The sequence below is a fragment of the Pyrus communis genome, chromosome 9, assembly GCF_963583255.1.
Source record: "Pyrus communis chromosome 9, drPyrComm1.1, whole genome shotgun sequence".
Lineage (NCBI taxonomy): Eukaryota > Viridiplantae > Streptophyta > Magnoliopsida > Rosales > Rosaceae > Pyrus > Pyrus communis.
Window position 1 is genome coordinate 13,423,891 of NC_084811.1, and position 72,089 is coordinate 13,495,979.

Consider the following 72,089-nt stretch of genomic DNA (forward strand, 5'->3'; position numbering starts at 1 on the left):
GTAATTTTTTAAGAACAAAATTTTTTGAATTGAAATCTCATTTTATTCTTTTGTTCAATACTCTCATATTGATCTCAATGTTGTAGTTATTTTTAGTGGTAGTCTTACGAAATATTAGACTCACAACTAAATATATTAATTATTAAAGACAAAAATTTTAACTAATCGTATTATAATGTGGTCTATTTATTAGAACAAATTGAGCATGAAAGCGCGAATTCAAGGGTTTTGTCAAATATCACAAATCGTGATGACCAAACTTCTACTAGAATGCGTACTCATATGGGACAGTTGGCACATTCAAATAGTTCACAAATATCTTATGGGATGCTCTCAATTCCTCCCCCCAATGGTGAGCTTAGTATATAATTCTATCTTTATATACATATATGATTAGTTACAAAGAAAATTCTTATACTGAGTGTTGGATATTCATGTAAAAATATCAGAAGAAGAACATGCAAATAGAACAAATTGTCATGTGCGCCAAACCAGAGGAAGAAGAAACCACAATTGTGCTAGAAATTATAATGAGAATCGGGGTATCCTAGGCTGCCAATTATCTGCTCCAACCACATGTCCGTACTGCTATGTACGATTGTTTGCTCGAGAAACTTTGAATATGTGTTGCTTGAAAGGAAGAATTGCTTTACCCCCAATACAGTCCCCACCAAAAATGGTTGCTCTTTTCTCTAACCAAACAAATGAAGGTAGACACTTCAGGCAAAATATTTGAGCTTACAATCATGCATTTGCATTCACTTCAATGGGAGTACATGTGGATGAAAGAATTAATATTGGTGGTCGTGGGATTTACACATTTCGTGCTCAAGGTGCATTATATCATAAGATTGGTGGGCTTTTACCAAATGAAGGGGACAGACCGCGATTTTTACAAGCTTATATATATGACACTGAGCATGAAGTTGAAAACCGAATGTGTGAAAGTGAAGTTTTAGATAGATGTGTGGTTGAAAAGATACAACTTATGTTGAACAACCATAATCCTTTTGTTCATACATTGCGAAGCCTCGGACAACGCCAAGATTTGCCGAATTGCAAGTTAATCCTAAAAGAACAACCAATAGATCGACGTCAGTATACTCTACCATTAGCATCACAAGTTGCGGCAATTATAATTGATGGAGATAATGCCACAATTGCAAATGGATGGGATATCGTGGTGGAGACAATTAGTGGAAGACTTTCTCACGTTCGAGACTATGTTGGATTTTATGATCCCTTACAATATCCACTATTGCTGCCTTACGGTACATATGGATGGGATGTTAACAGTCGTGATGATGGTGGAAGAGCAATAACATGTTGCGACTATTATGCTTATATGTTACAGGTTTGTACTAATAACATAATTTATTTCCCGGTATATATAGATGAATGATGATTCCTATATTAAAAGCAATATATGAAATTGCTTTTGCAAATACGCCATAATGGATCATCACTTTTGCTTCGAGGTGGACGTCTCTTGCAACAATATGCTGTAGATAACTACATTAAAATTGAATCACAAAAACTTAGATGGTTGCGTTCTAATCAAGCCACAGTTAGAGAGGATCTCTACAAAGGACTTGAAGACTCTCTAAATGCAGGTCAACACAATGCAGGTATATATATCGTTTCAGTCATCGTTATTTAGAAATATAACTTTGTTTAAACTGTGTACAATATATATAGCTAATTGAAAATAAAAAATTATTAGGTAGCATCGGGCGTAGAATTATTTTACCATCATCATTTGTTGGAAGCCCACGTGACATGTACCAACGATATCAAGACGCAATGACTTTGGTTCAAAGATTCGGAAAGCCAGATCTTTTTATTACCATGACATGTAACCCAAGTTGGGAAGAAATCAAAAACGAATTACTCGCTGGACAAACTCCATAAGATCGCCCTGACTTACTCACTAGAGTATTTCGTGCAAAACTTGAGCAACTGAAAGAAAACATCATTGAAAATGGGGTATTGGGCAGTGTTGTTGCTTACGCATACATTATTAAGTTTCAGAAACGTCGTCTTCCACATGTGCATATGGTGGTGGTGTTAGATGAAAATCATAAGATCAATAACCTAGATAAGTATGACCGAATTGTTAAAGCTGAAATACCAAATGAAGATGTAGAGCCTCAACTTTATAATATGGTGTTAAAGCATATGATTCATGGCCCGTGTGGGATTCATAATCCTCAATCTCCATGTATGAAAAATGGGAGTTGTAAGAGAAAGTTTCCCAAACCATTTGCACCAGTCACCGTTCAAGGGAATGATTCGTATCCAATTTATCAAAGGCGAGGAAATCGATTGCCCGTCTCACTTAATCGACAAGGAAACATAATGGTTGATAATAGTTGGGTCATTCCATATAATCCATGGTTGCTGTTAAGGTATGATTGTCACATCAATGTTGAAATTTGTGCAAGCATAAAAAGTGTCAAGTACTTATATAAGTATGTTTACAAAGGCCCAGACAGAGTGACAGTTGAAGTGCAATCAGACCCTCAATACGATGAAATAAAACAGTTTCAGGATGCACGATGGGTTTGCGCACCAGAGGCATTATGGAAGATATTCAAGTTCATTATTAATCGAATTTACCCATCTATTGAGCGAATGCAAATACATTTTCCTAATATGCACCAAGTTCAGTTTCGTGCTAATGAGAGCATAACAAATATTCTACATGATGAGAATACAAGAAAGACAATGTTGACTGAATTTTTTACACTTAATCATGTGGATGCAGAAGCGCGACATTATATATACATGGAGATACCATCACATTACATATGGATTCAAGCTCAAAGAAAGTGGTCTAAAAGAATGAATCGTAACAAGGTTATTGGGTGAATATATGCAGTTTCACCTGCTGAAGGCGAAAAATTTTACCTTTGGATTCTTCTTAATCATGTTAGAGGACCAACATCCTTCACAAACTTGAGAACAGTTAATGGGGTTTTGCATCCAACATTTAAGCAAGCAGCAGAACAACGAGGTTTGTTAGAAAGAGATGAGAGTATTCGACAATGTTTGTTAGAGGCCTCCACAATTCAGATGCCGTCGGCTTTAAGAAGATTGTTCGTCACCATATTGGTATATTGTGCACCAATTGGTGTTCGAGAGTTATGGGATGAGTTTTATCCATTCATGATAGAAGATTATGTTTCCATGACTAACATAACTCCCACACTTGCTACCAACATACTTTTGCGTGAGTTGAACATACTTTTGGTTCAATTTAATAAGAGTATAAACGAGTTTGATTTGCCCCAAATGACAAGAGGAAATGAATCAAGTTCAAGAATGACATGATGTATTGAAGATGAAATATCCATACGTATTCCACAACAAGATCTTGATGCAATTGAACGCTTAAATGATGACCAAAAAAATGCGTTTAACATAATAATGGGTGTAGTTCAACAATCGGATAATGCAACTTTTTTTGTGGATGGTCCCGGTGGAACTGGAAAAACTTACTTATATCGCGCATTGTTAGCAAGCTTGAGAAGGTTGGGGCACATAGTATTAGCAACAGCATCATCTGGAATAGCAGCTACAATATTGCTTGGTGGCAGGACAGCACATTCTAAATTCAAGATACCACTTAGTCTTGATGCATCATCAATGTGTTCGATCGGTAAACAATCTGATTTAGCAAAGCTAATACAAAAGGCAAAGACAATTATCTGGGATGAAGCAACAATGACGCATCCTCATGCATTTAAAGCACTCGATCGAATGTTCAGAGACTTAACAGATATTGACTTGCCATTTGGGGGAGATTTTTGACAAGTTCTTCCTGTTATCCAAAAAGAAACCAAGTCCGAACTAATCCAAGCAAGTGTTGTTAAGGCATCATTTTGGTCACAAGTAAAGATTTTAAAACTCAAACAAAACATGAGATCCATAAATGATTGTGAATTTTCAAAATTTTTACTTCGTGTTGGTGATGGGAATGAAGATGTTATTATGGATGATATGGTAAAACTACCTGAATGCATGGTAATACCATGGGAAAGTGAGCATTCCATTAATCAATTAATTGCCAAAATCTTCCCTGACTTAGAGGATCATATAAATGATGCAACCTACATGGTGGAAAGGGCAGTGGTAACTCCTACAAATGAAGACGTTGATATGTTGAATGAAAAGATAATCAATATGTTTCCGTGTTTAGAAGAGACAATGTATTCATTTGATTCAGTTGAGGATGACGCAAGGAATTTGTATCACCCAGAGTTCTTGAATTCAATCTCACTTGGTGGTTTGCCTCCGCACAAGTTAACTCTGAAAAGAGGTGCTCCAATTATGCTTTTAAGGAATATTGATCCGAAATTGGGATTGTGTAATGGTACAAGATTATTGTGTCGTGGTTCTTACCAAAATCTTATTGATGCTGAAATTCTAACCGGACAATTTGCCGGATCCAGAGTTTGCTTACCAAGAATCCCTCTCAAAAGTACTGATACTGCGGGGCTTCCATTTGAACTTACAAGAAAGAAGTTTCAAGTGAAACTAAGTTTCTCTATCACTATAAACAAATCTCAAGGTCAGACAATACCACATGTAGGCGTTTACCTTCCAGATCATGTCTTCATCCATGGACAATTATATGTGGCTTTATCGAGGGGGGTCTCAAAGTCAACCACAACCGTGTTAGTAAAAAGTGGCTCCATAGTAGGCCAACAAGGTGTATTTACACGGAATGTAGTATACAAAGAAGTCTTGCTTCATTCCAGCTAATTATGGTGATTCCTAATAAGTAACAGCTTTATTAATGATAACCTTTCAGTATGCATTTCTCACTTATCAATTAACTCTCTTTATTTGATTTTTAATTTTCTCACTATCGTTTATAGATTGGCAATGAAAATTTGAAGCATCAATCATGAACAAATGGGTGGAAATTGTAGCATTGATGTCAATATGTAAACTTTCTTTTCAAAAGAAACAGTGACATATAGACTCTATGAGTATTGTGAATAATGTACATATTGTTATGTAGGATTTATATTTTGACATTTAAATTGTTTTGTATTTTGCTACGAGTACTTACTGTTGTCATCTACTTTTTTTATTTTATTTACATATACTTGCTATTGTTCATGGGCTTTAGGTAGGAACTTGCATCTAAAATCGTATGTTGTTTGATAAGTGCATGAATAACATTTAAATCATTACTTTACACAAAGTAAAAACGAAAACATGACAAATTTTTAGGACGTGCATGATAAAAAATAAAAATAAAAAGTTCATCTTTGCACAATACATTTAAAGTATATCTTGACAATTACAATGGGAAAAACTAACACAATACACCTTTAGGGGCGCGTAGCGCCAGTGATGCAAAAATGCCTCTCGCACGCACGTTAGTGCATGCGGAGAGGCTAGTTAGATTATAAAATGTGGCGTTTCTAGTAGTGGTTTTTTGTTTTCAATTTAAATTTATTTGCAAAATCGTGCACAAGTTTATCTAAATATATATCAGGGTTTTTTTAAGGGAACTTTAACGAAAAACTTCCGGTCCTGTTCACTTTAACGAAAAACCACATTTTTACACTAAAAAGTCAATCCTGATATTATTCACTTTACCCTTTATTTTGTCTTTATCGTTAAAACTCAAAGTTTTCAAGCTTCTTTCTTTAGTTTTCCTTTTTTTTTTTTTTTTTTTAATCTATTGATAATTTTTTTCATGTGTTAGTAATAAAGTGTTGTTATTTTTTTTTCATAGAATAAAATTTTTTCATTGACATTCCAAAAAATATCATCCTACACTTTTTTGTATAATTTTTCCCTTGTGATTTTATATATTTGGAATGAACCGCAACCTTTAATGAAAGCTCAAAAAAAAAAAAAAAAACAAACAAACAAATAGTAGTTGAATTACTATATGTGGCTTTTGGTAGTAGCAATTTTCGTTTTCATTTATTGCTTACGTATTAAAATTAGAGATTTTAAATATGAAAATTCATTCAAGAAGTTTCTAATGTGCAGTGCCTTGTATATCGGTTAGTTAAGAGTGTTTGATAGGAGCATATTCATGCGACTTAAATGGCTTGTTCTCGTGCATTTACGTTATGTTTCTCTCGTTATTTTAGTCCTTTATGCTTCTTTTGTGTGTTTTCAGGTTCTAAGGGCCTAGGGAGCAAGAAAGTGCATTTTGAGGCCATTTGGAGCATTTTTGGGCATGGATTGGATAGCTTATCCATGGAGCCAAGAGGATGGACGAATTTGAAGGCCTTGTATGCACTTGAAGACACAAAACAATGGCTCTAGCCCAATCAAACACATTATGCCATACAAACCAACCTATTTTAGGCCCATTCTATGTACTTAAACCCTAGCCCTTTAAACTAATTCATTTATCACTTATCAAACCATTCACTTATCACTCACCACATATCATTCACTTATCACTTAACATATCATTCATTTATTTCACTTCCATACTTCTCTTAATTCCACATGCATTCTCACACATGCACATCATTCACTCACATTTCCACCATTCATTCTTTATTCCTTTCCAAACATCTCACATGCATTTCCACCTTCCTACTTCATCATTTCACCACATTCTCCCTCTTTAACTCACATGCATTCATCATAATTCACAACACAAAACAACTTCATTGCCATGGGTTCCCATTTCCTTTCCAAACATCTCACATGCATTTGTTCATTATTTCCTAACCCTACATGCATTATTTATTGCATCTTCACATGCATTCACACACACTTTACACATTCAAACCGTGAGCTCCCATTCCTATATGCCATTTTCAGATTTCCACCCACTAACCTAGTCATCAACACATGCACTTCCACCTTTCATCCACAATGATTCATGATTCATTCACTTTGCATCCTTTAAATCACATACTTTTCCATCATTAATTAGCCACTTGCATCTTAAACAAACAACCATATGTTCCCTCCACTACTCCTATAAATACCCTTGCATTCATTCATTCAATTCATATCTCATATTTCCATTCACAACACTTCACACAACACAAATACACATCCATTGCCGCAATTCCCCTTCCATTTTCTGTGCAGTTTTTCTCCTTCATTGCAGCCACTATCCAACCACTTCCCATCCCTCCAAAACACTTCACATAATCCCCAAAGCTCACCTTAGACCTTGTGCTACAACAACGAGGAAGAAAAGAGTGCTTAAACGTTCATACAATTCAAGTTTGAGTTGTTGGAATGTTTAGGTGTTTCTTTGATTTCAAAGTTTAAATTTAATTCTCTTTGTTTTGTACGTATGAGAAGGGAAGAGAAGAGTGCCTAAACGTTCATACAATTCACGTTTGAGTTGTTGGAATGTTTAGGTGTTTCTTTAATTTCAAAGTTATGAGGAACTAAACCCCCTTTAGCTAGGGGGTGATTCGAAACTATGTTTATATTTGCAATTTGAATTGATTACGTTTGGTTGGAATTTCATAAGTTGTGGATTCAATTCGTTTAACTGTTTGATTGATAACTTATTTATGTATGTTCATTGAGATTGCAAGCTTAATTTTCATGCATAAATATGACGCTAGAATATAAGTGAATTTCACCTAATCGCTATGAACTTATATTCACAAGTAGTGGAGGTTGCTTATAAACAATCGCGTTAAATGAATTCTTGGCATAAGTTTCATGCGTATTCCATAGTAACGAATGCCTCGTCGATGTTTATGATTTCCGTTGAACTTAATGATCTTTGTTGAATGTCTCTATCATGCGTATTCCATAGTTAGGGACTTTGATTAAGAATAATTTGGTTGTAATGCGTATTCCATTCAATCCAACGAATTTAGGGAAATCTGAAAGTTAATCTAAGTGGATCTAATTAACTTGGAGCATTGAGTTTCACAACTTATCGAAAGACCAACTGAGAATCAATTTTGTTTTGCAAGTGTAACATGTGTGGAGAAGAACCCCTTGGCTATTCCATCATCCATATTTTTATCACATTCATATTTACATTTTGCCTTTAATTATATTCTGTCCATTTAATTTAATATCGTCCAACCACAATTTCCCCCCCCCCTATTTTGTTAAGTCTTAATCATTCGTATTTGTTTTATTTTTGTATCTTTAAGCTTTTGGAGTCATAAACACTTGCAAATTCGTCTAAATCAAGTTCTAGCTTCTATTTGAGTCAATTTGATTGTTTTAGACAATTTGAGTTTTTCAAAGCCATTCTGAGTCCTAGTAGTCTTGTTAAGAGTATTTTAATTTAGTTTTTATGTTTTTAAGTCAATTTAGAAGGTTTTAGCAAGCCCTCCTAATCCCCGGTCTAGAACGATCCCTCACTTATCCATTCTACTACAATTGTCAAACGAGGGTTTAATTTGAGTGTCAAGTAAATCTCGCATCAAATTTTGGCGCCGTTGCCGGGGATTAGCAACTTTGCTAATCCTTTGTCTTTATTTTTATATTTTGTTTTTCGTGCATTCTTATTTCAAATTCTTAGTTTGTTTGTTTCCTTGTTTTTTTTTTAGGTACTGTGTATGACTCGTAGCTCTCGGCCTATTATAGAGAACATCTCCGACTTTGACGGTGATTTTGAACGCACTTTGAGGAGAACGAGGAGTCAACAAGAGCCACCACAACCTCCACCACAACCTGGGCTTGAAGAAGACGAAGTAGGTGTAGAAGAAAAGCCCACGGATCAGATTTTTGAAGAAGAACAAGCCATGGCAGCAGATAATAGAACCATCAAGGAGCTTTCGGCCTCGGGTTTGGATAATGCATTGCCTCTTTGTATCCAATACCCCACGGCTGCAGAGGGGAAGACTGAGGAATTTGAACTCAAATCCAGTTTGTTACACCATATTCCGAAGTTCCATGGCTTGTCTATGGAAGACCCCAACAAACACTTGAAGGAGTTCGAGGTGGTTTGTTCGAGCATGACCCCCGTCAATGTGGATGGGAGTATATTGAAGATGAAGGCCTTTCCATTTTCACTTATGGACAAGGCCAAAGATTGGCTCTACGAACTAGCCCCGGGAACTGTGACTTCGTGGGAGAGTATGAAGCGTGCTTTCTTGGAGAAATTCTTCCCTACTTCGAGAGTGATTCTCCTACGGAAGAAAATTAGTGGTATTCAACAGAATCATGGCGAGACATTCCCGGCTTATTATGAGCGCTTCAAGGGCCTTGTAGCTTCATGTCCTCAACATCAAATGAAGGAGGAACTTCTCCTTCAATATTTCTATGAGGGCCTCCTTCCTATCGAACGTCAAATGCTTGATGCATCAGCGGGAGGAGCATTGGTGGACAAAACACCAAGGGATGCCAAGATTCTCATAGCCAACCGAGCGCTCAACGCTCAACAATATGAAGGAGTGGGTCAAAGGGAAGCCCCACGACAACAAAGTGTAAATGAGGTGAGTGCTATTTCTGAAATTCAATCACAACTTGCTAATCTTACTTCTCTTGTTGCTCAGGTTGTGATTGGTCCAAAAGCACAAGAACACCAAGTTTGTGGCGTGTGCTCAATTCAAGGGCATCCATCCGACAAGTGCCCTCAACTAATCGAGAATGGTGGGTGGGAATCTGCCAATGCAATTGGTTTCCAAGGACAAAATCAAAACAACCCATACTCGAACACTTACAATGCCGGATGGAGGGACCATCCAAACTTCAAATGGAGGGAGCCACAACAAGCTGCCCAACAAGGAGGATTTAGGCCAAACCCCCCTGGTTTTTATTCCAAGCCATATGCACCCCAACAACCCCAACAACCCCAACAACCTTCGACATCATCTCATTCAGGTACGTCCTTGGAAAGTGATCAAGCTATGCAATTACTAACCTCTATTTCGCAGGGGTTGCAAAATCAAAACAACCGGATAGCAAATAACGAGAAGGAAATGACGGATATGAAGAAACAAATAGGGCAGATTTCTGAGTTCCTTGGACAGATTAGAGAGCAAGGAAAGCTTCCTAGCTCAACCACAGTCAATCCAAAGGGAGGATTCGAATCCGCCAAGGCCATCACCCTAAGGGGTGGAAAAGAAGTTGGGACCGAGCCAAACAATCCCAAATCTGCCCAGAAAGTAGATGAAGAGACGACACAACCTGAGGCAGATCACCCTAACTCGGCCAAATCAGGTAATTTAAGTTCAAATTCATGTACTTCACGTCCTAATCTGCCCAATGTACCTTTTCCTCGCAGGTTCATGCAAGAAAAAAAGGAAGAAAGCGAGAAGGACATTCTTGAAACGTTCCGGAAAGTGCAAGTGAACATACCGCTTCTCGATGCAATCAAACAGGTTCCAAAGTATGCTAAATTCCTCAAGGACCTATGCAATACAAAGAGAAGAAGGGCAAACAAAGAGGTAGTGAAGGTAAGCGAGAATGTGTCCGCTGTTTTGCAACGTAAACTGCCTACCAAGTGCAAAGACCCCGGTAGTTTCACGATTCCTTGTGTAATTGGACATAATCGTTTTGAACATGCCATGCTTGATTTAGGTGCATCCATAAATGTCATGCCTTATTCTATTTATGCATCTATGAATTTGGGTGAATTAAAACAAGATGGTGTAATTATACAATTGGCTGATCGTTCTAACGCGTATCCAAAAGGAGTTTTGGAGGATGTGCTTGTGCAGGTGAACCATTTAATTTTTCCGGCTGATTTCTACGTCCTAGACATGGAGGATTCAGCCCATTCTACATCTTTGCCGATTCTCCTTGGTAGGCCATTCATGAAGACGGCCCGAACGAAGATTGATGTATACAAAGGCACCTTGACAATGGAATTCGATGGGGAAGTGATTGATTTTAATATTTCTGAAACTATGAGATATCCCGTTGATGACCATTCTTGTTTTTCCATTGATGTTATCGATTCTTTGGCGCAGGTATACCTTGAAGAATTGAACGAGGACGCCCTGGAAACAACCATCACTAAGGCCATAGAGCGCAAAAATGAAGGATTTGGGCCAATGCAAGGCCACGGCAAGGAGGAGGAATTCTTTGCAATGGGTTCTAGTGAAGAAATAATTGAGGTTGTGGCAGCCCTTGAGTCATTGCCACAACAATATGGTAAGGTTCCACTCTCACTTTCAAATTCAGTTTCCACTAAGATGCTACCTTCTGTTGTTCAGGCACCATCGCTTGAACTTAAGCCGTTGCCGGACCATTTGAAGTATGTGTTTTTGGGAAAAGGCGAAACATTGCCCGTCATCATTTCATCAAGTCTCACGGCAATGGAGGAGGAGAAGCTTGTGAGGGTGCTGCGAGAGCACAAAACGGCCATAGGGTGGACTTTGGCCGACATTAAAGGAATAAGCCCTACCACATGCATGCACCGTATACTTCTTGAGGAGGGGGCTAAACCAACTCGAGAGGCTCAACGCCGTCTCAACCCTCCGATGATGGAAGTGGTGAAGAAGGAAATAATCAAACTTTTGGATTGCGGAGTGATCTACCCTATCTCCGATAGCCGTTGGGTCTCTCCAGTTCAAGTCGTTCCCAAGAAGTCCGGAGTAACTGTTATCAAGAATGATGAGAATGAGCTCGTGCCTACACGCATTCAGACTGGATGGCGAGTATGTATCGATTACCGGAAGCTAAATGCCATGACTAGGAAAGATCACTTTCCTTTGCCATTCATCGACCAAATGCTCGAAAGGTTAGCCGGTCATGCTTTTTACTGTTTTCTTGATGGATACTCTGGATATAACCAAATTGTGATAGCCCCGGATGATCAAGAGAAGACCACATTCACATGTCCCTTTGGAACATTTGCTTATCGTCGCATGCCATTTGGCTTATGCAACGCACCGGCCACTTTCCAAAGGTGTATGGTAAGTATATTTTCCGATTTTGTTGAAAAGATCATTGAGGTTTTCATGGATGATTTCAGTGTATTTGGGAGTTCATTTGATAATTGCTTGGATAATCTGACCTTAATTTTGAAACGATGTGTTGAAACTAACCTTGTCTTGAATTGGGAGAAATGTCACTTTATGGTGAAACAAGGTATAGTTTTAGGACATATTGTTTCAGAAAAAGGAATTGAAGTAGATAAATCAAAAATAGACCTTGTACGTCACTTACCCTCTCCTACTTCGGTTAGAGAGGTACGTTCGTTTCTTGGCCATGCAGGGTTCTATAGGCGTTTTATCAAGGACTTCTCCAAGATGTCCAACCCTCTTTGCCGATTGCTTCAAAAAGATGTGCCATTCAAGTTTGATGAAGAGTGTAATTCGGCATTTAACCAACTCAAGGAGAAGCTAGTCTCAGCCCCCATTATTGTACCTCCAGATTGGAGCCTTCCGTTTGAGCTCATGTGCGATACATCCGACTATGCATTAGGAGCTGTTCTAGGACAAAGAAGAGACAAGCGGCCGCATGTCATATACTATGCCTCTCGGACTCTCAATGATGCCCAATTGAACTACTCCACGACGGAAAAAGAACTTCTAGCTGTGGTTTTTGCTTTAGATAAATTCCGTTCATATTTAATTGGTACTAAAGTAATCGTTTATTCTGATCATGCAGCTTTGAGGTACTTGCTCACGAAAAAGGAAGCAAAGCCGAGGCTTATCCGTTGGATTCTTCTTCTTCAAGAATTTGATATTGAAATCCGGGATAAGAAAGGAAGCGAGAATGTAGTGGCTGACCATTTAAGCCGAATGATCCACGAGGAGCATGAACATGCCGTACCTATCCCTGAAACTTTTCCCGATGAGCAGCTGCTTTCCATTGAGGTAAGTGAACCATGGTATGCAGATTTAGTGAATTACTTGGTGGCTAAACAAATTCCAAATGAACTAAACAAGCACCAACGTGATAAGCTTAAAAATGATGCACGTTTCTATGTTTGGGATGACCCTTATTTGTGGAAGTATTGCTCAGATCAAATTATACGTAGATGTGTGCATGATTCTGAATTTCACTCAATTCTAAGCTTTTGTCACACATATGCATGTGGTGGTCATTTTGGCACACAACGCACTGCCCTCAAGGTTTTAGAGTGTGGTTTTTATTGGCCGACTATATTTAGGGATGCTAGAACCTTTTGTATGTCTTGTGATCGTTGCCAACGAATGGGTAACATAGGTACCAAGGACCAAATGCCGCAAACCCCTGTCTTTAATGTTGAAATTTTTGATGTTTGGGGCATTGATTTCATGGGCCCTTTCCCTCCATCTTATGGTTTCACTTATATCTTGCTTGCCGTTGATTATGTTTCTAAATGGGTGGAAGCAAAAGCCACCCGTACTAACGATTCTAAGGTGGTTGCAGATTTCGTGAAAACTAACATTTTTGCTAGGTTTGGAATGCCGAGAGTAATCATAAGTGATGGAGGGTCTCACTTTTGCAAACGGACCATTGAGGCGTTGCTAAGAAAGTACCATGTCAACCATAAGGTCTCCACACCTTACCATCCTCAAACAAATGGCCAAGCCGAGGTGTCTAACCGAGAAATCAAACAAATTTTGGAGAAGACCGTTGGACCAACAAGGAGGGATTGGAGCTTACGTTTAGATGATGCACTGTGGGCATATCGTACGGCATACAAAACACCCATTGGGATGTCACCTTTTCGGCTCGTCTATGGTAAGCCATGTCATTTGCCCGTAGAGTTAGAGCACAAGGCACATTGGGCCGTGAAGACTTTCAACATGGACATAGATGCAGCGGGAGTTCATAGGAAGCTCCAATTGAATGAACTTGAGGAGATTCGGAATGAAGCCTATGAGAATGCCCGAATGTACAAAGCCAAGACCAAAGCATTCCATGATAAAATGATTCGAACCAAGACCTTCACAGTTGGGCAGAAAGTGTTACTTTTCAACTCTCGCCTACGTTTGTTTCCTGGTAAGTTGCGTTCTAAATGGATTGGCCCGTTTGTTGTTACTAATGTTTTCCCTCATGGTGCAGTGCAAATCAAAAGTTCAAGGACGCAGCAAGAATTCAAAGTGAATGGGCATCGATTGAAGCCCTATTACGAGATGTTTGAGGAGCATGTCGTGGAGGAGGTACCCCTCCATGCCGTGGAACCTAGTCAAGCTTAAACGGAGGTACCGTCCGGCTGCAAGACGTAAAAGAAAGCGCTTCGTGGGAGGCAACCCATGCATCCGAATAGAGAAGAACTTGGAAACCCCTTTAAGAGACTTATTTTTATTCCTTTCTTTTTCTTTACTGCCTTTACTTTGCTTTCTTTCTCGTATTTGTTTATTTGCTTGCTCTGTTGTGACTTTCTGCTTAAAACATTGAGGACAAAGTTTGATTTAAGTGTGGGGGGGTAAACAATTTGTATTTGCATGAATTTCGTGGGATTTATTCACCTTTCACTTAGAATGTGGTTTCTTGCTGTTTTAAGCGTTTTTAGAGTGTTTTAGTGTGTTTTATAGTGTCTTGGTATAAAACTCCGAAAATTTGATAAAAATTTAAAAAAAAAAAAAAAAAAAAAAAAAAATTCTTTTCTTTGTTGCTATTTCGTTTCTGCCTTGTTAGGTTGTTTAGTTGTTATTGTTTGTTTGTTTATTAATTGTGTGAGTCTATGATTGTAACATTGAGAAAATGTTTGATTTATTGATAGGCAGTGCTAAACAAAGAAAGATGATGCTTCATAAAGGTTGTTTGCTTGAGGCCCTACTACGTGGCTTTACTCTTGAAGCGGAAGGCGTAGGAACGGAAGGCGTAGGAACAGAAGGCATCGGAGCGGAAGGCGTAGGAACAGAAGGCATCGGAGCGGGAGGCATCGAAGATAGAGCATTCCAGGCCTCAATACTTGGCCAAGCGCTGGATGAGCCAGGAAAAAGGTGCCTCTGGAGGAAAGACGAGAACCTTTGACGGTCACTGTGAATCCAACCTTCAGACTCTTGCAGCTCATCAAGCTTCCTCTTCATGCCCGTCGAATAGTTGTTTGCAAGCACGTGCAAACTTCTATTCTCATACTCCAGCTGCTGGATCTCCTGCTTGAGACTTTCCACCTCTGCCATCAATGATTCCACCTGACGGGAGCGGGCAAGCAGGCGTTGGCCCATGTTGGACACAGAACTCGCACACTGAACACTAAGTGCGAGGGACTCTTGAACGGCCAACTCATCGGACCGTCCTGACAGCAGCCTACTATCTTTTGGAGTGAGGAGGTTCCTAGCTACTATTGTAGCTGTTGTGGCGTCCTGCATCACAGAGTCTTCACCTGAAAGAGGACTGTTAGAAGAAAAGAAAGAAGGGCGCCATACGTTACCTTGACGCGGCGCGCCCGTATCACTGCTAAGGCTCAATTCCAAGCTAAGGTTCGATGAGTTTGCCATTTTTTCAAAAGTGTTCAAAGAAAAGGGATGGAGTTAAATTTCAAAGGGCCGGAGTCGATTTTCAAGAATGGGAAATCTGCAGAGTGTGTTTGTTGTGGTGATCGATAGCTCAATAAAAAAGCCAAGGCGACGCGTCCACCAATTCAAAAAAAAAAAAAAAAAAAAAAAAGCCGGAATCTCCTGCGTAATTTAGGCGACGCTTTCTCGGCTTTTCAGAAGGCGCGTTCAACTTTGTCAAAAGATTTCTTCTTTTCAGACAACACGTGGAGGCCATCATCACAACTACACATCTTTAGCCGACAAGCGCAAAGTTCGGCGACGCTTTCTCTGCTTTTCGGAAGACGCGTGCAGCTTTGTCAAAAGGAGCCGCATCTGCACTACCACGTGTCGTTCAGAAATCGAAGAGGCGTGTTCAGAAATCGAAGGGGCGCCTGCTCAGAAATCGAAGAGGCGTGTTCAGAGATCGAAGAGGCGCCACTATTTCAAAAAGCCAGATTTGCGGGATCAAAACGTTTGTCGACAAAGGTAACAAGTACCACCACTTGATATTATCTCTATATATGTCGACCTTCGTCTTTTATGGCAGGGCAAACCTGAAGAAAAATGCCCAACTCTCTCTCACCTCTGAGGGCGTACTCCCAGCAAAGCCTTTCGAAAGACTCAATTCTTTCTTCTTCCCCAAAGATGATACCAGATGCCTGGAGTACATATGACCCAGGAGGAAACAGCACAACAAATACATGTGCTGATTCATTCACCGCTTCTTCAAAAGCAAAGGTATCTCATATCATCAAGGTCAAAAGCAAAAGTATCTCATATCATGCTCTTTCCCTGTCTTTTTCTTTGTCCTTGTTCTTACTCGCATGGCAAAGTAAAACAAGCAATCAGCCGGCACTTGGAGTCAGTCTTCCGTTCTGGAGCCAACTGTCTGGAATCTATTCCTGATTGCTTACCTAGCGTTGCTCTCGAGTAGTCATCTTCAACGGTTGATACACTTCCGGAGAAGGGACCACTTCTGCAAAGGGGAGCGAGTAAGGCAAGTGCAAATGATACATTGAAGCATGTGGAGACAAACATAGGCTGAGTTATCCTCCAACCCTTTTCAATACGAATTGGAAAGATTGAACAAAGAAACAGATAAAAGGGATAAGCTCAGACCTTCGGGGGAGACCAAAAGAACCATCCTGCTGCCCAGTTCAAGAAGTAGCACAAAGGAAAATCAACGATGGGCAGAAACCAGTTCAAGAGTAAGCCTGTGGAATCATCAAGATCAAGCCTCAATGCAATCAACAAAGAGAAGATGGAATTTACACTCTATAACCAGATTTGCGTCTCTAAACTTTTCTCTTTGTTAATTACATTATGCCATGTTTAGTATGTTTAAGTGCTTTTTGTGTATTTACTTATGCTTTGTGTGAATCTATGCTTAAAACATTGAGGACAATGTTTGATTTAAGTGTGGGGGGGTAACTAAGTATATTTGATGCAAATTCGTTGGATTTTATCACCTATCACTTCACATGTTGTTTCTCACTGTTTTAAAACTGTTTTAGTGTGTTTTGTCTTAAAAATTCGAAAATCCCATAAAAATTTGAAAAATTGTTTTGAAAAACCCAAAAAGAGTTGTTTTAAAGTTGTTTTTGTGTGTGTGTTTGTGTCTTAGGATACCTTCCAACACAATGATAAGGATTTGGTTTGTAATTGCATGACTGTTAAAAAGAGTTATTAACATAGAGAAAAGTTTGATTTACTCTTGGTATATGCTTGGTTATGGTTATAATGTATAACTTCACATGCAATCATAAAAGAAAATTTAGTTTTTGTAACATGCCTGAAGGAAGGAACTCAAACAAATGCTACAACCCTGAGAGACTTGAGCCTATAACGTTCTTTGGAGAGTATAATCTGTGATTTCTTGTTTTCTAAAATCGTTGCATGATCTCATTATTCTTTGCTTGGTTACTACTTAGAAGGCGTTTCATCATATAGTTCCAAATGCTAGAACTCATGCCCATTTCATTCAAAGCATGTTATTGATTTGCATAACATATATCAAGATGAAGTTGTGTAGTTGCCACCATAGCCAAATAGCCTCGCTTCCCATATTTCGTATATGTTGTAAGTTTTACCCCCGTTGAGCCATGTTAACCCATGTTCTTTGTTTACCCACTTTATCTTCACCTAACCTAGAATATGACCGTCCTTACCCTTGTTCTTAAACGATAGTGAGCATGACTTAATTGAATTCCTTTTGAGTTACATTATGAAAGAAAATAAGTGTGGGGGAGAGAATGTTTAAGTGTTTTTGTTTTGAGATTCAAAAGAAAAAAAAAAAAAAAAAAAAAAAAAAAAAAAAAAAAAAGAGAAAAGAATAAGTGATTGAAGAAAGGTTCCAAAACACCAATTCTAGGCGTAAATTGTCTAAATTCTCCCTTTTTGTTCAAAAGTTGAGTTTTCATTCAAAAGTGAATTCTAAGTTGATTAAAATGCTTTGCTCACTATTTCTTTAAGAACCTTTGTTTTCCATATCCCTTCTTTATCCATATACCCCAAGCCCCGTTACAACCCTTGACTTCTATCTTGAGTGTTGTGTATTTCAATTTGTGGAGTTTGAACTTGGTATGAGCTTATGGTGTCACTGGTTCTCGCGTCTAAGTAGTAGCATTCCATTCATGAGATCATATCTAAAATTGATTATTAACTCCAGAATTTGCGTTCTTTGTGATACATATATGTGAGTGTCGTTTTCATGTTTACATCAATCTTCTCACATATGACTAGATTAGGGTGTGTAGTTAGAAAATCTGAGTAAAAATTGAGTGCATATCTTGAAAGGAATTGAGCAAATTCTCTAAGGCATGTTACTACATTCAAAACATGGTTTTAAATGCTTAATTGTGAACTAGTATATGGTGACTATGATTAAGAATGTACTTAAATGTGAAGATGACTAAAATCTGTGAGAATGATGATTTTTAACTTGTCATGTGCATTGGAAATCCCTAAGACGGTTGTTGGAAGGTTTAGGTTGTGTTTTACGTGTTTAGTGTCGTTTTGTTTATTTGTTTTTATTCTGTTTTGCTCGAGGACTAGCAAAAGCTAAGTGTGGGGGTATTTGATAGGAGCATATTCATGCGACTTAAATGGCTTGTTCTCGTGCATTTACGTTATGTTTCTCTCGTTATTTTAGTCCTTTATGCTTCTTTTGTGTGTTTTCAGGTTCTAAGGGCCTAGGGAGCAAGAAAGTGCATTTTGAGGCCATTTGGAGCATTTTTGGGCATGGATTGGATAGCTTATCCATGGAGCCAAGAGGATGGACGAATTTGAAGGCCTTGTATGCACTTGAAGACACAAAACAATGGCTCTAGCCCAATCAAACACATTATGCCATACAAACCAACCTATTTTAGGCCCATTCTATGTACTTAAACCCTAGCCCTTTAAACTAATTCATTTATCACTTATCAAACCATTCACTTATCACTCACCACATATCATTCACTTATCACTTAACATATCATTCATTTATTTCACTTCCATACTTCTCTTAATTCCACATGCATTCTCACACATGCACATCATTCACTCACATTTCCACCATTCATTCTTTATTCCTTTCCAAACATCTCACATGCATTTCCACCTTCCTACTTCATCATTTCACCACATTCTCCCTCTTTAACTCACATGCATTCATCATAATTCACAACACAAAACAACTTCATTGCCATGGGTTCCCATTTCCTTTCCAAACATCTCACATGCATTTGTTCATTATTTCCTAACCCTACATGCATTATTTATTGCATCTTCACATGCATTCACACACACTTTACACATTCAAACCGTGAGCTCCCATTCCTATATGCCATTTTCAGATTTCCACCCACTAACCTAGTCATCAACACATGCACTTCCACCTTTCATCCACAATGATTCATGATTCATTCACTTTGCATCCTTTAAATCACATACTTTTCCATCATTAATTAGCCACTTGCATCTTAAACAAACAACCATATGTTCCCTCCACTACTCCTATAAATACCCTTGCATTCATTCATTCAATTCATATCTCATATTTCCATTCACAACACTTCACACAACACAAATACACATCCATTGCCGCAATTCCCCTTCCATTTTCTGTGCAGTTTTTCTCCTTCATTGCAGCCACTATCCAACCACTTCCCATCCCTCCAAAACACTTCACATAATCCCCAAAGCTCACCTTAGACCTTGTGCTACAACAACGAGGAAGAAAAGAGTGCTTAAACGTTCATACAATTCAAGTTTGAGTTGTTGGAATGTTTAGGTGTTTCTTTGATTTCAAAGTTTAAATTTAATTCTCTTTGTTTTGTACGTATGAGAAGGGAAGAGAAGAGTGCCTAAACGTTCATACAATTCACGTTTGAGTTGTTGGAATGTTTAGGTGTTTCTTTAATTTCAAAGTTATGAGGAACTAAACCCCCTTTAGCTAGGGGGTGATTCGAAACTATGTTTATATTTGCAATTTGAATTGATTACGTTTGGTTGGAATTTCATAAGTTGTGGATTCAATTCGTTTAACTGTTTGATTGATAACTTATTTATGTATGTTCATTGAGATTGCAAGCTTAATTTTCATGCATAAATATGACGCTAGAATATAAGTGAATTTCACCTAATCGCTATGAACTTATATTCACAAGTAGTGGAGGTTGCTTATAAACAATCGCGTTAAATGAATTCTTGGCATAAGTTTCATGCGTATTCCATAGTAACGAATGCCTCGTCGATGTTTATGATTTCCGTTGAACTTAATGATCTTTGTTGAATGTCTCTATCATGCGTATTCCATAGTTAGGGACTTTGATTAAGAATAATTTGGTTGTAATGCGTATTCCATTCAATCCAACGAATTTAGGGAAATCTGAAAGTTAATCTAAGTGGATCTAATTAACTTGGAGCATTGAGTTTCACAACTTATCGAAAGACCAACTGAGAATCAATTTTGTTTTGCAAGTGTAACATGTGTGGAGAAGAACCCCTTGGCTATTCCATCATCCATATTTTTATCACATTCATATTTACATTTTGCCTTTAATTATATTCTGTCCATTTAATTTAATATCGTCCAACCACAATTTCCCCCCCCCCTATTTTGTTAAGTCTTAATCATTCGTATTTGTTTTATTTTTGTATCTTTAAGCTTTTGGAGTCATAAACACTTGCAAATTCGTCTAAATCAAGTTCTAGCTTCTATTTGAGTCAATTTGATTGTTTTAGACAATTTGAGTTTTTCAAAGCCATTCTGAGTCCTAGTAGTCTTGTTAAGAGTATTTTAATTTAGTTTTTATGTTTTTAAGTCAATTTAGAAGGTTTTAGCAAGCCCTCCTAATCCCCGGTCTAGAACGATCCCTCACTTATCCATTCTACTACAATTGTCAAACGAGGGTTTAATTTGAGTGTCAAGTAAATCTCGCATCAGTGTTCACCTTTGCACTCAAGGTCTCGTGTTCGAATTTTCTCACTGTAGTTTTGATGAGTTTAGTGTAGATTATCCTATCATTTGTCAAAAAGGTCCATAATGTGAAGAAAAAAAAAAACATTTTCTTTAATATTTGATGTACTACATCTATTATATATAAAGCTCGAAGGCTGTTTTGGTGTCATAGCTTCAACAAAAATATTAGAACCAAATTGCCCATCAGCCAAAAAAATTCAAAAGCAACCCAGTATAATATATCAAATCATGCAAGGGTAATTTAGTAATTTGGTCATCATAGAATATAATATAAATATAAATGGGGAGAGAAAAAAAAAAAATGACAAAGTTGATGGTACCCACGTGATGGGGAAGACAAATAAAATATAAAATAAGAAAAATCATGAATATTGTGTTCAAAACATCTTACGAGACGCGTATCGCTGGTGATAAAAAAAGAAAAAAAGAAAAAAAAATATTGAAGCAATTCACGCTTATAAATACATTAAAAATATCTAAGTCCCACATAGCGCGCTGTGATTCAAAAAAATGCCTTTTGCACGCGGTTGTTTATTAAGTATTATTTCTCAATTTTTAAACACTTAAGAGATGCGTAGTGCCAATTATAAAAAAGTCTCTTGCACGCGCATAATAATGTGATTGAATTAGTTGTCAAATGATCATTTTTTTTTTTGAACAAACGATTTTATCTATACTAAATATTATTTTTTAGTGTAAATTCAATAAAATGTAGATAGAAATTGAAAGACCGCTTTTATTAATATGGATTCAGTTGCCTTGATTAGTTAAAAGACCGCTTTTATTAAATGTATTTATTATTCATTTCCATCTATATTAATAAATACATTTAAAACATGTAAATCGTGCGTAGCACACCGTGATGCAAAAAATGCCTTCTGCACACACGTAAGCGCGTGCATGGAGGCTAGTACGATGCTAAGACAAATAATTATTTTACGTGAAGTTATGATATGACATATTTTTCAGTGTTGCTCAAGGCCTCAAAAAGCTCGGAACGGCCCTGCTTCAACATGAGGTGATAATAAGAAATCAGTTCTTTATTTTAGAACAACAATAATACAAATGAAGGAAACCAAAGAAAAAAATGACTTTGGACTTTCAATCAACCTGGGCTCTCCATAGAGACAAAAAAAAATTCAGAAGCAGGGACGAATTCCATAAATAAACAAGAAGCATAGATGAGAAGTGAATCACATAGAGAGGAGAGCAAGAAACAAATTTAAGGAAAATTGCTCTATGATGGCTTATAAGTATGGTATCTTATGTCTTTTCGCACCCTCTAAATTCTATAGTAGCAAGGTGGGAAAAAAAAAATTTCTAGTTCAGCAAAAGCCTATTGTTTTCCTTTTATAATGGCTAATTTCCCTATAAAATGAAATTGGGGATTTGAAATTCGGCTCAAAGGAAGAGCAAATCCAGATTATTTCCAAACTCTCAATGAATAATTCAAATTTTTTGTGCAAATTTCCAGTGCGGTTGAATTGACGAGATACCTGTAAGCTTTTTGCTAGGTTGTTGCAGAGGATGCTCCCCTGCAAACTTCTTGGATACGCTTCGGCGGTTCCTATCAAGCGCATGGATTGACAGATGGACCGATAGTTTATCAAGGTCGCTCACATTAAGGTAGTTCGGAGGCGAGATAGGCATTGATGCCTGATGATTGTGGGCTTCTTGGTCGTTCTATGAAATAGAGGCTCGTAAGCCCATTAAGGGATGGATAATGTTAGCACGGTCTGCCAAAGGAAAAACAATCAATTGAGCTGATAATAATGATAATACACATGGCATGCTCTACAATTTCAAAATTTATGCCCTAACAAATGCTCAACAGCTTCTTGGCATGACGTAAGAATCCCAAGGAGGTGCAAATATGAAAATATCAGGAAATTGATCTTCCTTTTAATAAGATTGAGTAAATTGACCTCTATCATGATTCCCAAGTTAAGATGGAGATTGCATCCTTTTTAGAATCCTTAATTGAGCTGGAAAATAAATTCGCACGATCTTTTGATCCCATGAATGTCGAAAATAGTCCAAATATACTCCAAATAGAAAAACTGTGTACTTTTGAAGCCTAATAAGCTTTTAATCTTTTGAGTTCTCATTCTTATGGTCCTACTATGATTTATATGTGTTTATTTGCTCAAGTTCCAAGAGGTGTCAAACACATGGCTGTTTTATCCCATGAATGCTGAAAATAGTCCAAATACACTCTATAAGAAAAACTGTGCACTTTTGACACCCAATAAGTTTTTATCTTTTGAGTACTCATTCTTATGGTCCTAGTAGTGCATTATATGTGTTTATTTGCTTAAGTTCCAAAGGGTGTTAGACGCACGCTCATTTGATCTCATGAATGTTGAAATCTGTCTAAATACACTCCAAATAGAAAAACTAGGTACTTTTGACACCCATTAGGCTTTTGATTGTTTGAGTACTCATTCTTATGGTCCTAGTAGCACATTATGTGTTTATTCATATGGGGCAGGATAAGAGGAGTTTTCCTTAGAATGGTCATCTTATTCTTGTCTGGTGGGCTCAGCACGATGTTCAGGTTGGCGAGGAGTGCCCAGCTAACGAAGCCTTGATTGTATGTGTTGACACAAAAAACTACCAAGCCTACGTGGCGCGAATGCCGAGTAACTAATAAGCTAACTACGTCATTCGGTTGTGTGCGGGGCGTGGCAACTTGTTGGTCGAGTTCGGCAGGGGAGTAAAATATGCTGATGTGATGTTGGGCGCGCTGCTAACTTCTTGATATGGCGACTGCGGCCGAGGAAGGAGCACGTCTCAGCCTTCGAGTTCTAGAGCATGAAGACAAGGCTACTAGTTTCTTCGAAGTTCACAAATCGTCGACGCCGGGTTCCATCTCGGTAATTATATTTGTGTGAGTATAAGTACACCGAACTGGTACTAGATTGTACGGACACAAATACTCGAAAGAGATAAATTTCTTGACTGTAAATATGGTTCGACCATTGAAATGCCGAACTCTAAAATGTACTTGCGAATATCCAATTATAAAATAAAACTCGGCTTTCAATGTGCCAAGCTTAGTAACCTGGTAACCACTCACTTTGTCGAGAAAGCTAATGAGATGACCTCTACTAACAAGGACTTAGAAATCTTTGTTAACTGAGACTTGGATAAATAACCAGTCGGTCTCGAAGCAGTGTTGTCTATCCAAACTGAAGGTGCTTCTCGATCAGCTAATTCTACGGCTCCAGTGCTGTTTAGCCAAACTGAAGATGTCACCGGTTGCCTTCACAATGCTATCTATCCAAATTGAAAATGTGTTGGCGAGAAGAAAGGAGGAAAGGAAAAAAATCTCAAGGTTGTTGAAAAGCTTTACGCATGGCAATTTTTGTGTTGATTTGAAGAGAAACTTCACGTTGCACAACCTCATGTATTGATAACACTATTTGCTTGCTGATCATGATGAAAGATTATTTGTCGCGGCACCAAAGCAATCAAAAATAGTATTCCTCAGAATATTATCTTTAATAACCTTAGGGATTGCCATCCTCTTGAATTTGTTTGCGAAATCGAGACCACATGCTTGAATGACAAGTGGAGATTATTCCATACTATTGAAGACCTCGTGAAGACTTTGCATACTAATCCCATCAGAAGTCTTACCTTATCCCATCCAAAACTGTCACTCAAAGTCAAGACTCCTAATGCAACTATAAACTTTCTTCTTCCACCACATATGTCCATATGCACACAAGGAAAATTTCAATTTAATTGCAATATCACTGGAGATATCATCATTTAATTATTCTCAATTCTTATCTTTTGCATGCCCCAAAAGAGACCATGTTCATATCAAACTATACTCCAAACCTGTAGTCAACAAGTCTAAACCTCTGATTTCGTAGATGATAAAGATATGTGTTGAGTTATAATCTGTTGACCCACACCTTGCACGTTGCATGCATGGAATTCCATACAAAATAAACCACATCAATCAAATGCATCATCATTCATCTACTAGCAAAAAAAAAAAAAAAAAAAAAAAAAAAAAAAAAAAAAAAAAGGATTGTATGGATAGGAGAATATGCCACATAACAATCCAACTTGAGTTAAATACTGATCCTGTTTGCTCGTTATCTCAATTGCAGTTTAATTGCAATACCATCTCATCTTCAAACCACCGACTAGGATATAGACCATATTAGGTTTAGATAATTCAACATATAATTAAGAGATAATATCATGATTAAAACCACAATATTATTCCTCAATAATAATTGAAAATCATCTCAACCACTTTGTCATCGAACGGTCTAAAACTCTACTCATCCAATAACCTCGATTGCTCGAGCCAATGGTGTAATTTTGGGTTCAAACAGTATGTTATTGCGAGGGGTTGTGGTGGAACGATGGCTAACTTGAGCACCAAGTCTCGAGTGAAAGCTTCAGGGTTCCCTAAGCCTGGAATAGATGCTTCTTGGAGGCTCAAATCTCTCAAAGGTGTTGGCCCTTAATCCTAGATGGGAATGTACGTTAGCAGCAAGCCGACAAGCGTTGGCCTGTGTGTGCGGATTGCCTTTGGCGGGCATTGCAAAAAGTGTTTGAGTGCGCACGAAATTGAGCTCTTGCATGTGAACTGGCTAACGAGGTGATTGATCATGGTGGATTGCATATCAGCCTTTGCCCTCAAATACATGTCATGCACATCGATGTTTTCCGTGATATTGTTGAGAATGAATCTCACATTGATGAGAGGAGGGACCTTGCATGTGCTTATAAGTAAGTTGGGCTACTCCCCATATTGCCAATTCATTTATAGTGGAACCTTAAATTTCTTCATGGTATCATAGCAGGTTATCCCATGTATAAAACCCAACGGCCACAATGTGGTCCACGTCACCCGAGTTGTGTTGTCTATATGTTGGGCTTGAAAATTCGCCATACATGAGGGGGCACGTTGAGAATGAATCCTACATTGATGAGAGGAAGGACCTTGCATATGCTTATAAGTAAGTTAGGCTACTCCCCATATTACCAATTGGTTTTATGGTGGAATCTCAATTATTTTCAGATACCAGGGGGTTGGAAAGTGTTATGGGTTCAAGCTTAAGGCTTTGCATATGTTCTGCCGTTAGCAGTTGGTATGAGTGTCTATGCCTTGGGGTCGACGAGGCCTCGAGAGGGTTGGCCCAAAGCTCTTAGGATTTCCAAATTAGATGGGACGAAAGTGGTGAAACCTATGAAGGGCAAAACATCATGAGTTAAGGTTTGGGGACCCCTAGCTGCACTGCCAAGTTGAAGATAAGTTATTATCCTTGCGGGTTAAATCTGTCCAACTGCAAACGTGGTGGCCACGGTAGAGCTAGGTGGTGGTGCGATTGTTATTAGACTCATCGTTGGTAAAGCGTCGCCTTGTACGCTTTGAAGAGGGACAACCGAGGTGGCATGGGTGTCACTCGCCTTAGTCGGCTCACCCTCTTGGATTCGCATCCATGGTGGGGACTATGGTGGTTGGTGGTAAAGAAGTCAGGGTGCGAGTTGTGGGGAACAACTCGAGGCCAATGATGAATGGGGGGTGAGGACATTGTCTATTACTGAAGATAAGTATATCACACTAGTAGAAGCTGGAAAGAAAGCAGTTTGGCTTAATAGTTTAAAAAGAGAGTTTGGAATTGCTCAAAGTTCCATGGTGATTAGATGTGTCAGTTAGAGTGTTATCTACTTAGCAAAGAATCATGTGTTTCATGGGAAATGAAAGCATATTGTAGCTCATTATCACCGGATTAAGGACTGAGTAGAATTAAAGGAAGTTACAATCGAGAAGGTTCATATAGCGAAGAATGTTTCATATTACTTGATAAAACCGGTAACAACAGAGAAGTTCAAGTATTGCTTGAACTCGCTCAATCTTATAACATGTTAAGGATTGGGTGGAGCACCTTATCACTTAAGGTGCATTGAGGTAGACCTGTCAATTTCTTACACGACACGAAAATAACAAGGTTCGGGTGAACACGATAACTAATCAGGTCGTTATTCGGTGACCCATTAAGAACTATTTAATGACGGGTTCTTAATGGGTACACAAGAAATCCGTGGGTAACCCAGTTTCGACCTGTTAAGAAAAATTTATTTTGATAATTTTAAAAAGTTTATTTACTAAAAAAAAAAAAAAAAAAACTTATTATAAAATGCAATAGTCATTGTGTATATATTGTATATTAAATATATATTATTATATTATTATTCTATATAAGTTAAAAAAATTAAGTTTTATTTATTTATTTATTTTTATTACGAGAGTTTCTTATTATTGTTATGAGGATAAATTTTACTTGACCTCTTGTCCAAAATTAAAGTCAACTAGTATAGTATTAGTATAGCCAAAAAGACAAATTTCCAAGTGTGAAAAATGTGTAAGAATATATAAACACTCGTGATTGCATCTTTCCTCCACGAGTATACAATGGTTACACTTACAAATATGGACGGAGCCAATAAAGGCACACTGAGGACATATGCCCCCAGTCAGTTTATTCGTTTGTTAAGTTGAAGACTGCAATATATATACACACGTTATCTTTAAAAAAAAAAATATATGTATCTAATTTCAAGTATACCTTCATACTACTTCTACTTCATATTAAATATTACATTAGCAAATGCGCTCTTGTTTAGTCATTCAAACCGAAAAACTTTTCTCCTGCCTTTCATGTATTAATATTTTCTCATCAATTTGCCAATTTCCACTACTACGCTGTAATTTTTGTAATATTGGAAATTGTGATACATCATCATTTAAAATCAATCCCGTTATCATATTATCTATAAATCATACTATAATAAAATTTTCTTAGTTATTTTTTGGGGGTGCCCCCACTAGAAAAAATTTCTAACTCTGTTTCTGCTTACAAAGTTCCAATATGTTTCCCATGGTGATTGATGAAAATTGAAGGGTTTTGTTGTAAGAAAATGTGCAAGCTTCTACAACCTTGAAGCATAACTCCTTTCATTTTGCAAATCCCTTGAACATTTGATATTTTGTTAATGTACTAATGTTTTTTTTCATTATGCTCTTATTTGGGTATGCAATAATTGGAAGACAAATGTGTTTTATGTTTTGAATGTGACAATGTGGTATGTATATACTAATTTAGTTTATGTTTTTCATTTGATTATTTATTGGTTTAAAATTTTTCTTTAAAGGGTAATAGGTTGTGTCATATTACCCATTAGTATTAACGGGTCGACTTCGAATCGGATCATATTACCCATTTATTTTAACGGGTGTTATATGACACGACTCGTTAAGATATCGGACATGAGAAGAAAACGACACGAGCACGAAAAACACGACATGAATGCAGGTCTACGTTGAGGCAAGAAGAATTTTGCTACGGTGAAAGTTCTTGAAGTTTTTCAAAGTTGCTTGAAGAGGTTCAAAGATATTCTCGGGAGTCATTTCTTGGTTTTGACTCACCAAGGTAGAGATTTTTGTGATTGGCTCGTCAAACGACCAATGCGAATTAGGTTTAGGTTTCCAATTGATGTTGGGAAAGAAGAAAATGAATGTACACAAGTTATTCCTCATAAAAATTGGGAAATATGTTTTTTCTTTGTAATTCCAATCAATTTAGGAATAAGAAATAAGCTAGTATTTCCTTTTCTAAAAGGATTTAGGAATCCTAAACTTGTAATGCATGTAACCATCGATTTATGTACTATAAATAAGATTGTTGGGGGTTGTTTATTAACACGAACAACAAAGAGATTAGAGCAATAGAGAGCCAAGAGTGATAGAGAGATATACAAGAAGGTTTTGGGGTTTAGCATAAGGGTTTTCAATAAGTTGTTATTCTCCATAGTGCAGGTTATTTCTCAAGACAAAAATCACATGAAGAGTAAGCAAAGTTCACTGAACCTAGCTAAATTTTTTGTGCTTGTGTGTGACGTGTTTACTTTATTGTTCTTATATTTCAAATAGTCTATAAGTCATTCAAAAGGGAAATTTTTTCTAGCGGCATGCTGGCATAGCTGTGGTAGCTACTTAACAACGGTGCTGTAGCAACATAATAACATAATTCTAGGAAGTCCTCTTCCAGAAGACGAAATCTCTTGTGGTGGCTAGTTAAAGTTATCAGATACTACTACCTTGGAATTTGGAGCATTCCAAAACTTAAATCCAACTAGAAGACAAGTAGTATGATACAATATGCTTAGGTGTTACTTTTCATTTTTAATTTCCTTTTGTAATTTTTATATGGAGCACCTGATAAATCTTGATTTGATTCCTTGCCTTTTTTTTTTGCTCTTTTTCTTTATTTATCAGGAAGGCGATCCCAAATGAACAAGTATGGAATCTGTAATTGTCAACTAACTCCTTTTAATTTATTCAATTTAATGACCATAAATAAAGAGACGTATGGGAAAAGCTAAACATGGAGTCTGAAAATCACTTCCCTTTTTACTTTTGTATTTTTTGGTTTAAGAAATGTAGAACCTATTTATCTAGGGCTTTAATACAATGTAGGTTTGGAGAACAAAATACTTATATGAATTTATAATGATTTACAAAGTATGGAAACAACTATTAATAAGTAAATTTACAGCTAGAGGTACAAGGATCCAACACAAAAAACGTGCTCAGCCTCATCAAGACATACAAGGATCTAGCACCAGCACTCCACATTTTCAGCCCTTTGAAAATGAATTGGGAAAGCCTACATACTATGAATGGTAAATGCAAGAAAAAAGAAACATCCGGCCTTGCAATCAACGCCGGGTTTCATTGGTCTAACGTCTTGTCACTGTTTAGTTATGAAACCCATGGTATAGCAACAGCCAGACGCTAAATACACAACTCTTAAATCAATGGTTCGTCTGCTGCTGTAGATACAAGTATATCTAAATTTGATCAGAAACTAACTGAATGCATGATATACGCACCCAGCACCCCTCTTGTGATACACAAAACAGACCAAACTCGATCAAATTCTCAGTCAGCATCGCCAAGTCCATCACTGCCGTCCCCTCTTTTGGATATAGGTGCAAATTGCGAGCTTGGCTTCTTGGTCTGCGAAGCAATTTCAGCATTTTTTCTCAAGACAGCACCTGGTGATGGGTAAGGCCGCTGTTGAAAAAGGGGACCCTGAAAATATACCAGAAACATAAAAGCATGAAAAACTTATCTAACGGAGTTGATTCAAACGGTAAAAGCAATGTATGACAGGCATTTATTTGTGTATGACTCTGTAAAACGGGACAATATTCCCACATGGAAGCGCATCCTCCATGTTGCACAAATATCGTACCCAATACCCATTTAGTAATTTTGTAAGGGTTTTCTAAGTTTACTGAAATGTTTTCCATATACAAGATTAGGAATTATGTCTACTAGATTACACCAGACAACCTAAACACAACAATTAGCAATAAGTTGAAGAGACCGCCACAAGAACTTCTGCCACTTTTTTCCCATTTTGCCTTTTTTTTTTTGTGCAAACCATTGAGCTAATCTTCATATATATATATACACTGATATATCAAAAGAAAATAAATTAAACAAATTATCAAGGTAAAAGTAATTAGTTTACTGTGGCAGTGGTATCAGCTGCTCGTGGCTGCACTCCTTTGAGGCCTACTACCCTGAAAACCAGCACCAGATAAATTTTGCAAATTATTAAGCAGAGAAAACAAAATAAAACATGATTGCAGAATACTTCATCAAGTCTGTAGAGCTTACCAGCCACCACGAGGAGCATCTGAATATGCACTGGGGTCCATTGGATCCAATTCATCATCCTCATCGTAAGGCCGTTTCTTACTATCCTTTCTATTTCCTTTTGCCATTGGAGGTTTCCAATTAGACCTACATAAAACCAAAACTGAAATCAATCGCTCTATTTAGTTCTAATTGATTGCTTTCAGTGCCTTCAGAGAAGAAGTCTCATTCTCAGTTTCCATAATCTGTTCTAGCAAAACAAACGAAGAAAGAAAATAGTTCCCAGCTGTAGACCCAGGTTTAATATCATGAAACATAAAAAAGCACAAGCAAACAAGTCCATTAGTGGCTCCATCTTATTAGGGTATCAGCTTAATGGGCTGTCACCACTTAGAAACTAAAACCCATAGAACCATGACAAAATCAAACAAAAAAGTCAATTTGTATAATGTCATTTAGGGTATATTTACATACAAGGAATGGATTTGCAAGAAATGGGTATCATTCCCATTCATGTCACATATCATGCGTTCACTATAACAACCAAGTGGGTCCCACGTTGGTTTTGGATATGGGCTAGATATGGGCTACCTAAAAAATAAAGTATGAGATAACTAAGAGAGGGGTTGTTTATTCGCACACATCTCATATCGATTCATGGCCTCTTCAAAAGAAGTAAACATGCCATTATTTCATTATCCTTCAATAGGAATACGAGTCCAACAAGAAGTAAACATGCCATTATTTCATTATCCTTCAATGGGAATAAGATCCAAAGACACCGCCATGAGACTGTCTTGTACATTCTGCACTTTCATTCTAGGTCAAGTACCTTTCAAGCATTTTATACTTACAAAATTAAAGTTTTAATTTCAGAAAAGTGAAAATATATATATGGTCAATGGTGGATATATAAACACACAATAATGAAAATTCAGTACAGCTTTACTCCATTTCAGGTTATATGAAACTTATGACTTAGTAGTTGAAAGAATGACCAGTTACATAAGAAACCCTATCTCCTTAAAGGACAGGTACCTCTGCGTGGGAGCCTTTCTCTCTGAATCACCTTTTGTATCTACAGGATTTTGGGTCTGCTGATAATTACTCAAACTAGTCATCATGTACTGGCTTTGTGGAAGATCAAGAACTCTGCAAGTGATAAAATATTCCAGAAGAAAGGGTATCAATGCAACCATGAAGAAAACTTTGTACACATTGAGAACCACAACTAAGGAAGAGAGAGGTGTCAAATTATTACAAGAATAAAAAATTGTATGTCAAACAATGACATATGAAACTATAGTACCAAACATGTAAAATACATACTGTTATAGAAAATTGGAAGTCTACAAAAATATGTTCAACGCGTATTTTATTAAATCGTTGTCTTTTAGTAGTACACCTTGTTTCAGTCAATTACATTCAGTATAAATATATATACTTGGTCTCGCAAGGTGGAAAGGATACTGAAGGTTGGAAACCTTTGTTGTTTATTGGTCTCACATTGTAGTTGTGTATTGTTCATAAAAAAGGCTGTTTAGGGAGGCCAGGTTGAGTTTGGCATTGGGGAGCTGTGAATTGTGGGACAGAGTTCAATTCAACCCTCTTTTGGGCTTCGATTTCTTCAGATTAAGCAATTGGCCGTTTCATGCTATTTATTCTGATTGGAATGCTGAGGCCATGTATTTTTGTTTTGTTTATTTTTTCTCTTCTCATTGTATATTTTGCTTTGAGGGAACACCTTGTTCCCTCAGTTGTAGCTCTCATTTCTCTTCCATTAAAGAAATTAATGAAAGTTGGGTTTCTATAAAAAAATTGAAAGTTAAATGAAAATTTCAGTTGGTTGAGGAGCACTCATCAGGCATGGACTTATTTCACCTAAAACCAAACAGATGTCTAGTGAACATAGCATTCGTCTTACCTTGTACAATGATTGCAGTAGCCCCACATCTGAACAAGTCCTACTCCCCATCCACCGCAACTCAGGCATTTCTTTAGTGTGGACGACTCATCCTTTCCTGCTTGTACCTCAGTTGATTGGCCATCCCAATAAACATTAGCAGGGTTTCCAGAAACCATATTATCAAAATGTTGGGATGCAATCTGCTCTGATGACCCAGGGTGTTTCCATTGCGATACTTGTGTCTTTGTATTGTAGTAATACTTGTGACCTGTGTATGAAAATAGTAAAGTTTTTCAATTAAAATGAGAAGAAAAATATTGCAATCATCATGAGTTGCTAATTAAATTTTGTCTCATTAAGATTCATAGCTTTCTTATGATTAATAGCTTTCTTAATGAGACAAAAGCCAAGACAATCTTTCTACTGTAGTGATACCGTTATTTCCAAAAACGAGCCAAGATCAAACACCATCATAAAGTAACTGCCTTCTTGTTACTTGCACTAATGGAGCATCCTCCAACCACTTATTAAAGATTAACCGCTTTCTTGTCCTTGTAAGTGTTATATTTTGTTGGCTGGTGCTCCTTGTAAATAATCTGATTCTCGTTCCATGGAAGAGTATTTCTCTTTTCTATAGGTCTTCACCTTTCTTTCTCCAATCCTTTTTGTTCAGAAATTTTAACTGCCTCTTTGTTTTTCTATTTTTCATTTTATTAAAAGCTCTTTTTTCTTCTTTTCTTTTTTTACTAAAAACTCTAAGGATCATATAATAGCTAAAAAATATAGGAACCAAATCTAAGTACTGTGAGGGACTGGAGGCACTCTCCCACTCACTCATTAAGTGGACAGTGAAATAAGAGAGCCAAGTATAATTTACTGAGATTCAAGTGTTATTTACGCATTCATAGTGGATGCCAATGATTCTGTGATACCCCTGAGATGTTCGTGTACCTTGTCAAAAACTACTGCATGTATAGAACATATTTGGCATACCTGTTGTTTCATCCAAAGCCTCCACCCAATCTTCTGCAAGAGATAAAGGCGACTGAAGTGGTGTAACAGAAGATGTCTGAGCAGGCTTTTCCCATTGAGTCTTGCCCGTGGTCTTGTTATAATAATACAAAGCACCACTTGCAGGATCTGTTGCCTCCACCTAGAAAGTAATTCGAGAAGTTATAGGCTAATAGCAGCAGAAGGAAACATACAACAAGAAGTCTAATATAAGGTTAAAATTTCCCTACTTGGGGAAATATAAATTATGGTGCTATGTATTATGTGTGTATATGTGAACCCTCTGTATGCTAGCATATCATGCACAGCTTTTAGGTAACAAGAATGACCTTATCTTATTTTGTAACTTGTTTACATGCTGTAGTCTTTTGTGATGACTTGAAGGAACATGTCATTGTTTTTTGTTAAATAAAAAAACAATGCCAGCCCGCCTAATAAAATCCAGTATATTATATTATGATAACGCAATTTAACAGTTTTGGTTTTATACGTACATCTCACCATCATAATAGTACTTTTTATATCTTCATCTTAAATTTCAATGCTTGATCTCTTTTCAACATACCTATGATGTATGTGCAATGTGGTTGAATTATTAGGGGAGAGAATAAAGGGTGTTGAGAGTATTATTAAGTGACAAATCAACAATGTGGCATGTCAGCTTCTATAAACAGAATGGTCCACATCAGCATAGTCTGTTAAAGAGTCCGTTACCTTGTTTGATGGTTAGTTGGTGTAATTACCTGATTGTCAAGTAGCTCAGGTGACCTTATACTATATATATATATATATATATATATATAAGGCTAAGTTCAGATATGTAACTGATTAACCATTCTTGAATACTGAACTCATTTTCTCAGCTTCTTCTTTCCCTGTTGTCTACCTTCTCTTTTTCTCTGTACACTCCATTTCTCTCACTAGATTTCTGCTACTGCTATGAAGTATGTTTGTCCCATGCCAATTCCCTCTCAAAACAATCGCTGTGGGGTTATATATAAAATAATCTAATCTAAAACCTAAGGTAATATGAAAGAATTTTGAGAGACATTTGCAGGTCATGGATCCATGGGTCTCGAGGGCTCTACCACTGCCAACACGTTATAGTTACCACTTTATCAGATGTGTAGCTTTGGTGATCAGAAGAGCATATACACAAGAAAATAGCAAGATATCGGGAAGACCAACAAAAGTGAAGTTGATGGAATGAACCAAAATGAAATCAAGGAGGGTGGGCTGTCTTCATATCTGACTAAACACACCATGATTTACCAGAGAACTATTACGTCTTCCCCAAAACCAAGTTGTATTTCCCATGATACAGTATTTGCAAAACATTTATATCCAACAGCATGGAGTGCAATATACCCAATTAAAATGAAACTAAAATACTAATATATCTTGCAACTGATACACACCCAACCAGAAGGTAATTTCCCATGTTCCATTTGTTGAGCTGAGCTCCCTTCCAACTTCTGAAATTGAAAGTTACGGGTTAACCCAAAATTAAGAGATAAATTGAGAATAACAGAGAGACCCAATGTCAGAAGTTGCCAAAATAGAAATCCAATTAAAAGTTGAGACTCCATGTAATTGTTTTATCAGAGACAAACCTAGGACACAACAAATACAAGCCCTAACACATTCTTTCACATAAAAATGACCCATCAACCACCTATAGAAAAGCATTTTCAAAAACTCCAACTTGAACTTGCACTAACAGACTGAAAAATATAGCTTCAGAACTAGATCTTTGGTTCTCAAAACAATATAAAACATGTTCAAAGATGAGGTGAGAGATAAAGTAGAAGGCTTGGTAAAGGGAAATAATTTGCAAGGTAAGAACTTACAATATTGCCATTATTTGAATCATCTTTAAGAATACCTCTATCCCTCAGCTTTTGCTTAAGATACTCTGGCAATTCTTTAACCGGAGGCTTCTGTTTTAACTCTTTATCAGATTCAATATTCTTCTGATCCATCTCACTATTTCCAACTCCCAGATTTCCTAGGCATCATAAATAAAAGTAAAATGGTCATTTTTACAGTACACAATTAAGAGGCAAATAATGGGAGCTATTATTGGCACTACAAAGTTCTCACTGTGCACTCCAAAACTTTCATGTTTAGAAACAAAACACTTGTGAGGAGTGCACAATGAGATTTTTGGAGTGTCAATAACAGTTCTTAAACCAATAATGAAAGTATTTGAGCATTGTGGATTAGTCTTACTAGGTGCAGTTACATTAGGTCCTGGAGCACCATAATAAGCACCTCCTCCGGGTACACCATAGCCATTACCAATTTCTATGTTACCTAGTATGAAAGCAGTAAATAGAACCATTATTTAGAATAATTCAAAACAAAAAAATTAGCTATTTTGTTTAAGTAGTTGGGCATATTAATGGAAAATGACCTTAAAAACGATGAATAGAAATTGCTCATAAGACCTAAAAATTGCGGTTGTCAGTCAAGCCAATATTTCTCCAGGCAAATTTTTTCCTTTGATCTATAATTAGTTTCAGACCACAACAAACTTTTTGTAAGGCCACAAAGAGCTTACTGGGCCAAAAATGACCTGGATACCATACATTTATGCAATTCAATTTCATGCCCATTGTGGTAACCTGAATAAATTGGATCTCTCAAAACATATGAAGTTTCCACAGGACATTTAATTCAAGACAGGTAAACCGTTCACATCTATTTTTAACACTGTAATAAGGTTGCATTTCTTTTATTAATTATAAAGAATATCCAAAAGGAAATGGTAACCACACTCTTTTTTTTTCTCCTACACACCCCCCCTTTTAGCCGTTGGATTCAATAAATCAAACCGAAACAGTGGTCAAGGTTAAACGGGTTGTGTTGGGGGAGAAAAAGGATGTGCGGTTATCATTTCCCATATCCAAATTAAATTTTCTTCTCCCACTTCATAAAAGTAAACTTCCTCCAAATATCAGGAATTTGAGACTGCTGATTATTAAAATACTTTGTATGTCTGTAACTTAGACTGAAAAAAGAAATTTACACAGACAAGCATTACCTTATATTATTCCATTAAGTTTCCCTTTTCGATAAAGGGAAAGTTTTATTAGGAGAAATAAAAGGCTAACGGACAGGGCAGCAGACCAGCCCAAACACTGCAGCACAACAAGAAACAGAAAACCAAGCAACTAAAAACAAACAGCCTAAAACAAAAACAAAGCCACAGTAGCAAAGAGCTGTCTTCCGATCTAAGCAAAACAAGGAAAGCAATATTCCAATGAACTCGTTAGAAACTATTAGGGTACTAAAAAATGTTTTTTCTGAAGTAATTTCATGGGAAGTTTAATGATAACTATCCTAGGTAAGCACTTTACCAAAAATTGTTGGGCTTTTCTACATATCTACGCTTAAGGTGTCTATGCTTGCTTCTAATTTCCCAATTGATGACTTCTATGCTTCTTCTTTGCATCTGCTAGTTTGACCAGTTATTTTTATCCAATCACAGAAAATCTTCGGACTCCAATATCACCAATTCAATAGTTTTTCTCATTTCCAGGATATTCAACGGAATGTTCAAGAATTATTATTACAATTATACGCATTTGAGTAGCTCATAAATTCAGTATGGATAGGAAATGAGGCATTTAGTCAAATCTGCCAATCCAAAGTTACAAAGTTCGGTAAACTCTTCCAAGCTTTATTCTTTTTAATTATAAGACAAATAAAATACTAACAGTGGGAATTGAGTACAAAGAGAATTTATACAGGGGTGCAAAGACATCATTTTTAGAGTATTAAGGGTAGCTTCAATGATTTCAATCCTGCTTTATTAAAAAGCAGCTTCAATCCGTAGTCATAATTTTCAGATGACACTACCTTTTAAGGGAAGCTACGGACTTGAATCCAACTTAAAAGAACCTGAGATCGATATAAATATGTAGATGCTCTTTTTCCTGAAAAAAGAAGGAACAGTCTCGTTTGAGTTGTGACACATTTGAAACAACCCCACCCTGTTCATGCCTTGCGATGTTGTCCTCGAAGGAGCTTCAAGTATATAACATTTAGTTGCACTGACGTCTAAGTTTTCTCTTTTTATTAATAGGTCGCTTCTTCCTCTTTACACACTCTTAGTTTCGTAAAGAAAATCTTATAAGAGGACTACACATTCAAAATGTTGGCCACGAAAGTAAAAGAGGAAACAGTAACAACAGGGAAGCAGAAAGAATGAACAATAGTCGTTCTACTGGGAGGCCAAACCTCCCATGATTTGAGAAAAAAAGAATAATAGCACGAGTCTTTCTACCAACCTTCTCCAGGAACGGAAGACTTGCCACGTTTTGAAGCCATTTGAGCACGATGTTGCATGGTCATCTTCAGTAGATGCTCCTGTAGCAGGACTGATAAGCGGAATGCACAAACTTATAATAATTTTCAGAAGGGGAGATGATAAACTTAGTCAGCCTAGTATAAAATTGACACTGCAAAACGAGAAAAAGAAAAGAGATTAGAATTACAGACCTTTAGAGCATTAGGATCAAGGCGTTGGGAGAAGACGTCTAAACCATCCTTATAAGACAGACTCACGCCTCTTGCTTCTCTAAAATTCGAGAAAGAAATGCATCAAACTTAATGTTATTTTCATATCCATCAATCATTACAAACAGAAGATTAAGTGAAAGCAAATGAATACAAACCTCTGAATACGTATGACATTTTGAGTAGAAATTTCCTATTAAGCAGACAGAGAGTAAATAATCACATCACGGCACGGAAGAAAAAAAGCAAACCCTAGATACATACATACATACATACATACATTCATACATGAAAGGAGGAAAAGAAAAAGGAAAACAGGAATATGTGTGTACTTGTTGATGCAATGACACATCAATTTGGCTAGCGTTTTCGATATCCAAAGCGGAGTTTGCAGTAGAATCTTGAGCCCAAAACGCACCCTGCGGCTGCGGCTGTTGGTGTGGGTGTGGGGTGAAAGTCTGGCTGTGGGTAGTAAAGTGATGGGTTGAATTGGAATATTGTGGAAAGGAGTCGACGCCCGGAGGGGGTGGCTCACGGTCATCTTGGGAATGGGAACTCTCCATAGCCAGAGGAGTCAGACACACCAAAATCCCTCTCTGCTGCTGCTGCACCTGTTTGTATGCAGATAGAGAGAGAGAGAGACAGAGACAGAGACAGAGACAGAGACAGAGAGAATCACAAATCTGAGCTGAAAGCTTCACTGATTGAGCTTTGTGCAGAATTCAGTAGGAAAAACCCGGGAATTGGCTTCGCTGCAGCCTGCAGGTACCACCGGTTTGTCGATTGTTTGGAAATTTGAGCAGGAAGGGAAGGGAGGGGAAGGGAAGGGGCTGGATGGCGACGGCCGAGCGGAAGCGTTTATTTTCTTTGGGCCGAATGTCCTAAACCAAATCCAGATCCACAAACCAAGGCCCACTCCCAACTCTCGGAGAGCTGTCGAAAGAAGGATGCAAGCACAGGGTGGGCAGAGGCTTTGTGAGCACAGCCGATCTTCACTCCCCTGAATAATACACGGTACACGGACACCCCTCCACACTCTTCTTTGTGCTCTCACCGATATACACCACCACGCCGTCTCACTCACACCTCGCCTCCGCGAGCTTCCTCTAGACGTCGCCCACCTCACCGTTGATGGACTCCTAATCACGGAGAGGCCCAAGGCGTTAGAACTGTTAGGCCTAAAGTCTTTAGTATGTTAGTATAGTCCTTTTGGGGGTTTTCAACCCTATATGCCCCCATATTTTGCTGCTCACTCCTCCCTCTTCTTAGAGGGAGTTCCGCTAACGGGATCAAGTACACTGCCATCCCTCACGAGAGCACCACCACCACCTTTCCACAGCGCCACCAATGCACAACTCCTAGGTGGCCAAATTCCCAACTTTTAACCTCCTCCGTTCTCTGGGTCACCCATCTCTTCCCATCCTCATCTTACATCCTAGGTACCTTATGGCTTATTTTCTGATAGGAGCATATTTATGCGACTTTGTTAGCCTATTTCCTTGCATTTACTCAGTTAGTTTATATTTATTAGAATGTTTTAAACTATTTTCGTGTGTTTGTAGGTTCAAATGGCAAAAGTGGCAAGAAAAGGCAATTTGGAGCATTTTAGAGCAGTTTTGGGCTTAGAATGGATAGCACATGCATGGAGCGAGGTGGATGGATGTTTTTGAAGATTAAAAGAGGCTAGGAATGTGCTAAAAGGTTGAAGAAATTAATTCAAGACATAAAAGATAAGGAATCAGCTTAAGAGAAGGAACATTATCCAAAACTTTATCTTATCTTATCCTAACCTTATCCTTATCCTATTGTACCTAAATTTCAACTGCAAGGGGGAGTTATTTTCATATTAGGACATCTAAAAACTTGATTTCTAGAAGGCCTTACCTTTTCCTAAAAGGGTACCACATACCTTACCCCTTGTCCTTGTTGGTTTGTGCTGTGCAATCCTTTTCCAACACAACCTTTGGAGTTCCAAATCCTTCTCCAAAACTACCTTGTGCCGTGTGCCCTCAACCTATAAATACACCACAATGCTGCACCATTCAGAGCACCACACACAAGAGCCTAAAAATCAGAAAGCTTGGAGCCGTGCCTGCCATTCAAGACCTTTGGATTGCTAGAGTGTTTTTAGGTGTATTCTATCCTTAGTTTTAGTTCAATGTTTATTTTAATTTGGTTTTCAATTATGATGAACATGAGGAACTAATTTCGTTTTAGCTAGAGGTGAATTCAAAGCCATGAACATATATGTGATATGAATTGATTACATCCAGTTATTGTTTTATAAATCGTGAATGCAATTTACTTAACTGTTTGATTGATAACTTATTCTTGTGTGTTGATTAAGGGGGCCCACTTAGTTTGCATGCATGAATTTGATGCTAAAATATAAGGGAGTTTCACCTAATAATTATGAACTTATATTTACAAGTAATGGAGGTTGCTAGTCATAATCGCGTTAAGTAAATTCCTAGCAGGAGTATCATGCAGTTCATAGTTATTAATGTCATGTCAATGCTTATGATTATCACAAGAACTTAATGATCTTTGATATGTATCTCTATTATGCAGTTCATATAGGGAACTTGATAAGAATAATTTGGTTGCGTCGCTGAGTCCAATCAATGAATTTAGGAAAATCTGAGAGTTAATTTGTGCAGTTCACGGTTAACTTGGGGCATTGTCATTCATGGTTTATAGGAAGAATAACTGGAAATCGATTTGTATGCATATGTGTCACGTTTGGAGAATGACCCTCTAGCTAGCCTTTCATCCCCTTCATTCACCTGAATTTAGTATCAATTAGTTTGTTTTCTGCAAGTTACTTAGTTTTAGTTTTAAATTTCATCCAAACCAAGCCCCCATCATTGTGTCATTTTAGTTTAGTTTTAAAATTCGTTCAAACCTGTCCCCATTAGTATTTTGAGTCAAGTTAAGTCTAGAATTCGTCTAAATCACCCTTTAGTTCTTGTTTTGAGTCAATTTGTTTGTTTTGTGTTGTTTTGAGTTAGTTTGGTTAGTTTTGAGTCATTAGAGTCTAGTTTTGTGTTTTTAAGTCTAGTTTGTGTTGATTAGCATCCATTCTAATCCCCGGCCTAAAACGATCCCTACTTACGTATACTACAATTGTCAAAAAATGGTTTAATTTGTGTGTTAGTTTCTATCACATCAAATTTTGGCGCCGTTGCCGAGGATTAGCAAAATTCCTAATCTTCCATTTGTTTCTGTTTTTGCTTTTCTTGTGTTTTTGATTTAGTTTAGTTTAGTTTTCTTTGTTTTAGGTATTAGTTTATGAGTCGAAGTTCTCAACTTGTTCGTGAGCATATATTAGAGTTTGATGACGATTTTGAACGAACTTTGAGAAGGAAGAGGAAGCAGCCATAATTTAATCCACCTAGTTCTAGTTCTAGCTCTGAATCCGAAATTGAAGAAGAAGAAGAGGAAAAGGAAGAACAAGCCATGGCTGTGGATAATCGAACAATGAAGGAACTTTCAGCCTCGGGATTGGACAATGTCGTCTCTCTTTGCATTCAATACCGTAGGGCAATTCAAGGCAAGACCAATGAATTTGAATTGAAGTCTAGTTTGTTGCATCACATTCCTAAATACCATGGGCTGTCCATGGAAGATTCGAACAAGCATCTTAAGGAATTTGAAGTGGTGTGCTCGAGCATGACACCAATCAACGTGGATGAGAATATTTTGAAGATGAAAGCCTTTCCATTCTCTCTTATGGACAAGGCTAAAGATTGGCTCTATGAACTAGCACTTGGAACCGTTACTTCTTGGGAAAGCATGAAGAAAGCATTCTTAGAGAAATTCCTCCTAACTTCAAGAGTCATTCTTTTGAGGAAGAAAATTAGTGGAACTCAACAAGGCCCGAGAGAATCCTTTCTAGCGTACTATGAGCGTTTTAAGACGTTAGTTGCATCCTGCCCACAACATCAAATGAAGGAAGAGCTTTTAATTCAATATTTCTATGAAGAACTACTTCCACTTGAGAGACAAATGCTTGATGCTTCAGCGGGAAGTGCCTTGGTTGACAAAACACCAGTTGTAGTAAAGATCTTAATAGCAAACCGAGCCTTGAATGCACAACAATACGAAGGAGTTGGACAGAGTGACCCCCCCACAGCAACACCAAGTTAATGAGGTAAGTCCAATGGCCGAAATTTAATCTTAATTGGCCAATCTCACTGTTCTTGTGTCATAGGTTGTTAAAGGATCCAAAATGCAAGGAACAAGTACTTGTAGCGTATGCTCTATGCAAGGATACCCCACTTATCAATGTCCTCAATTAATAGAGAATGGACGATGGGAAAGTGCCAATGCCGTGGGTTATCAAGGCCAAAATCAACCAAGGTATGACACGTTTTCCAACACCTACAACACGGGCTGGAGAGAGCATCCAAATATGAAGTGGAGTGAACCTCAACAAACTCATCAACAAGGCAGATATAGAGAGCCACCTCCAAGACTCTATCAAAGGCCATTCGCACCACCACAACTCCCACCACAATCTGCCCAACCAAATTCAGGTTCGTCATTAGATAATGATAAAATTCTTCAAGTACACTTAGGGTTTACAAAATCAAGTCAAAGAGATGGGCGAAGTGAAGAAGCAAATTGGGCAGATGGCGGAATTCATGGGACAATTTAGAGAACAAGGCAAACTGCCTAGTTTAACCATTGTCAATCCAAATGGAGGTTTTGAAACCGCCAACGCCATCACGTTAAGAAGTGGCAAGGAGATTGGAACAAGTTCAAAAACGTCAAAACCAACCCAAGAGGATGGCGAAAAGTTGCTACAACAGGAAGAAAGAGTCACGGCAAGGGAAGAACACCCTTTGTCGCAGCCCCCTAAGCACCCTATGCCGTCCAACTCAACTAAGGTAGGTCCAAATTTAATTCCTTCTAATGTTATTCCACCAAATGTGCCTTTCCCTGGCAGGTTTATGCAATCTAGGAACAAAGAGAATGAAAAAGACATTCTAGAGACCTTCAGGAAGGTGCAAGTTAATATCATGCTCCTTGATGCGATAAAGTAAATTCAGAAGTATGTTAAGTTTTTGAAGAAGCTTTGTACAACAAAGAAATGAATTCGGGAGAAACATGTGGTACATGTAAGTGAAAATGTCTCTGCAATGTTGCAAAGGAAGCTGCCACCTAAATGCAAAGATCCAGGTAGTTTCACTATCCCTTGTGTAATTGGTAATACAAGATTTGAACATGCTATGCTAGATATCGGTGCTTCCATTAATGTCATGTCATATTTTGTTTATGCATCTATGATACTAGGACAACTTAAAAATGATGAAGTTATTATCCAATTAGCCGATCGTTCTAATGCATATCTAAAAGAAGTTTTGGAAGATATTTTGGTGTAGGTTAACCATTTGATCTTTCCAGCTGATTTCTATGTGCTTGGGATGGAAGATTCAGCCCACTCTCCACCGTTGCCAATCTTACTTGGATGACCTTTCATGAAAACAGCCCAAACCAAGATTGATGTGGCCAAGGGAACGTTAACGATGGAGTTTGGTGGTGATATGATTAAATTCAATGTTTCTGAATCTGTTAAGAATCCTAATGATGTTCGTTCTTGTTTTGCCATAGATGTGATTAAAAATTTAGGGCAGGAACGTTCAGCAGCACCAATCAAGAAGGATGTATCTAGAACCACCATCGAAGAAGGAATTGGAGTGGAGCACAAGGAACACGCCACTGCCCTCAAAATACCCAATCTGGCCGAGAGCATCCCTAGTGAATTTGTTGACAATGCTGCTACTTTTGAGCCTTCGTCGCAGTATATTAGTGAGCCACCTATTCCAATTCCAATTCCCATTTCAATTAATAGGTTGTTACCTTTTTTGGTGCAGGTACCCAATCGTGGTGGGACCGTTTACGTTGACTTTTGGAAACGTAACGCCAAAATCAGGAAGGATCAATATCCCATGTTGTTCATAGATCCAATGCATGAGTATTTTGAGGAGCATGTCGTGGAGAAAATACCCCTCCATGCCGTGGACCCTAATAGAGCTTAAAATGAGGTATTGTCCGGCTGGAAGACGTTAAAGCAAGCGCTTCTTGGGAGGCAACCCATGCGTGTTTGTTAGTTGTGTTGTTTGATTGTTTGCGTGTGAGTCTACTTTTGAAACATTGAGGACAATGTTTGGTTTAAGTGTGGGGGGAGGGGGGTAAATAGATGTTTTTCATGACTTATTTTCAAAATTCACCACCTATCACTACTAATGTTGTTATTCACTGTTTTAAAGTGTTTTCGTGTCATAAAACAAAAAGAAAAAAAAATTCGAAAAAAGTTTGAAAAAATACCAAAAAGAGTTGTTTTTGTTGAGTGTTTGTGTCTTAGGGTACCTTCCAACACAATGATGAGAATTTGGTTTTTAATTGCATGACTGTTAAAGAAAGTTACAAACATGGGTGGAACTTTGATATGCTCTTTGGTTAATGCTTAGATGTAGTTGTCATTTACGAATTCACATGTAATCACAAAGAGAAAAAAATCAGTTTTTGTAACATGCTTCAAGGAAGAAACTCAAACTAACACTAAAACCCTGAGAGACTTGAGCCTAAACTTTATTTGGAGAGTTATTAATCTGTGATGTTTTTGTTTTCTAAAGTCGTTGCATGATATCATTATTTCTTTGCTTGGTTGCTACTTAGAATGCTTTTTCATCATTGTAGTTCCAAATACTAGAACTCATGCTCGTTTCATTCAAAGCATAAAATTGAGTGCATAACAAATAACAAGATGAAGTTGTTTAGTTAAACCAAAGCCAAAAAGCCTTACCCTTTGCATATGTATTGTAACCCCGTTGAGCCTTAGTTAGCCTATTTTCTTTGTTAGCCACATTATCCTTACCTAGCCTAGAATAGGATTATCCATACCCTTGTTCTTAAAGAATAGTGGAGCAAGACTTAGAGGGAATTCCTTTTGATCAACATTATGCAGAAAAACAAGTGTGGGGGAAGGTTTTTCTTTGGAAATCAATAAGGTTGTACGTTTAGTGTGCCAAAGAAAGAAAAGGGCACGGAAAAAAAAAGAAAAAAAAAAAAGTGAAACAGAGAAAGAAGAAAAACAAAAAACAATAAAAGAAGAAAAAGTTGAGAAAAGAAAGGAAAAGAGTTGAGAAATAAGTGAGAATGAACTCACAAGAAAGGGTCCAAAAGTTTAAATCCGACCCTAAGTGTGTAAGAATCTTTCCCTTATGTTTGAAGTTAGTTGTTACATTCAAAAGTTGAATTCTAAGTGTTGATTTCATTACTTTGCTTACTATCACTTTAAGAACTTTTGTTTATCCTTAACCTTCTTTGTTAGCCAATACCTTAGCCTGTTACAACCCTTAGACTTCTATCTTGATTGTTATGTGATTCAATATGTGGAGTTTGAAATTGGTATAAGCATATGGTATCCCTGGTTCTCGCTTCTAAGTAGTGGCATTCCATTCATGAGATCATATACATGTTGTATTAATAATTCCAGAAAGTGCTTTCTTTGTTATAACATATGTGAGTGTTAGTCTACATGTTTACATCAATCTTCTCACATATATTTAGTATAAAGAGTGTAGTCAGAAAATCTGTGTGAAAATAGAGAGTATAACCGGTGAGGAATTGAGTGGATTCTCATGTTACTACATTCAAAATGTTGTTTTAATTGATTAAATGTGAGCTAGTGAGTGGTTACTCAATTAAGTATAAGCTCGAGGGTAAGGAGAGCTAAAATATGTGGGAGTAGTGATTTTTAACATGTCATGTTTCATTGGAAATCACTGAAGCAATAGTTGGAAGGTTTAGGTTGTGTTTTGTTTTCTTTGTTTTGCTCGGGGACTAGCAAAAGCTAAGTGTGGGGGAATTTGATAGGAGCATATTTATGCGACTTTGTTAGCCTATTTCCTTGCATTTACTTAGTTAGTTTATATTTATTAGAGTGGTTTAAGCTATTTTCGTGTGTTTGTAGGTTCAAATGGCAAAAGTGGCAAGAAAAGGCAATTTGGATCATTTTAGAGCAGTTTTGGGCTTGGAATGGATAACACATGCATGGAGCGAGGTGGATGGACATTTTTGAAGATCAAAATAGGCTAGGAATGTGCTAAAGAGTTGAAGAAATTAATTGAAGACATAGAAGATAAGGAATAGGCTAAAGAGAAGGAACATTATCCAAAACCTTATCTTATCTTATCCTAACCTTATCCTTATCCTATTATACCTAAATTCCAGCTGCAAGGGGGAGTTATTTTCATATTAGGACATCTAAAAACCTGATTTCTAGAAGGCCTTACCTTTTCCTAAAAGGGTGCCGTATACCTTATCCCTTGTCCTTGTTGGTTCGTGTTGTGCAATCCTTTTCCAACACAACCTTTGGAGTTCCAAATCCTTCTCCAAAACTACCTTGTGCCGTGTGCCCTCAGCCTATAAATACACCACAATGCCGCACCATTCAGAGCACCACACAGAAGAGCCAAAAAATCAGAAAAACACACTTGTGCCGCAGCTTTGCAAGGAAGGAGAAGAAGAAGCTTGGAGCCGTGCCTGCCATTCAAGACCTTTGGATTGCTGGAGCGTTTTTAGGTGTATTCTATCCTTAGTTTTAGTTCAATGTTTATTTTAATTTGGTTTTCAATTATGATGAACATGAGGAACTAATTTCGTTTTAGCTAGAGGTGAATTCAAAGCCATGAACATATATGTGATATGAATTGATTACATCCAGTTATTGTTTCATAAATCGTGAATGCAATTTACTTAACTGTTTGATTGATAACTTATTCTTGTGTGTTGATTAAGGGGGCCCACTTAGTTTGCATGCATGAATTTGATGCTAAAATATAAGGGAGTTTCACCTAATAGTTATAAACTTATATTTACAAGTAATGGAGGTTGCTAGTCACAATTGCGTTAAGTAAATTTCTGGCAGGAGTTTCATGCAGTTCATAGTTACGAATGTCATGTCAATGCTTATGTTTTTCACAAGAACTTAATGATCTTTGATATGTATGTCTATTATTGATGTGAAATATTCTAACACTCAAATTAAAACCCTATGATTGTAGTATATGGAAGTAGGGATCGTTTTAGGTCGAGGATTAGAAGGGATGCTAATCAACTCTAAACTGACTTAAAAACACAAAACTAAACTTAAAAACACTTAATTAGACTTATATGACTCAAAACAGCACAAAACAATCAAATAGACTCAAACTAGACTCTAAAGGGTGATTTGGATGAATTCTAACTTAACTTTGACTCAAAACACTTAAAAACATAAATTTGGATAGATTCTAACTAAAAGACACAACCAAGTAAAGGGGGATTGGATTTTGGACGAAATTAAAGTAAAGACAAGCAGATTAAAGACTCTTAAACAACTTGGACAAAATTGGGTGAAATATAGGTGAATGGCTAGCTAGAGGGTTCATCTCCACACATGACACATATGCATACAAATCGATTTCCAGTTATTATTCCTTTAAACCATGAATGACAATGCCCCAAGTTAATTGCATCGCACACCCAACCATCAGATTTTCCTTATTTCATTGAATTGAATGAATACACATTACAACCGAATTATCTTTCTTTAGTTCCCTATATGAAACGCATGATAGAGATACATATCAAAAGTCATTAAGTACTATGAAAATCATAAGCATTGACAAGGCATTCATCGTTATGAAACGCATGAGACTCCTGCCAAGGATTCACTTAACACAATCATGACTAGTGACTTCCACTACTTGTGAATATAAGTGAATAACTATTACGTGAAACTCCCTTATATTCTAGCATCAAATTTATGCATGCAAACTAAGTAGACCTCCTTAATCAACATACAAGAATAAGTTATCAATCAAAGGGATAAGTAAATCGCATTCATGATTTATGAAACAATAATTGGATGAAATCAATTCATATCACATATATGTTTATGGCTTTGAATTCATCTCTAACTAAAACGAATTTAGTTTCTCATGTTAGCAAAACAAAGATAATTAAGTTTAAATATTGAAAACAAAGAATAGAATACACCTAGAAACGCTCCAACAATCCAACGTTTTGAATGGCAAGCATGGCTCCAGGTGTGGTGGATGGTGTGGTGTGAAATTATGGTAGAGAGTGGTGGTTTATGAGTATTGCGGCATCATGTATTTATAGGGTGAAGGGAAGGCACGAAATTTGGGCTGAAAATGAGAGGAATTAGGACTCCAAATCACCAAAGAACAAGGACACTTTTAATCAGATTCCAAGGAAGAAAAGGAATGGTCATTGTGGCAAATTCTAGAACTTTTAGAAGGGTTACATGAGACATAAACTTAGGGCACGAAAATAGGGCTTCTAGAACCTGATATTTAGGTGATTTAATGTGAAAATGAGTCCTCTTTGCAGCTGGAATTAAGGTAGGATAAGATTAGGTTAGGATAAGATAAGATAAGGTAATTTGGATAGTGTTGCCTTCTTCATGGCTGATTCCTTATCCTCCAAGTCTTTGATTTAATTCTTCCAGATGTTAAGCACATTCCTAGCCTCTTTTGATCTTCAATTTCGCCCATCCACCTTGCTCCATGCATATGCAATCCATTCGAAGCCCAAAACTGCTCCCAATAGCACCAAATTGCACTTTCTTGCCGACTTTGTCATTTAAACCTACAAACACACAAAAATAGCTTAAAACACTATAATACATAGAAACTAACTTACTAAATGCAAAGAAACAAGCTAATAAAGTCGCATAAATATGCTCCTATCAATTATGCAGTTCATATAGGGAACTTGATAAGAATAATTTGGTTGTGTTGCTGAGTCCAATTCAATGAATTTAGGAAAATCTGAGAGTTAATTTGTGCAGTTCACGGTTAACTTGGAGCATTGTCATTCATGGTTTATAGGAAGAATAACTTGAAATCGATTTGTATGTATATGTGTCATGTGTGGAGAATGACCCTCTAGCTAGCCTTTCATCCTCTTCATTCACCTTAATTTAGTATCAATTAGTTTGTTTTCTGCAAGTTACTTAGTTTTAGTTTTAAATTTCATCCAAACCAAGCCCCCATCATTGTGTCATTTTAGTTTAGTTTTAAAATTCGTTCAAACATGTCCCCATTAGTATTTTGAGTCAAGTTAAGTCTAGAATTTGTCCAAATCACCCTTTAGTTCCTGTTTTGAGTCAATTTGTTTATTTTGTGCTGTTTTGAGTTAGTTTGGTCAGTTTTGAGTCATTAGAGTCTGGTTTTGTGTTTTTAAGTCTAGTTTGTGTTGATTAGCATCCCTTCTAATCCCCGACCTAGAATGATCCCTACTTACGTATACTACAATTGTCTAAAAAGGGTTTACTTTGTGTGTTAGTTTCTATCACATCACCTTCCATTTTGTCACCTATTCCCCCATTATTTACCGCACATCACCACCAACCACCATTCCAATCATCATCATCTTCTACCCTCAAACCCCTGAGATTTGACCTTCCTCAGTTCACCAGAGACGATCCCCTTGGCTAGGTAACTATGGCGGAACGATTCTTGGACAACCATGAGATTCCAGCCCATCAACGAGTGCCGATAGCAGCGATGCACCTCAGTGGGGATGCTGCTCATTGGATTTTGTGGTATAAGGCTCGATTTCTGCAGGATAATTGGGTCCATTTTTCTAAAACCCTAATCTAACACTGTGGAGCCACTGACGTTCTCAATTTCAGTCTCCTTGTCTCACATTCGCCAATGAGGCTCTGTGAAGGAGTACGTAGCTGATTTTATGAGACTATCTTCGAGGGCTTTAAGATGGTCTGATGAGCAGTTAAAAGGGACGTTTATCGGCGGCTTACGGGACGATTTACAAGATTATGTGATGGCTATGGCTTCTACATCCTTGCCTCATGCTATTAAATTAACGTAATAATTCAAAAGCAAGCTCACATGATGAAGGGCGGTGGCTCGCCCTCCATCAGTGCGCCCCTTTCCAAACTCTTCCACTTCATTGCCGAGGACCACTAATTTTTTCGGGGTTTCGAGCAACCTGACCTCTGCTGGTCTTTCACGCCCAAGTCCTCAGTGGCACCACAAGTGATTCGACGAACGAAGCTGGATTACAAAACCGCCATGCAAAGGGCTTGTGCTTCTATTGTCCAGAGAAGTATGTTAAAGGCCATCAGTGTGCGAGTTCACACTTGTTACTCATTGAAGTGGTAGGCTCTCTGCCGGAAGATTAGGAGTCTTCTCCTTCCTCTTCTTCTAATGATGTTCTGGAAACGCCTATTTCTGGGGATGACACACCAATCTCCTTTAATGTTTTGATAGGCACTCATAAACGGAGAGGAAGAGCGATGCATCTCACAGGCTCCATTGGCAACATTCTTATCAACGTGTTTATCGACTTTGGAGTGGAACAAAATTTTTTGAGTCCCGCCATTGTAGCCCAATTAGGCAACCCTATTGATTACAAGGACGTAAACACTATCGTGATGGCAATTGGGTGCGCTTGTTGTACCAAGGGTGTTGTCTTCAATGTTGAAGTGGAATTGCAGAGCTATAAATTTACAAATAATTATCGGCTACTGGCTGTCACCGGTTGTGATCTTGTGTTGGGAGTGATAGGAGCATATTCATGCGACTTAAATGGCTTGTTCTCGTGCATTTACGTTATGTTTCTTTAGTTATTTTAGTCTTTTATGCTTCTTTTGTGTGTTTTCAAGTTCTAAGGGCAAAGTATGCAAAAGGATGCCTTTTGGAGCCTTTTGGAGCAAATTAGAGATTGGAATGGATATCATATGCTTGGAGCCAAGAGGATGGACGAAATTGAAGGATTCCTAATCCATTGCAGCCACATGCACATTCAATCATTCACACCAAAACCTTGCACATGCTTTCCCATTTCATTATTCATTCACTTTGCAGCCACCATTCACTCTTTAATCCACATGCATTCATCATCATTCACCCTAGCTTTAATTCACATGCAAACACATTCATTTTCAGCACCAAACACCATCATTGACATGCACTCCCATTTTCTCCCAAAACATTGCACATGCATTCATAATCATTCACACCTTGCAGCCACTCCACATGCATTTCCAGCTTTCCACCAACCTCCTAGCTGTCATATTCCCTCTTTTTCACCTATAAATAAACATCCATTGCAGCCACATGCATTCCCCCTTTAATCCACATGCTCTCCCATTTCAGATTGCATTCCCACTCACCACAAATCAGCCACATGCATTTTGCCTTTCATCATTGCATCACAAATCAGCCACATGCACTTTTCCTTTCATCATTGCACCACAAATCAGCCACATGCACATTCACCCCTTTCTCCACCTATAAATAAGCATCCATTGCAGCCACAAAACTCATTCCCATATTCAGAAATTCTCATACATTCTTCCATTTCAGAAAATCATTCATTCACACACACAAACTCCCATGTGTGCCGTGAGTTTCCCTATTAATCCAAACACCATCACCCTTCCATTTTCACCACTCCCCAAACCATTCACACCATCAAACTATCCTTAGACCTTGTGCTACAACGAAGAGGAAGATAAGAGGGCCTAAACGTTCATACAATTCAAGTTTGAGTTGTTGGAATGTTTAGGTGTTTCTTTGATTTCAATGTTTAATTTCAATACTCTTTGTTTTGTACGAATAAGGAATGGAAGAGAAGAGGGCCTAAACGTTCATACAATTCAAGTTTGAGTTGTTGGAATGTTTAGGTGTTTCTTTGATTCCAATGTTTAAATTCAACTAAACCCCCCTTGGCTAGGGGGGAATTCGAAATATATGTTTATGCTTGCATTTTGATTTGATTACTTCTAATTGCGTTTCATAAGTTGTGGATTCAATTCGTTTAACTGTTTGATTGATAACTTATTTATGTATGTTTATTGAGAGTGCACGCTTAATTTTCATGCATGAATATGACGCTAGAATATAAGTGAGTTTCACCTAATAGTTACGAACTTATATTCACAAGTAGTGGAGGTTGCTTATAAACAATCGCGTTAAATGAATTCTTGGCACGAGTTTCATGCGTATTCCATAGTAACGAAGGCCTCGTCAACACTTATAGTTTTCATGATGCTTAATGATCTTTGATTGTATCTTTATTGTGCTTTTCACGTAAAGGACTTTTGGAGAACGTTGTGAATTGCGTTGCGCAAACCCATCCAATTCATTAACTTAAGGAGAACTTGACGGTTAATTTAAGCGGACCTAATTAACTTGGGGTGTTGAGAATTCATGGTTTATTGAAATGCAATTGGAAATCTTTTTATTATGCAAGTGTAACATGTATGGAGATGAACCCCTTGGCTAGCATCCATTCATTCCATTTCATCAATTTCATATTTACATTTTGCCTTAATTACAATCTGTCCATTTAGTTTATTTTCATCCAAACCTCAATCCCCATTTATTTTAAAGTGTTAGATTAGTTAGAAATACATTTAGTTTGTGTTTATAAGTGTTTTGATTCAAGTTATTACCCAAATTCGTCCAAATTCACCAAAGTGCTCAAAACTGCCCAGAAAGTGTTGTTAAGGCAGTTTTGAGTGTTTTGGGTGATGTTTGAGTCTTTTGGTTTGTTTTAGTGTTTTAAGCGTTTAGCTTCGCATTCCTTGAGTTTAGTTTAGTGTTTTAAACTTTATTTTACGTTTTTGAGTCAGTTTCCAAGTGATTTGCAATCCCTCATTGATAGGAGCATATTTATGCGACTTAAATGGCTTGTTCTCGTACATTTACGTTATGTTTCTTTAGTTATTTTAGTACTTTAAGCTATTTTCGTGTGTTTGTAGGTCCAAAGGGCTAAAGGAGCAAAAAGATGCATTTTGGAGACTTTTGGAGCACTTTTGGGCTAAGAACGGATAGCTTATGCTTGAAGCCAAAGTGTTGGACAAAATTGAAGACCTAATTGGAGCCAAAGTGTTGGAACCTTGTTCTCTTTAGTTTTAGGACATTTAAACCTTTCCTAATCCTAATCATGCCATGCATAACACACATCCATTCTAACACATTGTCATTGCACATGCATTTCCTTCATTAGTTAACCCACATGCACTTATCACTTATCATCACCACATATCATATCACTTAATCACTTATCACTTATCATCAACACTTAACCACTTATCATATCATAACCACATATCATATCACTTATCACTTATCACTTAACATAACATCCACCTACTTCACCTACAACATCCACCTACTTCACCTACAACATCCACCCACTTCACCTACAACATCCACCCACTTCACCTACAACATCCACTTCACCTACAACATCCACCTACTTCACCTACAACATCCACTTCACCTACAACATCCACCTACTTCACCTACAACACCCACTTCACCTACAACATCCACTTCACCTACAACATCCACCTACTTCACCTACAACATCCACTTCACCTACAACATCCACCTACTTCACCTACAACATCCACCTACTTCACCTACAAATGACATAGCCATATGTTCCCTCCACTACTCCTATAAATACCCTTGCATTCATTCATTCATGGACATCTCATTTCATACACAACACACCACAAACACATCCCTTTCTCTTTTAGCCGTGAGTCTCCCCTACAAATCCAAAAACCATCTTTCCATTTCCATCACTCCTCACTCCATTCCACACTTCCATTCCCCCAAACCAACTATCCTTAGACCTTATGCTACAATAAAGAGGAAGAGAAGAGGGCCTAAACGTTCATACAATTCAAGTTTGAGTTGTTGGAATGTTTAGGTGTTTCTTTGATTTCAATGTTTAATTTTAATTCTCTTTGTTTTGTATGAGGAACTAAACCCCCCCTTAGCTAGGGGGTGATTCAAAATATATGTTTATGCTTGCATTTTGATTTGATTACTTCTAATTGCATTTCATAAGTTGTTGATTCAATTTGTTTAACCGTTTGATTGATAACTTATTTATATATGTTTATTAAGAATGCGCGCTTAATTTTCATGCATGAATATGACGCTAAAATATAAGTGAATTTCACCTAATCGTTATGAACTTATATTCACAAGTAGTGGAGGTTGCTTATAAACAATCGCGTTAAATGAATTCTTGGCATGAGTTTCATGCTCATCATAGTAACGAATGCCTCGTCAACACTTATAGTTTTCATAATGCTTAATGATCTTTGATTGTATCTTTATTGTGCTTTTCACGTAAAGGACTTTTGGAGAATGTGGTGAATTGCGTTGCGCTAACCCATCCAATTCATTAACTTAAGGAAAACTTGACGGTTAATTTAAGCGGACCTAATTAACCCGGGGCGTTGAGTTTCATAATTTATCGAAAGACCAACTGAGAATCAATCTTGTATGCAAGTGTAACATGTGTGGAGAAGAACCCCTTAGCTATTCTATCATCCATTCATTCCATTTCATCAATTTCATATTTACATTCTGTCTAGTTTATTTAACTTGTTTCGTTATTTCAATTTTCGTATAAACTTAAATCCCCCTTTACTTTAATGTCAATTTAGTTAGAAATCATTTTAGTTTGTGTTTTTAAAAGCATTTTGAGTCTTTGGTTTGTCTTAGTGTTTTAAAGTTTAGTTTTACATTCTTTGAGTCTAGTTTAGTGTTTTATATTGTGTTTTTACGTTTTTGAGTCAAATCCAAGTGATTAACAATCCCTCCTAATCCCCGGTCCAGAACGATCCCTACTTATACATATACTATAATTTGACGAAAAGAGGGTTTAATTTGTGTGCGTATAAATCTCGCATCAAATTTTGGCGCCGTTGCCGGGGATTAGAAAATTTGCTAATCCCTTGGATTGTTTGTTTCTGTATTGTCTTTTAGATTTAGTTTTTATTTGTGTTTTGTTTGTTAAGAACAACATGGCACTTGATAACGCTTCTCTTTTGTCACAGCTCATGGAAAGGTCCCAAATGCAAAGAGTTGATATATCTAATCTTCAATCAAGGAATAACGTGTTTTCCAATACTTACAATTCGGATTGGAGTGATCATTCAAACTCTATGTCGTGGGAACCTCAAAATGCTCAACAAGGAGGATATTGGCAGCCACCACAACCTCATATTCAATATGCCCAACCAAACTCAAGTTCGTCAATAGATTATAATCAAAAGCTTAATGAATTAATTTGTTTGGTGCAGGGCTCACAAAATCAAGACAATGAGGCTCAACAAGAAGGATATTGGCAGCCATATGAGGAGTTCTATTCAACGCCTATGCAGCCACCACAAAGGTTGGACCACTTGGATAAGCAAATTGGGCAGATCGCGGAGTTCGTAGGACAGTTTCGAGACCAAGGCGAACTCCCTAGTTCAACCATTGCAAATCAGAAGGGAGAATTTGAAAACACCAATGCTATCATGTTGAGAAGTGACAAGGAGGTTGGAACGAACCCTCAACCATCAAAATCAAATCACAAGGAAGAGGAATACACCCAACCCACGGAAAGGGTGGAAACACCTTTACCGGAGGCACCTATTGCTCCTATGCCATCTAATACAGGTATGGTTGTTCCAAATTTCATTATTTTTAACCCCGTTCCAACAAGTATCCCTATTCCTTGCAGATTCATGACTTCCAAGGAAGAAGAAGGTGAAAAAGACATCTTGGAAGCCCTTTCAAAGGTGACAAGTAGGGAATGTCATGAATTCATCAAAGAGGACGTTCTTGAAACCAAAAAATCCAAAGAAGTTAAATTTGATGACATTGGACAAGTCATAACCATCACTTGCAATCTGGCCAAGTCCAATATCCCTGAAACTTTCAAAGGAGTGGTGTTTGTCATTGAGTTCTTGTCGGACAAAACAAGTAAGTTTTTTTCAAATTCCTTTACATTTTATACTAACTTGCTGTTTTTTATGAATCAGGCACCTACACTAGAATTCAAACCATTGTCGGTTCACTTCAAGTATCACCTTCCATTCAAGGACCAATTCCATGCCGTTTGATTTTATTTATGTTAATAAAAAAAAAAAAAAAAAAAAAAAAAAAGAAAGATACTAAACATGGAGAAAGGTGGAGCTTCACAAAGGTTGTTTGCGTGAAGCCCCACTACGAGGCGCAAAAGCGGAAGGCATAGAAGCGGGAGGCATAGAAGTGGGAGGCATCGGAGCGGAAGCCATCGGAGCGGGAGGCATCGGAGCTAGAGCATTCCAGGCCTCAATACTTGGCCAAGCGCTGGATGACCCAGGAAAAAGGTGCCTCTGGAGATAAGACGCAAGCCTTTGACGGTCACTGTGAATTCGACCCTCAGATTCTTGCAGCTCATCAAGCTTCCTCTTCATCCCCGACGAATAGTTATTTGCAAGCACATGCAAACTTCTATTCTCATACTTAAGCTGCTGGATCTCTTGCTTAAGTCTTTCCACCTCTGCCATCAACGATTCCACTTGGCGGGACCGAGCAAGCAGGCGTTGGCCCATGTTGGACACAGAACTCGCACACTGAACACTAAGTGCGAGGGACTCTTGAACGGCCAACTCATCGGACCGTCCTGACAACAGCCTACTATCTTTTGGAGTGATGAGGTTTTTAGCTACTATTGTAGCTGTTGTGGCGTCCTGCATCACAGAGTCTTCACCTGAAAGAGGACCGTTAGAAGATAAAAAAGAAGGGCGCCATACATTACCTTGACGGGGCGCAACCGGATCGCTGCTGAGACTCAAATCTAAGCTAAGGTTCGATGAGTTCGCCATTTTTTTTCAACGATGTTCAAAGAGAAGGGGTGGATGGAGTTAAAATTTCACAAAGGGCCGGAGTCGAGTTTCAGGAATGGGAAATCTTTAGAGTGTGTGTGTTGGGGTGATTGATAGCTCTATAAAAAGCCAAGACGACGCGTCCACCGATTCAAAGAGCCGGATTTTCCGGCGTAATTTAGGCGACGCTCCCTCGGCTTTTCAGAAAACGCGTTCAACTTTGTCAAAAGATTTCTGACAAAGCTGAAAACACGTGGAGGCCATCATCGCATCTACACATCTTTAGCCGACAAGCGCAAAGTTCGGCGACGCTTTCTCTGCTTTTCAGAAGACGCGTGCAGCTTTGTCAAAAGGAGCCGCATCTGCACTACCACGTGTCGTTCAGAAAGTGAAGGGGCGTCGTTCAGAAATCGAAGGGGCGCCTGCTCAGAAATCGAAGAGGCGTATTCAAAGATCGAAGAGGCGCCACTATTTCAAAGAGCCGGATTTGCGGGATCAAAACGTTTGTCGACAAGGGTAAAAAGTACCACCACTTGATATTATCTCTATATATGTCGACCTTCGTCTTTTATGGCAGGGCAAACCTGAAGAAAATGCCCAACTCTCCCTCACCTCTGAGGGCGCACTCCCAGCAAAGCCTTTCAAAATACTCAATTCTTTCTTCTTCCCCAAAGATGATACCAGATGCCTGGAGTACATATGACCCAGGAGGAAACGGCGGATTGAAGCATGTGCTGATTCATTCACCGCTTCTTCAAAGCAAAGGTATCTCATATCATCAAGGTCAAAAGCAAAAATATCTCATATCATGCTCTTTCCCTGTCTTTTTCTTTGTCCTTGTTCTTACTTGCATGGCAAAGTAAAAGAAGCAATTAGCCGGCACTTGGAGTCAGTCTTCCGATCTGGAGCCAACTGCCTGGAATCTATTCCTGATTGCTTACCTAGCGTTGCTCTCGAGTAGTCATCTTCAACGGTTGATACACTTCCAGAGAAGGGACCACTCCTGCAAAGATTGAACAAAGAAACAGATAACAGGAGGAAGCTCAGACCTTCGGGGGAAACCAAAAGAACCATCCTGCTGCCCAGTTCAAGAAGTAGCACAAAGGAAAATCAACGATGGGCAGAAACCAGTTCAAGAGTAAGCCTGTGGAATCACAAAGATCAAAGCCTCAATGCAATCACCAAGGAGAAGAGGGAATTTACACTCCATAACCAGATTTGCGTCCCTAAACTCTTCTCTTTGTTAATTACATTATGCCATGTTTAGTTTGTTTAGTTGCTTTTTGTGTGTTTACTTATGTTTTGTGTGAACCATATGCTTAAAACATTGAGGACAATGTTTGATTTAAGTATGGGGGGGGTAACTAAGTATATTTAATGCAAATTCGTGGGATTTTATCACCCATAACTTCAAATGTTGTTCCTTGCTGTTTTAAGGTGTTTTTAAGTTGTTTTAGAGTGTTTTAGTGTGTTTTGTTTTATAATTCGAAAATCCCATAAAAATTTGAAAAATTGTTTTGAAAAACCCAAAAAGAGTTGTTTTAAGAGTCGTTTTTGTGTGTTTGTGTCTTAGGGTACCTTCCAACACAATGATAAGGATTTGGTTTATAATTGCATGACGGTTAGGAAGAGTTATAAACATAGAGAAAAGTTTGATTTACTCTTGGTATATGCTTGGTTATGGTTATAATGTATGACTTCACATGCAATCATAAAAGAAAAAAATTCGTTTTTGTAACATGCTTGAAGGAAGGAACTCAAACAAACGCTACAACCCTGAGAGACTTGAGCCTATAACGTTCTTTGGAGAGTATAATCTGTGATTTCTTGTTTTCTAAAGTCGTTGCATGATCTCATTATTCTTTGCTTGGTTACTACTTAGAAGGCGTTTCATCATATAGTTCCAAATGCTAGAACTCATGCCCATTTCATTCAAAGCATGTTATTGATTTGCATAACACATATTCAAGAAGAAGTTGTGTAGTGACCACCACCATAGCCAAATAGCCTTACTTCCCATACTTCGTATATGTTGTAAGTTTTAACCCCGTTGAGCCTCGTTTTGCCTTTATTCCTTGTTTACCCACATCACCCCTTACCTAGCTTAGAGTAGGACTTTCCTATACCCTTGTTCTTAAAGTTTAGTGAGCATGACTTAAATGAATTCCTTTTGAGTTACATTATGCAAGAAAATGAGTGTGGGGGACTAAAAGTTTGTTCTTACATTTATATGTATGTTTTGAGATTCAAAAGAAAAAGAAGAAAAGAAAAAAAAAAAAAAAAAAAAAAAAAAAAGGAGTGAAAATAAGTAAGAATGAACTCACGAGCGTTGATGGTTGAAGAAAGGGTCCAAAAAGTTGAATATGGCCCTAAGTTTTGTGTGATTTTCCCTTGGGTGTTCAAAGTTGACTTCTGCGTTCTTAAGGGAATTCTAAGTGCCTAATTCAATACTTTGCTCACAATTGCTTTAAGAATGTTTGTTTATCCTTCACCTTTCATTATTAGCCAATACCCTAGCCCCGTTACTACCCTTTGACTTCTATATTGAGTGTTATGTATTTCAATTGTGGAGTTTGAACTTGGTATGAGCTTATGGTGTCACTGGTTCTCGCGTCTAAGTAGTAGCATTCCATTCATGAGATCATATCTAAACATGCTTATTAACTCCAGAAAATGCTTTCCTTATTATAACATATGTGAGTGTTCGTCTACATGTTTACATCAATCTTCTCACATATACCTAGTGTAGGGTGTGTAGTCAGAAAATCTGTGTGAAAAACGAGAGTACATCTAGTAAGAAATTGAGGGAATTCTCTAAAGGCATGTTACTACATTTGAAATGTGTTTTAATTGCTTAATTGTGAACTAGTATGTGGTGACTATGATTAAGAATGTACTTAAGTGTAAAGATGGCTCAAATCTGTGAGAATAATGATTTTTAACTTGTCATGTGCATTGGAAGTCCCTGATACGATTGTTGGAAGGTGTAGGTTGTGTTTTGTTCTTTTTGTTTTGTTTTTCTGTTTTGCTCGAGGACTAGCAAAAGCTAAGTGTGGGGGTATTTGATAGGAGCATATTTATGCGACTTAAATGGCTTGTTCTCGTACATTTACGTTATGTTTCTTTAGTTATTTTAGTACTTTAAGCTATTTTCGTGTGTTTGTAGGTCCAAAGGGCTAAAGGAGCAAAAAGATGCATTTTGGAGACTTTTGGAGCACTTTTGGGCTAAGGACGGATAGCTTATGCTTGAAGCCAAAGTGTTGGACGAAATTGAAGACCTAATTGGAGCCAAAGTGTTGGAACCTTGTTCTCTTTAGTTTTAGGACATTTAAACCTTTCCTAATCCCAATCATGCCATGCATAACACACATCCATTCTAACACATTGTCATTGCACATGCATTTCCTTCATTAGTTAACCCACATGCACTTATCACTTATCATCACCACATATCATATCACTTAATCACTTATCACTTATCATCACCACTTAACCACTTATCATATCATAACCACATATCATATCACTTATCACTTATCACTTAACATAACATCCACCTACTTCACCTACAACATCCACCTACTTCACCTACAACATCCACCCACTTCACCTACAACATCCACCCACTTCACCTACAACATCCACCTACTTCACCTACAACATCCACTTCACCTACAACATCCACCTACTTCACCTACAACATCCACTTCACCTACAACATCCACCTACTTCACCTACAACATCCACCTACTTCACCTACAAATGACATAACCATATGTTCCCTCCACTACTCCTATAAATACCCTTGCATTCATTCATTCATGGACATCTCATTTCATACACAACACACCACAAACACATCCCTTTCTCTTTTAGCCGTTAGTCTCCCCTACAAATCCAAAAACCATCTTTCCATTTCCATCACTCCTCACTCCATTCCACACTTCCATTCCCCCAAACCAACTATCCTTAGACCTTATGCTACAATAAAGAGGAAGAGAAGAGGGCCTAAACGTTCATACAATTCAAGTTTGAGTTGTTGGAATGTTTAGGTGTTTCTTTGATTTCAATGTTTAATTTTAATTCTCTTTGTTTTGTATGAGGAACTAAACCCCCCCTTAGCTAGGGGGTGATTCAAAATATATGTTTATGCTTGCATTTTGATTTGATTACTTCTAATTGCATTTCATAAGTTGTTGATTCAATTTGTTTAACCGTTTGATTGATAACTTATTTATGTATGTTTATTAAGAATGCGCGCTTAATTTTCATGCATGAATATGACGCTAAAATATAAGTGAATTTCACCTAATTGTTATGAACTTATATTCACAAGTAGTGGAGGTTGCTTATAAACAATCGCGTTAAATGAATTCTTGGCATGAGTTTCATGCTCATCATAGTAACGAATGCCTCGTCAACACTTATAGTTTTCATAATGCTTAATGATCTTTGATTGTATCTTTATTGTGCTTTTCACGTAAAGGACTTTTGGAGAATGTGGTGAATTGCGTTGCGCTAACCCATCCAATTCATTAACTTAAGGAAAACTTGACGGTTAATTTAAGTGGACCTAATTAACCCGGGGCGTTGAGTTTCATAATTTATCGAAAGACCAACTGAGAATCAATCTTGTATGCAAGTGTAACATGTGTGGAGAAGAACCCCTTAGCTATTCTATCATCCATTCATTCCATTTCATCAATTTCATATTTACATTCTGTCTAGTTTATTTAACTTGTTTCGTTATTTCAATTTTCGTATAAACTTAAATCCCCCTTTACTTTAATGTCAATTTAGTTAGAAATCATTTTAGTTTGTGTTTTTAAAAGCATTTTGAGTCTTTGGTTTGTCTTAGTGTTTTAAAGTTTAGTTTTACATTCTTTGAGTCTAGTTTAGTGTTTTATATTGTGTTTTTACGTTTTTGAGTCAAATCCAAGTGATTAACAATCCCTCCTAATCCCCGGTCCAGAACGATCCCTACTTATACATATACTATAATTTGACGAAAAGAGGGTTTAATTTGTGTGCGTATAAATCTCGCATCACTCATAATCCCCGGTTAAGAACGATCCCTACTTATACTTATACTACAATTGACAAAAAGAGGGTTTAATTTGTGTGCGTATAATTCTCGCATCAGGGAGCAAAGTGGCTTGAAACCTTGGGACATATTGGGTGGCACTTTAGGGATAAAATCATGGAGTTTGCAATGAATGGGTAGAATTTTAGATTGATTGGAGAGAAACCTATTTGCTCTTCAAATCGATCTTCAATGTGAACCCTCATTAAGAATGAAAATGAAAACTGAATTTAGATTTTTGTTTTGGAATCTAAAATAACTTAAAATGCAATACAAGATAAAGATGAATGATATATTGATTCAGAAACGATGGGAACGGAACTAGGGATACCGATTTCACCATTACAAGCCAATTCCATGAAATTTAAGTCAAAACACATTGAACTCTCCAATCTGCAACTAGGGTTCGTTTTACTTATTTATGATCATCTATTTGATGTGTGGTTATGATCAAGTACTTCTAATCAGCAACCTAGTTGCGATGTTCAACTTAGATTACCAAGTAAGAATCCATTGAGAACAAGAAAACTTCAAAAAACCAAAGAAATCACATAGCAGGATGTATGCATAGTAGTTTCTTCGTTCATTCACATTTCCACCAAGATTAAGTAAGCATGATGTGTACTATAACCTTGATCAAATAGTTCATAAGCAGTCCTAATGGTGATCAAACATTAAGATTAACAAACAAATTATACTATAAAATCAGTGAATGAAACATGAAAACAGATTGATGAATTTGAATACTTTAACTTAATAACATAGAATAGCTTTGCAAAGCTACATTGAAATCCCCAGCTATGAACTTAATTACACAACATGAATACAAAATATATAAATATCAAGAACAACATGAGTGAAATTAAAGTTCATAGAAGAAACCCCTTTGAAGCAATTATGATGTTGAACTTCTCTAAGAACAGTGCGGCTGCGTGGTTTCTTTGGTGGCTGCAGATGGTGAATGGAGAAAGGATTTTGTTTCTGGAAGAAAGGCCAAAGAAAGAGAAGAGAGAGAGAGAGAGAGAGCTATGGGCATCCCCAAGGGGAAGCTTGTGTAAAAGTGGTTGGAATTCTCAATTTTATAAAGTTAAAGAGGCTATTATAGATTGCCAATACATCCCAATAATTGGGCATTTAATTCCCACGTTTTTGCTGTTATGGGTCTTATAAAGAGCTATATTCATCACCATATTTAGTTTCCACTTTTAATTCTTTGTCTACATCAGCATCCTTATTCAATTCTCCACTTTTAACACCATTTTGCCTTATTTGTCATCAACTGAGCTTCAGAATATGATTAGCTGCACACTAACACAAAAGAGGGTAAAATGCAACTAGTTTAACTAAAAAATATCACAAAAGGACTAGGAATGGATAGTATAAATGTATGAAATATATGTGTTATCAAATACCCCCAAACCTGGTTTTTGCTGGTCATCGAGCAAAACTAAAACTGAAAACAAACAAAACAAAGAAAAGTCTAACTAGACCACTTTCGCCGGCTGATGTGGTAGAAATAACACACAAATTAAACCCTATAAATTATGCAATCGTAGTATGAGCAAGTAGGGATCGTTCTATTCCGAGGATTAGAAGGGATGTTAATCAACACAAACTAAACTTATAAACTAAAAACTAAGTTAAACTAACATTAAAACAATGGGGGGATTTTTGGACGAATTTAACAAAATAAAGTAAATTGCAGCAAACGAATTAGGTCTTGTACTAGATATAGGTGAAAGGCTAGCTAGATGGTCCTTCTCCACACATGACATATATGCAACACAAATCGATTTCCAGTTACTATTCATATAAACCATGAATGACAATGCCCCAAGTTAACCGTGAACTGCACAAATTAACTCTCCGATTTTCCTAATTTCATTGAATTGGACTCAGCGACGAAATCAAATTATTCTTATCAAGTTCCCTATATGAACTGCATGATAGAGATACATATCAAAGATTATTGTTCTATGAAAATCATAAGCATTGACATGACATTCGTAACTATGAAAAGCATGATACTCCTGCCAGGAATTTACTTAACACAATCATGACTAGTGATTTCCACTAATTATAAATATAAGTTCATAACTATTAGGTGAAACTCCCTTATATTCTAGCATCAGATTCATGCATGCAAACTAAGTAGGCCTCCTTAATCAGCATACAAGAATAAGTTATCAATCAAACAGATAAGTAAATTGCATTCACGATTTATGAAATAATAACTGGATGTAATCAATTCATATCACATATATGTTCATGGCTTTGAATTCACCTTTAGCTAAAAAGAAGTTTAGTTACACATGTTCGTCATAAATAAATAAAAACAATTTAAACTAAACATTGAAATCAAGTAAGGAAAGAAAGAACTCTGAGACACTCCACCAATGGCAGATTCGGCTCATTCTCCAGAAGGCAGAATTGGCTCCTCCTCTCCTTCCAAAGCTGCGGCACACTTCTGTTTATTTCTCTATATTTTTCTCTCTAAAACTCTCCCCTGAGTTCTACAGCAAGGGTGTGCATTTATAGGGCAAACACACGGCACCAATCCTTGGAGGAAAAGGATAGGGCATGGCACAATTCTAGGAGAAAATGAATTAAATTGTTTGCATGATTTCAGGACTTCTAGAATCAGATATGCATTGTTAAAACATGATAAGGACTCCTAAATTCAGATGGGAATGATTTAGAATAGGATAAGGACTCTTTTTGCAACTAGAGATGAGTTTAGAAAATGTTGGATTAAATAGGATAATGTTTGGATAATATGGGATAAGATAAGGTAAGATTGGATAAGATAGGATAAGGTTGGATAAGATCTCCTTGTTTTTAGCGATGACGCCCACAAACATCTATAGACTCTGCAAATAAATTGGTTAAAGCATACTTGAAACAAACTAATAAGAACCAATGAATGCTTAGTCATACCATCAAACAAAACACTGCCACTTCAAAGAATCATATCATGTGTGTAGTGTAAAAGTATTGCTCCATGACTCATGACTTCAAAAGCACCATACTCAAATGCCAAAGATAGAATTCGCTTCAACTCTAATTCTCTCAAATTGTCACTCGAATTTTCACTTAGATCTTAAGGTTTTGTCTCTCATCAAACATATATGAGTAAAGTTACGTAAAGGGAATCAAAATTCTCACATATGAAATATGAAATAACAACATAATTTTCTGAACAAATCTCATGAAAAGAATCAAATACTAAGAATATGGATAGCACATAGACTTACCAGTACCCATGAATATATCCTTAAAGATCAGCTAGGTCTTTCACAAGGTTGTAATGTAAGGCTTAGGCTAGGGGCTACAAAAGAATGGATAGGAAATACTCAAGCATGAGACATACCAAAGTGTCTTTGTTGTGAAACCAGCAAACTCTCCTCTTGAATTAATCTTTGTTGTTTGTTCTTGGCATCCAGGACACACATGCGATAATGAAGGATTTGGAAATTGCCTCTTCTTTATTCATTTTCTTTTCTTTTCTTTTTTTTTTGTTTGAAACTTTTTTGTTTCTTGTCTTGCATTTCCAGCACATGTTACCTCGGTACACGCCACATTCTTGATCTAGAGCTCAATCTATCTTTGTTTTTCATCACTTTGGTATTCCCCAAACTATAAGGTATGGTTGTAATGGGCTAAGATGGGTAAGAGTTTGGTGTAGGTGATGAAAGAACTAGGCTAAAAGTGTTTGGTTGCAATAAGGGTGAATGGAGCACACAAAGGGATGGGAATTAGGCCTTTTAGTGGTTAAAACATGTATAGCCTAACATCGTCTCAACGAGTTCATTTATAGGTGATAACAAGCACATGGTATATGCAACAGAGAATTATTCTTAGCATTCAATCAACAAGAAATAATGAGATCATTTAAAGTGAATTTGAAAGAAAAAAGATAGGATCAGAAACACTTTAAACCCTCTTAAAGAAGCAAAGAGGCTCAAAATAAGTCACTAGGGTAGTCTCCACTATTCTTCTTCCAAAATTTGAGCATGGTACTTTAACCATCATAATTTCAAGAGTCATAACTTTGTGAACTACAAAAATTATGATATGGAACTTTTCATGATAGCAACATAGTCAGATTGTATACACAGCCATCATATACATTCACATTAGTAAGCAAAAGCAAACTTTAGCCAAAACTAAAAGCAAATAGAAAATGAATGAATGAAATGCAGCAATGCAGGAAGGTAGAGTAAGCATGGAATGAAATAAAAACAAAAACTAAAAGACCCAAAATAAAAGGAAAGAACACAAACCCAGCTAGGTTGCCTCCTAGCAAGCGCTTTATTTAATGTCTAGGCGAGACATGGTACCATGATAGATGAACGCCTAGGGTGGCAATAAGTCAACGTGCCTCCTAACCTTAGTCGGAAGAAGTGGTTTCTTTTGAAGGACTTTGAATATGGTGCTTTGAATTTCCACAAGGACTTGATTGTGATGGTGTTTTCGTCTCTCCTTGCGAAGAAGCATACCCTCAAAATTTTTTGAAGATGTGGCTGGAGCAATGATTTCAATGGATGAATGAAATTCGTTCAAGGTAGCAATCTCATCGTCTAGCTCCGAATCTTCTTTCTTATGGTGAATGGGCATCAATGATTCGTCATCCAACTTCAATTTGTTTTTCTCTTGATTTGGCAGAAATCATCTCCAAAAGACTTCAACGATGGCACCTGTAAAGATGTAAAACAACATGGAGAATCTGACACACATTTTGAAAAATAATCAATTAAATTTGAAGATAGAGGAAGAGCTTCAAACATTATGCCTGGCACAATTTCTTCAAACACATCTATGGGTGGCTCATCATGCTTTTATTTGATAAATCTCCCTGGAAAAGGAATTGGTGGAACATATGGCTTGGGAGGAGTGTAAGGCTCTTCATTTTCGAAAAGCTCAAGAACCTCATGAAAATATGACAACAAGCTTTCTTTGGTGTTCCTCCTTCTTTTGTTGATCATCACCACCAGATTGATGTTCATTTAACGCTTGGACAATCTAACCCACTTGAATTTCCAGCTTAGTTAGTGCTAAAGAGTGGTTCTGAATAATAATACTCGTTGATTGTTGAAATTGCAAATTGTTTTGAGCAAGTAGCTTCAAAGTGTCCTCCAATGTAGTGTCAAACAATTCTTGCTGTGGTGGAGGTGCAAATGCTTGATTTGGAGCTTGTATGTTGTTCCAAGAGTCATGATGAGAATTTCTACAAGCGGGGCTGTATGTATTTGACAATGGTTGCAGTGGCCCTTGGTTAGAGAAACACATGCGGTGTGAGTGCTCTCGGACAAACATAGGAAACTCATCTCTCCTTGGGTAGAATTGAAGAGGATGGCTAGTTTTAGCACATAACGGGCATTCACCATACATCTTTGTATACCACCTGAAATCAAACAACCTAAAATGTAAATTAAAAATCTAAACTAAGAAAAGAAAAATAGATAGGGTTTATAAAGTAAGCAATTATAGGGGACTGAAATCAGTCCTCGGCAAGGACGCCAAAATTTTGTTGTGTTCCTTTCAAGTGCAAATATAAGGATAATATAATGGCACAAGTAAGGGTGTCGAACCATAGGGACTGATTAGAACTCTACAAATTACTAGCTTTATGTGAACCCTCACTAACAATGAAAATGAAAACTGAATTTAGATTTTTGTTTTGGAATCTAAAGTAACTTAAAATGCAATACAAGATAAAGATGAATGGTAGATTGATTTAGAAACGATGGGAACAGAACTAGGGATATCGATTTCACCATTACAAGCCAATTCCATGAAATTTAAGTCAAAATGTATTGAACTCTCCAATCTGCAACTAGGGTTCATTTTACTTATTTATGATCATCCATTTGATGTGTGGTTATGATCAAGTACTCCTAATCTGCAATCTAGTTGCGATGTTCAACTTAGATTACCAAATAGGAATCCATTAAGAACAAGAAAACTTTAAAGAACCAAAGAAATCACATGACAGGATGTATACATAGCAGTTTCTTCATTCATTCACATTTCCACTAAGATTAAGCATGATGTGTACTATAACCTTGATCAAATAATTCATAAGTAGTCCTAATGGTGATCAAACATTAAGATTAACAAACAAATTATACTATAAAATCAATGAATGAAACATGAAAACAGATTGATGAATTTGAATACTTTAACTTAATAACATAGAATAGGTTTGCAAAGCTACATCGAAATCCCTAGTTATGAACTTAATTACACAACATGAATACAAAATATATAAATATCAAGAACAACATGAGTGAAATTAAAGTTCATAGAAGAAACCCCCTTGAAGCAATTCTGATGTTGAACTTTTCCAACAACAGTGCGGCTATGTGGTTTCTTTGGTGGTTGCGGATGGTGAATGGAGAAAGGATTTTGTTTCTGGAAGAAAGGCCAAAGAAAGAGAAGAGAGAGAGCTATGGGCGTCCCCAAGGGGAATCTTGTGTAAAAGTGGCTGGAATTCTCAGTTTTATAAGGTTAAAGAGGCTGTTACAGATTGCCAATACATCCCAGTAATTGGGCATTTAATTCCCACGTTTTTTGTTGTTATGGGTCTTATAAAGAGCCATATTCATCACCATATTCAGTTTCCACTTTTAATTATTTGTCTACATTAGCATCCTTATTTAGTTCTCCACTTTTAGCACCATTTTGCCTTATTTGTCCTCAACTGAGCTCCAAAATACGATTAGCTGCACGCTAACACAAAAGAAGGTAAAATGCAACTAGTTTAACTCAAAAATATCACAAAGGGACTAGGAATGGATGGTATAAATGTATGAAATATATGAGTTATCAAGCTACAGGTCACTTAGGTGTTCTACGAACCTACAAGCGAATTTCTCGCTCATTCAAATGGCCAGGCCTAAAAAGGGATGTCCATCAATTTGTTGCAGCTTATGATATATGTCAGCAGCAAAATTGCGAGGCTTTGAAGCCTCCAGGTTTACTCCAGCCACTGCCCATTCCAGAAAATATATGGCAAGACATTGCCATGGACTTCATTGATGGCCTACCTCAGTCCCACGAAAAAAACTCCATTCTCGTAGTAGTGGATCGTTTATCCAAATACGAGCATTTTGTTCCTCTCACCCTCCCATACACCGCATCTAAAGTGGCTGAGGTCTTCGTCAGGGAGATCTTCCGCCTTTATAGAATGTCGAAGAGCATAGTCAGCGATCGAGGCTCCACATTCTTGAGTCAATTCTGGTCTGCATTCTTCAAGGCTCAGCGCACTAAGCTTTGTTACTCCACTACCTATCATCCTCAATCGGATGGTCAGTCGGAAGTTTTAAATAGAACCTTGGAGCACTATTTGAGGTGTTTCGAATGCGACAAACCGACTAGCTGGAGCTCTTGGTTACCATGGGCCAAGTGGTGGTATAACACCACCTACCAGAGCACCATAAGGATGACACTGTTTGAAGCAGTTTATGGGTATCCACCGCCCACTGTCACTTCTTATGTTCCAGGTTCTACATTAGTCCATGCTGTTGATTCCACTCTTCAGGAGCGAGATACTCTTCTCAAACAACTTCGCCTTAACTTGCAAACGGCTCAGGATAGGATGAGAACATATGCCAACAAAAATTGCATTGAACGCGAGTTCATGGTGGGAGACTTTTTTTACCTGTGCCTTCAACCTTATAAGCAGACCATAATGAAGAAGAACCATTGCCACAAACTTTCTTCTCGCTACTTTGGACCCTATAGAATCCTGGAACGCATCGGTAAAGTGGTTTACAAACTAGACCTACCTCTTACTGCTCAAATCCATCCTACATTCGATGTCTCTTTGTTGAAGAAGGAGGTGGGCGATCATGTTAGCTCCTCTACTCAATTACCACCACTGCAACCAGATGGGCATGTGGTATGGCAGCCTGAACAGATTCTAAGCAGGGGACTTTTCAAGCGCAACAACAAACCCATCACTCGCTGGTTGATCAAGTGGCTAGGACTGTCAGTGGAGGACACTACTTGGGAGTATGCAGATGACTTCCTACTGAAATTTCCTGACTTCGATACTCAGGCCTGAGAACAGTCCTTATTTTGGGGCGGATGGAGTTGATGGACTCCTAATCATGGAGAGGCCCAAAGCGTTAGAACTGTTAGGCCCAAAGTCTTTAGTATGGCAGTATAGTACTTTTTGTGTTTCCTTCTGTTGGCTACGTGTCGTAATCTCCGTCATAATAGGATCTCTTAGCAAGTCTCACTGCATTTAGTAACCCTAGCAGCAGCATTCGGGGGATATGAATGAAGAAAGCTTATTTTTTTTTCTTTCCTTTCCTGTTATTTCCTTCCCTGTTCTGTTGCCTTCTGTGTGTGACTCCATCAGCCGTCCCTTTGCGGCAGTCAACATCGATCCCCTTCTCTGTTCAAATTCATAGGCCCCGTCTCCTCTCTCTCAATTCGTACTTCGTAGGGACCAAAGTTCGATTCGCGGCGTTATGTCACCGTAGCTCCGGTTATCCTTCAACGCTTAAATTTGATCTCCTCTGCCTGCAAATACGAAATGGGAACTCATCTGCTTCTATGGACTGTTGAAGACTTGTAGTTTAAAGTTTTACCAAATCTCTTCGTTTACTTTCCAAAGGACCAAATAACACTCCAAGGTTCAAGTACCCAGCAAGAATGGCGGAATGGGTTTGCAGAGCCCTTCGAGACGGTGCGTTGGAAGGCGAGCATGCACCTGCTCTCGCAATCAAGGACTCAATAGTCTCACCTCTCGGCTTCCAAGTTTTTGGTCACGTCCTCTCCCAGCTCTCCACCAACATTTCAGCCGGAAAATCTCAGTCACGGTGGGTTTACCTCTCCCAAAACGACCCAATCTCACGGTTGAAATTTGTAATTTTCCAATGTATCTTTTAGATTAATAATTTTTTTGATTGATTTTATAGAGGTCTTGTGCTCGTCGCGTTTTCTCGGAGTCCGTTGTATTATGTAAATTTGTTGAAGAGGAGAGGACTCGATAATTCCTCTCAGCAACGGTAACGAAAACCTTCTTCTCTTTCCTTACCTTCTACTCTGTTTGATTGAGGAAATTGAAAAGAAAAACAGTGGAGATTTTAATTATACATATGTGTGTGTATAATGTACGGGGGACCAGTGAACTGAATTAGCATTACAGGATTCAGATTTTGGATTGTTACACGGACCCTCTTGGATGGAGAGAAGGGCTTGTGGAGTGTGGAAGTGCGAAAAATCTCCCTCATGAAGTTTACAAAGCAGCTAGTGTTTGCAGGAATGTGAAGGATGTGGACACGTTGCTCTCTTCAATTATTTCACTTGGAGAAGGTATTATTGGCTCGATTGGTACTGACATACATAACATTGGAATAAACTTTATTTTCGCAGTAAGACGACTGTTTGATCATGTAAGCATTCACATAATTTAGTCCAATTGTAATTGTCGATTTCTGTTTGGTCCTATGCTCGCAGGATTGGTTGGACAGGCGAAAGTTAGTTTCAGTGTTGCGATAGATTCGGTAAGTATGCACTCTGTGAATGTGATATATGAAATTTCAGGGGCAGTGCTAGTAATTTGAGTGGCCTGCTGGTGCTGTGTGCCAAGACTGTATAGTGATTTTTTACTTTAGTTTAATATTTTTGTGTGTGTATGTGTGGAAACTTCCTCTTGAGTTTAAAACACTGCCATACACAAGAAATTTCTCGTCACTTTCTAAGAATCTCGTCTTACCTTCTAAGAATCCCATCTGTGCTGGGGCTTGGAAACCTCCTTCCAGATTTCAAAAAATATGCCAGCCGAAATTTTGATGGATGCGCTCACCTCAGCCATAGAGATTAAATACTTACATGGGACATAGTATGTCATTGGTTTTACAAGAAAATTATTGAATATGCGAGCTTCTTTTGTTGTGGCCATTTTCTGGAATGTCTAAACACAACTGTTTCTGTTGCCTTAGCTTAGTGAGGAGAACGTCAATTGCTTCCGATGTCAAGAAGTATGGACTTTTACGATACTCTTTTGTCTCATATTTAGATAGGGCAGGACACTTTGGTGCCTTCTTGATAGTAGCTCCTGGTTGATATCTATAAGATGTCCTTACTTTTTTGAAAGTCTGTGTTGGAAACTAATTCTTCTGTTGATACGTTTGTTTTTGCCCGCCTTGGGAAATTTTTCTTTCTGGTTACTTTGATGTTTTTCCCTCTCTTTCTGATCATGTTCTTTTTGCTGGATTCCTTTCACAATTTTCCAGGTAAATGAAATGTTAAGGCATGCAACTTTGTCATCAGGTTCTGGCCTTTTAAGCAACCTTCGCTGCTGTGGTATATTTATTTTACTTGCTCC

The 72,089-nt window shown here is 37.6% G+C and overlaps 4 protein-coding genes across 5 annotated transcripts in view; 3 read left to right on the forward strand and 1 right to left on the reverse strand.

Annotated features, from left to right (window-relative positions):
* The first annotated feature begins 3,429 nt into the window (after positions 1 to 3,429).
* Positions 3,430 to 3,813, forward strand: LOC137744424 (uncharacterized). Its single transcript, XM_068484240.1, has one exon. It carries the CDS (start codon positions 3,430 to 3,432, stop codon positions 3,811 to 3,813), a length of 384 nt encoding a protein of 127 aa, XP_068340341.1.
* A 303-nt stretch (positions 3,814 to 4,116) lies between these two features.
* LOC137744425 (uncharacterized) lies at positions 4,117 to 5,043 on the forward strand. The gene is made up of 2 exons (XM_068484241.1): positions 4,117 to 4,573; positions 5,030 to 5,043. Exons 1-2 carry the CDS (start codon positions 4,117 to 4,119, stop codon positions 5,041 to 5,043), a joined length of 471 nt encoding a protein of 156 aa, XP_068340342.1.
* A 24,295-nt stretch (positions 5,044 to 29,338) lies between these two features.
* LOC137746074 (uncharacterized) lies at positions 29,339 to 38,989 on the reverse strand. 2 transcript variants are annotated; one of them, XM_068486133.1, is made up of 13 exons: positions 38,285 to 38,989; positions 38,111 to 38,145; positions 37,935 to 38,013; positions 37,724 to 37,802; positions 35,661 to 35,744; positions 35,279 to 35,436; positions 34,847 to 34,903; positions 33,411 to 33,570; positions 32,436 to 32,685; positions 31,550 to 31,663; positions 30,533 to 30,658; positions 30,384 to 30,435; positions 29,339 to 29,938 (listed from the first exon to the last, which is right to left on the reverse strand). In XM_068486133.1, the coding sequence occupies exons 1-13, from the start codon at positions 38,513 to 38,515 to the stop codon at positions 29,786 to 29,788; spliced, it is 1,578 nt and encodes a 525-aa protein (XP_068342234.1). In that variant the 5' UTR covers positions 38,516 to 38,989; the 3' UTR covers positions 29,339 to 29,785. The 2 variants fall into 2 exon arrangements, with proteins under 2 accessions (XP_068342234.1, XP_068342235.1); XM_068486134.1 differs by lacking the exon at positions 38,285 to 38,989 and having other exon boundaries at positions 37,724 to 37,813; positions 38,111 to 38,131.
* Positions 38,990 to 70,008: 31,019 nt separating this feature from the next.
* The window catches only part of LOC137745232 (elongator complex protein 5), a 4,472-nt gene continuing 2,391 nt past the window's right edge, over positions 70,009 to 72,089 (forward strand). The window contains exons 1-5 of the mRNA XM_068485147.1: positions 70,009 to 70,578; positions 70,678 to 70,767; positions 70,908 to 71,074; positions 71,219 to 71,265; positions 71,998 to 72,067. Of these exons, the coding sequence (XP_068341248.1) occupies positions 70,412 to 70,578; positions 70,678 to 70,767; positions 70,908 to 71,074; positions 71,219 to 71,265; positions 71,998 to 72,067 (541 nt within the window). The 5' untranslated portion in view covers positions 70,009 to 70,411. The remainder of the gene's footprint in view (positions 70,579 to 70,677; positions 70,768 to 70,907; positions 71,075 to 71,218; positions 71,266 to 71,997; positions 72,068 to 72,089) is intronic.

Coding starts and splice junctions, on each gene's coding strand:
- LOC137744425 (XM_068484241.1), top strand. CDS start 4,117: ATGGTGGAAAGGGCAGTGGTAACTCCTACAAATGAAGACGTTGATATG.
- LOC137744424 (XM_068484240.1), top strand. CDS start 3,430: ATGGGTGTAGTTCAACAATCGGATAATGCAACTTTTTTTGTGGATGGT.
- LOC137746074 (XM_068486133.1), bottom strand. CDS start 38,515: ATGGAGAGTTCCCATTCCCAAGATGACCGTGAGCCACCCCCTCCGGGC. Junction 35,745..37,723: donor GTCTTCCGTTCCTGGAGAAG/GTTGGTAGAAAG, acceptor CTTTCATACTAG/GTAACATAGAAATTGGTAAT. Junction 33,571..34,846: donor GGAAATTACCTTCTGGTTGG/GTGTGTATCAGT, acceptor ATTACTTTCTAG/GTGGAGGCAACAGATCCTGC.